The sequence below is a fragment of the Colossoma macropomum genome, unplaced genomic scaffold (genome assembly GCF_904425465.1).
Source record: "Colossoma macropomum unplaced genomic scaffold, Colossoma_macropomum, whole genome shotgun sequence".
Classification (NCBI taxonomy): Eukaryota; Metazoa; Chordata; class Actinopteri; order Characiformes; family Serrasalmidae; genus Colossoma; species Colossoma macropomum.
The window spans coordinates 28,013,616-28,085,704 of NW_023494786.1; the positions used below are offsets into that span (position 1 = coordinate 28,013,616).

The following is a 72,089-nucleotide window of genomic DNA, read 5'->3' on the forward strand; positions in this document are numbered from 1 at the left end:
TCACAATTACTGTTTTGTTGCCAAGTTTAACTTATTGGGGAAAAAAGTAAATATATAACATGGCCTGTGCAAAGGTTGTGGCACTTCTTATATTTTAAGCTTTTGTTTTTGTCAAGCTTAGCAAATAAATCTAAATTGTGCACTAAAATATGCAGAAATATACCATATTTAAATTTTTAATAGCATGTGCTCACTTATATTCACTTGGAAAACCAACAAAACATGTAAATTGGGCTCATTCAAACCTTTGCATACAGCTATATAAACAAATCAGACATTTCAACAAGTTCCCATATCAACAAAGTCCACAACCTGTACTTTTAATTCCTGATATTTAAACAGTTGTACAGTTGTTTGGGAGTAGGCTGGGGGCAGGGAGGTTGTTCTGCTTCTTCCTTTGAAATTTAATGAAGTTTGTTTAATGGCTGCTCTCTTAGCTGACTTTGTCCAGAGTATGTAATTGTGCTGTAGGAAATACTGTTCACATTAATATGCTACTTTGGAAATATAGCTGTGGAAAAGATAAGTAAATGGAAATGGTATAGCCTTCTGTAATACTACTGTAGTATATTAAGTGAAAACTATTAAAAATATAAAGGTTACTATCCATTTTTATGTATCTCATTTAAGTCTGTCCAAATGTCTTCTTATTTAATTTTATGTTTGTTTATATTTTGTTCGTAAACCCTGTGAGCACATGCTGCTAGAGTAAAATTAAATAGAAATAAACAAACAAAAAAACAAAACACAAACAAATAAAAAACAAACAAAAAAAGTGTTACTTGTTGCTATTGTTGTTATTAACCATCATTTACACCAGAAATGACATCACAAACAGAATCTTTACAACAACAGTCATATAAACAAATATTCTAAATGTATTTTTTTGGGTAGTGAATTAAAAAGTATTCAAAAATGAATAAAGTACTTAAAAACATTTGAATATGACACCATGAGGATCTAAAGCTGGTTAATAGTTTGCCCAGAAGAGGGAGACATTTCTCTTCTCACAGACAGAGATAAATGGAGCTTTTCAGTCCCTCAGCTTTTCTTCAGGAATTTACAGGCAAGTTAAGGAAACAGAACATCAGTCCCAAAATGGAGCGGTTGTAATTATGACCTCAGTCTCTGCCAGAAAATACAGAATGTCACAGACAAATGGTATTTTGTGGTGTATAATGTTCTATTAAAAACAAAAAGAATTCTTCATCTTACCCCACAAACAACAGTCTAAACTGATGAAGGAACAGTAAAACAGCTCCAGAAGTAAAGTGGAACAAGCTGCTAGCAAACAGACTGTGTCTTTAAAGGCTTTTTAAACCTCTAAATGGTTTAAGCTTTTGTGGAGGTGAGTTTGGCCCTGTCTTGAACTATGCTTGAACAATGCCAATTATGTTTCACTAATAAAAGTCCTATTTCATTCAGCTTTAAACTCAATCTTGGCCTGGAAACCTGGCCCTAAAAGTATTAACCTAAAACAACTTAAATACACCTTTTGTAATGAATTATTTGACAGGCATTAGGTACTGATTTGATATCATCGAACATCTATGTGACACAGCTCTGCTTTAGTTAATTGCACTTCCTAATAGCTGGATTGTGTAACTTTTTTTTTAATACAGTGACATAATTGATTTTTATTACGAGCAAGAAATAAATATATACACTGTTTTTTTGTAAACCATCTTTAATATCTTGACAAGTAATGAAAACAATACAAGGCATAGACCATCATGAGAATCTCAAGCCAATAAACAATTTGTCCATAAGATGGAGACATTTCTCTTCTCATAAAGAAGAGAATGGAGCTTCCTTGGCTTTCAGTTCCTCACATGTTCACCAGGCAATTATATGGCAGTACAGGAAAAGAGCTTTAGTCTCAAAAAGGAGCACTAAAATCATGTCCTCACATCCTCCCTCTGAAAATACATAATGATCAATAAATAGTAAAAAGGTATTTTGTTATATCATCTATTATAATGTTCTGGTACAATAAAGAATATAAAACACAATCAGTTAAGCCTAATCTTTGACTGCAGTGCCAATGTTGTTTCAGTCCCAATGAATTTAGGTGTAGACTTAATCTGGATCTGGGAAACAGGCCCTAAATGTACTTACCTAAAACACTCAAAATACAGTTTTTCAACTGCTGATTCAAACTTTAAATCCCACTATACAAGTGTGTTTAATTTATGATCATTTATTATATAAAATTAGTTGTGGAACCAGCATTGAAAAGGTATAATTATAAACAAAGCTATTATATTGTTAAAAGCTTACAGATTATATCAATATGTAATGCTGTAAATTAAGTTGTTGAAATACGAAGTCAAATTTGTAAAGATGTGTGTTTCTTTTACTAATTTGACCTGTTAAAATTTAAATCAACTTCTCGTAACTAATCCATTTGGTGCAGTTAGATTACTTTGCAGTCTAGGAACGGATGAACTCAGATATTTGTCATATGGATTCATATATTTTGCCTGTCACTTTAATTCCTGGCCTCATCTAAAGTAGACTGATGTTGCATTTATAGTACTCACTACTCATTCTGCTGAGTAGACTACAGAGCAGAACATATCTGGGTTGTTCAGTTAGGTTATTATTTAACGTTTGCATATTTCATGCATTTCTATGTACAAAGACCATCTGAATCACAGCTATCTAAAAATATAGTGGCACAGAGGTACCATGGAAATTCATACAAAACTCACAATATGAAATTTCACAATATTGAACCCTGTAGAGACAAAGTTATAAGAGCATTGGATATAAATTTCTGGCTTGACCCAACTCCAATCTGCTGACAAAAGCAACTTGCGAAGATATTAATTGGGAAATATAATAGATTTTCAGTTAAGGAGGAGATCAGTTTTTATCAATGCCTTGATTTGACAGATGTGTAGAAAATAACAAAATAAATAACACAATCCTTTTAAACCAAGCAATTCTCTTGCAACATTTTAGTTAAAAAGCAAAATAACATTGTTAATTATAACAGATTATGAGGGATTAACCCTTTGCTGAAAAAACTTCAAAGCTTTGGTCCTGATTTCCTTCGTTCTCAGGCCATATATGAGTGGATTCAACGTCGGAGGCAAAATCATAGCAGCCACTCCAATGAATTTTCGTAAATGAGGGGAAATATTAGTTAACCTGTAGGAAATAACAGTGAAAAGGCCTAAACACTCAAAAATGAGAAAGACTATTAAGTGTGTGGCACAGGTTTGGAGCGCCTTGCTGCGTGTGTCTGACCTTTTGTTCCTGAAGCAGGCAATAAGAATCTGGAGGTATGTAAACACAATTAGACCTACTGTTAAGACCTGACAAACAGCGACTGTCATTAGGCCATATATGTTATTAATAGCTGTGTTTACACAGACCAGCTGGAGAAGAGAAGGGTTGTCACAATATGTGTTTGTGATGAGGGACCTGCACCGCGGTAAGCGCAGTAAGAGGATAAAGAGCACAGCTATCATAAGTATGTTAGACAGCCAGACCAAAGAGATGATTTTCATTAAGTGTGTGTTACTCATGATTGTGTTGTATCTCATTGGCTGACAAATAGCCACGTATCTATCATACGCCATGGCAGTCAAAATGAACACTGCACCTGTTGCATAGATGTGTATGAAGAAAGCTTGAGTAACACAGGTTGAAAACTGGATGGTCCTCGTTTCTAAAAAGAGGTCCTTGATAATCTGTGGGAACAGGGCCGTAGAGCCGAGGAGGTCATTAATAGGCAGGTTCAGCAGGAGAAGGTACATAGGCTCATGGAGGCTCTTATTCAGAATGATGGTGATCAGAAGGAGGAGGTTGCAGAAGAGAATGATAATGTATCCCAGTGTTGCGAAAAAGAATGCAGGGGGGATGTTCTCAGGAGACAAATCAAAGCCTTGCAGTGTCAAAGTGGATGATACGTATGATACGTTTGAGAAGTTGTTCATTGTTAAAACGTTGTTTGGGCTGTCGAGAGACAATGCAGATGGTTATAATCAGCTTCTCATTCTAATAAAAAATGCATATATTCAAAATTTATAGTCAAATTTTACTGTTTATTACATGGAATGCTTTTGCTTTTTTACTTCTAACAGTGATACGTCTTACTTTAAATAAACGACAAATGTACTAGTAGTAGTACAGTGCAAAATGAACTACCAATACAACAAGAACAACCTATTCAGTTTTTTCAGTTTTTTTACGAACCTCTTCCAGTTAAATCTGATTAGACAATGTAACATAAGACAACAAGAAGCTCAACGTAATTTATTCATTTAACAGTAAATACTCACCCTCGAAACCTTGATATCTAGACCTTGGTATAATGTCTGCCATTGTAGTGATGAGCCTGAAGTTCTTTTTGGAAGTTCAATCTGAAGTGCATCCTACATGCGTTTGCTGTTAAAGCACAGGACTAACTTCTAACACGATAAGTGCCGATGCTTTATAGTGTTCGGAAAACAAGTTGTGTAACAAGGGGCTTAAAGGTAAGATTTCTCAGGAGAGGATGGGCAGAAAAGTCTCTGTTTACCATCACATACTTTGTAATTTTATCTACTATAACTAAGAGAGTTGTATGAAAAACAGAAATGTGTTTCTTGAATTAATGACAGACTATAACTTCAAAAATAAACACGTTGTTGTTGCTTTCTTTTTCCTTTTTTTTTTTGTATTTTGATTAATGTGCACTGGAATGCTATGGCTGTCCAGCCCAGGTTTGAATGATTGGTGATGACTAAGTAAGCAGCGAACCGTAGAGTCCCATATGAGGTCAGGTACCCCTCGGGTACCAAGCATTAAACTTAAAAATCTGACATAATGGGTCTCATTAATATAATTGTTCATTTACATGGCCTCTTTAGGTTGTAATGTCTGGAAACTGTCACATCACCAAATCATAACTACCAGATGTTTGTGTTTGAGCAGTAACCAAACAAACAAACTAACAACTGACCTGCCAGGTCATTACCCATAAGCTCAATGCACATTATGACACAGGAATGGTGTCATTCATTTTGTGATAAGCACATAATCACAATTATTTGAGTTTTTTTGTTTGTTTGTTTTTTGTTTTGTGTGGCAACAAATTAATTGTTTTGTCTGTTTTTTTGCCGGGTTGAGGCGTAGTTTTTACCCCGACTGAAAGACTACTGGAACTTCAAAATCTACACACATTGACATACAGTGGGATTTCACTGTTTTTTGTTTTTTTTTCTTTTTTTTACTGAATCATTCAGTGGTTGAGGTGTAAACAAAGTCAATCAGAGAGGTTTAACCATCATGTTAAATGTAATGTTAAATGTAATGTTAATAGTGTTATTTGTTTTGGGGACTGTTTTTACCTTACAACATCATGCATGTACCTCTCTGCCACAAATAAATTATGTCTACATGGTCCCCCACACAAATATTGGCACCCCTGGTAAACATGAGAAAAACCGGCTGTAAAAAAAACATTTTTTACTGATTTTTCATTTCATCTTTCATTATTATTATTTGAAGTACAACGATTGAAAAAAATCACCCGAAACCTTCTCAGGAAATAAATATTTTTTACAAGGTTGCAGAAGAGAATAATCATGTAGCTTAGTGTTGCAAAGAAGAATGCAGGAAGACTGCTCTCTGGAGGCAAATCAAAGCCTTGCAGTTTCACAATTATTGGCACCTTTCATTTAATACTTTTTGCAGCCTCCCTTTGCAAAGACAACAGCTTTGAGTCTTCTCCTATAATGCTTAATGAGACTGAAGCTCACATGGCAAATTATGTGAAACCACACCCCCATTTGTGACCATGCCAAACACATCTCTTGTGTTTGTTGCCAAAAAGCTCTATTTTGGTCTCGTCTGACCACACAACATGGTCCCACAGAAAGTTCCAGTAAGGAGCTTGAGTTTGCTGGTCCTGGTCAACAGGACAACTTGTGGTTATGTAGGAGTCTGATTGTAGTTTAGGAGATATTCTGACCCCAAGAACTAATGTCTGCAATTCCCCATCTGAGATCCTTGGATATTTTTTTCGTCCACTTAAACCATCCTCTTCACTGTGCGTAGGGTCAGCATAGACATACATCCTCTTCCTGGCAGTCAACAACTGTGGCACACACAGATTTAAGAACAATATTTATTTCATAACAAGCTTTAGTTTTTCAATCACTAAAATTAAAGAAACACTGGATTTTTGCTAATATTTTGAATGAAAGATCAAAAGGATAAGTAATTAAATGCCATTAGAAAGATGTTTCTTCTTAATTCCATCAAGTGTTTCTTGGTTGTGCAAACTGACTTATTAGCCATAGATATTGGCTATATTACACCAGTGCTGAAGTATCCATACCTGTGTGGCACGCTGGACTTACCCTATCCTTATCAACAAAGGTGGAATGTGTGCAAAGGAGGTCATGTCACATAATTGTTGGAGCATCTTATGTCAGTTACCAGCATGCCCTCGGCACCCTGGGCATCCTCTCCTTTGAGGAAAGGCATGAACAAATTTTTCTAAAGCTTAAAATTTCAGACTTGCTTTCCACCTTTTAGAACATATAATCAGAAAGGACCACACACAACTGCAGTTATCCTAATATTCCATTGCAGAGTACTGACCGTTATTAAAATTCCTCTATCCCCTGTCTTCCACGACCTATTAATAAACATGCATTATATACAGATTCTGATTTTTGATAATTGTATTTGTTTGAGATTTGTCGAAGTTGGCTAGAGCTTTGGAGTGGCAGCTAGCAAAACACCAAACCTTTTGAGCTTCTAGCTGGTTATCTATCACCATGCTGAGTTTGGCTCCAACTTTAATCTGCATCTGATGAAGGCCTTCAGGAGCATCTGAATATTACAGTCCAGGTGTCCAGGGATGCAGCTCACCAGACTTGAAATTTGATCACTGTATACACACCTGCTAATTCCTGTTTACTTCACATGCAAGTTTTTTAAGGGTAGGTTCTTCAGAGAACCAAACTAGTTCTTCTATCATAGTGTTTCTCAACCTGGGTCCTGAAGGCCCAAAGTCACATTTTTTGTGCTTTTGCTGCTATAATACAGCCACTTTAACTCAGTAATGGACTGTTAATAAGCTGATTTGTTGGATCAGGTATGTTGGTGCAAGTGAAAACATTAAAAAGTACAAGGCAGTGGCACTCCAGGACCATGGTTGAGAGCCACTGTTCTATGGCATTGTTTTGGAGAACTATTTTTGTTTCTGTATGTAGTGTAGATGAGTGTACAAGAGTGTAGATGTACAGCAGGTCGGGGCATTAAACAGTACAATAAAAAGACATTGTTGTCAGATGCCCTGGCTTTACTGGTGTGTGCAACTATCTATTTCAAAAAGCCCATCCTGACATTTAATATTTCTTCTGTTTACGTATGCACACACTGTTAAATCTGTGTCAAAAAGCCCTCATCCTAACTTTTTGATTAGGTAAAGCGCTGGATAGGCAAAATAGTTTATTGGTTTAATTGTTCTTATAGATGTTATACTTTATTGATCCTACAAATAGAAATTTGCTGCTTTAACTATGCCCAGTCTGGGAGCAGCACAGCATCACCAGCAGAGTAGCACTGCCTTGGGCTGTGGGGGGTCAAAGGGGACTTCCATCATAGTGAGTAATTCAATGTCGTTTGATGTGAAACAATTTATTGTAAAACAGTGTCTCAGGCATCATGCAGTGTATTTATTCTCACTTCATGTAATAACTTTTTCTAAGGTAGCTTTTAAAGGCATTGTATGCTTTGGGCATCTGGTTACTATCATTACTTCTGCAAAAAAAAAATTGACTCTATTTCCTCTAGAATGGAGCATTTTCACATCAAACCTCTCTGAATTTGTGTCTTTATTTATTCCCCTTTAAGGAATACCCAGTCAGTCCTAAACCCATCACCTGCCAGTTTCTGGCCTGCCTCTCCTGCCACTGAGTTATAGGCCATATCAAAATAGCTAATGTTTACAGGGTTTGTTGTGCTTTTTTTTGCTGTGCCTTTGAAAAGAATCTTATATATGTCCTTGGTATTTAATCTTACTGTGAATTAACATGAATCATTGCATCACTTGTTGCCTTTGGAAAGGAAGGCTGTGGTGAAACCAGCAGACTACACAGCAGACAATCTGAAATCATGAGAAAAGCAGCTGCACTTTACTGGACAAACTGCAAATTCCAGTGGAGAAGGCTGTGTTCTGTGTGCCTTTGTGAAAAACCCACCTCACGCTACTGGTACAAAATGTCATTCTCTACAAGTGAATTCAGATTATTTAAATTAACAAATTAACACAGCTATTTCTAAATGATATGAATGCAAAACTCAAGATAACTAGTATGTTTTGATAAGCGTCAATGAATAAATAGATAAGGGTTTATGAAAAAAATTATATATTTTTTTGCACAGTATTATACGTGTCATTAGTGAAAAGCAAACTAAAATGGCACTTTGTGTGTTTAGACTTTTGTTTTAAGCCTGCAAGTCTTTCCTTTTTGTTTTCAAATCTTTTGTTTCTGTTGATAAGGCCAGTGTTGTTTCCTCAAATTAAGAATGAAGGCCGCCAAAATGCCTAATTCTCAACAAGGCATTTGTTCCTGAAAGACGTTTTTTCTCTACCTTATTATATCTCAAACTGGCACCTACTGTATATTTTCTAGAACAATATTATAAAATCTCTATGCATTTTGGGTACTGGGTTTCTCTAAAAATCGAGAACTTTCAACCAGCAAAATGACTGCTCTATCCTGACATTAAGAAAGATAATTGGTGTGGTATACTGGTGAAAAAGTCTTTCACCATATAAAGTACTGGTTAACTGCAGTTCTGAGCATGAGCACAACTAAATAATGCTTATAAGTTGAAATCCTGCAGCATTAGCATTGTCAACATCTCTCTTGCTTTTACCATAGATCTCTACTAGCTGTCACTAGATGAGACAATTTAAATTTTGATTTAATCGTTTAAAAAATCATCTATACAGGAACACCTAATAAATGATTAAATGCAAATATTGTCAGTTTCTGAGGTATTGCCAAATACCAAAATATTTGCAAATGTGACTATTCCAACTGTTGGGAAGGTACATTTTCCAGATATCTTATTATAAGCTATTGATTAGAACTGTATCAGAAATATAATATAAATAAGGATATTGAGTAAAACACTGCACTTATTATATAGCACGCCCACTTTGCCAGACAATCATTGCAAGTTTATATTACTATATGTGAGAAATAGAGATGATCTGGAATTATCAACACAATTATTAAGATGTTAGGGGAACATCTTGATCATATGGTTTTATTTTTTAAATAAATATAAGATCAACATGTTACAGTAAAGTTAACTTACCTTGGCAGAGTACATTTTGGCCATTTAGAGGGATGTGAATAGGACACTAAACAAATCTGTGGCTTTCTGGATCATCTCAAACCACTTTTTGATCAGGAGGGAAAAACATTTTGCTGAAAAAGCTTTACGATTTTGGTTCGGATTTCTTTCGTTTTAAGGCCATAGATGATTGGGTTCAGTGTTGGAGGAAAAATCAGAGTGGATACCCCTATAAAACGTCTTGAGAGTGCAGACAGGTTTTGCAGTCTGTATGATATGATCGTAAAAAGTCCCAAACACTCTAAAAGGAGAAAGACGATTAAATGTGTGGCACATGTCTGCAGAGCTTTGCTTCTTGTGTCAGACCTTTTGTTTCTGAAACAGGCCACAAGAATCTGAAGATACGAATAGAATATAAGTCCAAGCGAAATCACCTGAGTGAGGGCCGTGACAAGGAGCCCGTAGATATTGTTTATAGTTGTATCTGCACAGACTAACTGCAGAAGAGAAGGGTTGTCACAGTATGAGTGAGTCAACTGAGATCTGCATCGAGGCAAACGCAGGAGGAGGTAAAACAGGATGGTCATTAAAATAAAATTGAAAATCCATACAACTGAGATTATTTTCATAATGTGGGCATTAGTCATAACAGTGTTATACCTTAGAGGGATGCATATGGCCAGATATCTGTCATATGCCATAGCAGCCAAAATGAACACCGCACCCCCTCCATACACATGTATAAAGAAAGCTTGAGTAACACAGGTTGAAAACTCTATAGTCTCGGTGTCCAGCAAGAGTTCCTTAATAATTTGAGGGAACAAGGCCGTGGAGCCAAGGAGGTCATTAATAGGCAGGTTTAACAGGAGAAGGTACATGGGCTCATGGAGACTCTTATTCATAATGATGGTGATCAAGAGCACAAGGTTGCAGAAGAGAATAATCATGTAGCTTAGTGTTGCAAAGAAGAATGCAGGAAGACTGCTCTCTGAAGGCAAATCAAAGCCTTGCAGTTTCAGAACTGATGATATGTTGTAGAGGTTCCCAACTGATGCCATGACTGTGGGTTTCAGCTGGAACAATGAACATCAAAAACAAAAAAGTAGAAAATTATATATTGAGCAATACAAATAAATATAGTAATTGATTACATGGGCACCAAGTTCTGCTGTCAAATGAACAAAATTCATATTTGTTACATGTTCAAGTTCTGTTCATTTTATCCTTTGTAATCATCTCATTTTTAACAAAATATTGTACAGCAAAAAAGAAAGAAATACGTACTTTTTAATATTAACTTTCTTCGCTCACCTGCTTTCACTGTTTGTACACTGTATGAACAACGTAATAGCATAACAAAAAAATATCGGTTAAAAAAATCATTGCTGTTGTAATGCAAAGTTTTGTTATTACTACATTTCTTGACAATGATGGACTCTAAAGAACACAAGAAACCAACCAGGTGGGGGCTGCTGCTGCTGAGATTTTATAGATGCTGTTGCATTTGTTTTTGAAAGGATTATTTTCTCTAGAGGAAACTGGAAGAAATATGATGTAATTGGTACTGTCAGTAAGTCACCATGCTAACACACAGATCATTTACAGTGGTACAAAACACACATGGCACATTGTTACAGTCAATGATAAAAATATTTTAGCAGAACACGCTACTAATTATGAATATGATGGTAGCTGACCAGAATGACCAACGAATGCAATAACTGTTGTGGCATAAATAAAGAAATGATCAGATAGTAAATATATGTTAGAAACACTTGTAACATACAAAGAAGGCTGGTGATTATAAAAACATTTATTGATGGATTTCATAAGAATGATTTACAACACATGGCGCTGCCGACTAAACTGACTAATGCACCAAGTGATAAAATTGTCTATTTTGATAATTATTCATAAACTATTTACAGTCTTTTTTGTGTGAAGGAACATGGCAATATTTGGAAACAACTGACAGCTTTTATTAATAACTCGGTTCTTCTGTCTACAATATGTCATACTTTATAATACTACTGGGCAAACACATGTTCTCAAATACAGATGAAAGGTGGTGAAGTTTGCTGTTAGGATACCTGCTTGGCTAAGCCCTGCTGCACACTGCCAGAAACAGCCATGTAGCACATCATCACTCACCATGTCTTAGTTTGTAATGACAAAATGAGATTTTATCAAAAAGTTACTCTCAAAAATACACTGACTGGCAACTTTTTCTTTGAGTTTAGATACAAGGTATGTATACAATGTCCATTTAACCAGGTACACTTACTATATACAGTAGATCCATCTGTTCCTCTGCTTACTTTATCAGCCCCTTTTAAAAATGGTCAGGACCCCCACAGGACTAGCATAGAGCAAGCATTATTTAGATGGTGGATTATCGTAACTATGAATTATGAACGTGTGTGTGTGTGTGTGGTGGGGGGGGGCACCCCACTTCTTGACAAAAGTCCTGGGCTGAACACACACACACACACACACACACACACACACACACACACACACATTATTTAAGCCACTTATCCTTCTGTGTCACGGATGGTGCTGGAGCCTATCCCAGTGATCAATGAGAGAGGGCAGGAAACACCGTGGACAGCATATCTTCTTAAATTTGCCTTTAAATACACTTCCATATAACCTTATACCCATATGTTTTATACCAAAATGCTCTGTTATCTTTTTTGCTACTTTCCAGTGCAGTGACTTAAGTGGCTGTAAACGTTTTGCATACCATTTCACATTCGTCTCCAACGTTGACTGCATAAGCAATGCAGTTTCTGACGTGATGGGTAACTCCTTCCTGTGATTTTCCTGAGTGTCCATTGGTTAGTTTCACACAAAATGTAGACGGACATACAAATCCACCAATTACACATGGTGAGGGGTAGATGATGTGTTTCTCAACCCCTCTTCTTGGCCTTATAACTATGGATGTGTGTCTTCTATGATCCCATGATAAGATGGAATGGAACATTGACTCTACATATTCAGGAAACATTTGAATCATATTTCTGTGCTGTATTAACTCAAGCACATTAGAGAAACATATGTAGAAACATCGAATTTGACACACAGGTGTGTTCATGGACCCCAGAGGGTTAAACACTCTATACATTTACATATACATTTACTATCCACTCTATTAGACATGCCTACCTTGTAGGCCCATCTTGCAGATGTAAAATCAATAGTTGCATTTATTGCTGCACAGTTTATGTTAGTCATCCTCTACTCCAGTGTTTCTCGACTCTCATCCTGGAGGTCCACCGCCCTGCACATTTTGGTGCTTTTCCTGCCACTTTAACTCAATAATGGACTGTTAATGAGCTGATGACCTAGATCAAGCGTGTTGAGAATAGGGAAAAAACTAAACAGTGCAGGGCAGTGGGACAAGGTTAAGAACCTCTGCTCTAGTCCATTTCTGCCCACAAGATGCTCTTGGGTGGATACTATAGTGTCCCCCAAGGGGAACTCAGGGTGTTTGGCCATGCAAAGTGTCTCCTGAGAGGCACCACGCTCCTGGTTGAAAAAGATTTATTGTAGTAGTTGTTATTGTCGATGTTATTAGCACAGTAGCTGTTGTTTATGGAGTTGTGTCCGAGTGTGTCTGTCTACTCTCCTCATGTGTCGTATCCTTCCGTGTTCCATGTACTTTTTTTAAAAAAACCTATCACTAATGTTTGCATGTACCTGATTAGATGAATCAGGTCTCTTGTATTAAGACTGGAACTAAACTCTGTAGGATGAGTAGATCACCAGGAGCAGGTTTAGGCATTCCTGTTCTAAGCTCATAAATGTTTATTTTTTTCTTATTGGTGCCTCAAACATTTTTGCCAAAAGCACCTTACCAAAGTACGTCATTAAAGCATTGGGATCATTGTGGCCTTGCAGTACACTTTATGGCCACTGTGTGTCATGCACATCTCACATCATGTGCAATGGAGGGAAAGGCTGGCAAATGGAAGCTCCAGACAAATGGGTTAGCACAGGGTGAGGTGGTGGGATTGCAAAATAAAAACGTATCGAGTCTAAACTCAGGAGAGCATCTAAAAATTTAAAAATGTCTTCTGGGTGTATGAGTATGTGTGGCGCAGAGGGGAGCGGAGCCATGTGATTTTGCTTCTGCTTGACATGAGTGATGCATAAGTGACTACTACAGCTGGCACATGATGGCCATTCTGCTTGCGTAGCGGTCATCCATTTTGCTGCATGAATGATGAAGATGATGGTATTAAAAGCAGTTGTGTTTGTTCACTCTCAACAGGTTTTCTGCTTGTGGTTGGGCCATCACTTCAAGCCTAAACCCACCAAAAAAGTCTGTGTAGCACAGAATGTTTAACTAGTTTTTTGTTTAATAACATAAAAATTATATAATGAATTAAATAAAGTGTGTAGGGCCTTGTCTACACATTCAAGACATAAAATAAATATCTCTGATGTGTAAGTGAGGAGCAAGGCAGGAGTGGGAAACAGAAATCCCAGAGCAGAGCCGGTGCGGTGTGATTACAGAACACTTTGAGTGAGGAGCAGAAATGTCTGCCGCTCCCCTCCATACACATACTCGGATTTCTGGAAATATGCACCTTATGGTTGCATATGGAAGACGTATGCATGAATTTTATTATTATGTTGATGTTATACCTTGTTTTCATTGCAGTCCAACAAGCTTCAGGCTCACAACATTCTGGAGAATGGATTTCTTTTTAGGACATCTAGCTAGGGCTTGTTCATTGTGGGTGAATTCAGAAATTCAATTAAAAAGGTTGTGTTTACCAAATGTCCACAACACACTAAACAACACATTTTTTATACTTATACATTTTAGGACACTTTTCAATAATATCCCTTTGAACACCTCAGTTCTACAAAGATGTGAAGTATGTGAAATGCACAAAAAACAGAAAGCTGTAGTTTTAGAATTTACTTTAAACTAAATCCGACCCAAAAAAAACTACAGTCAAAAGATAATGTTTTACCTCATCGACTACACTGATTTCTACAAAAACGTATGCTCATTCTGAAATTGATGCCTGTAACACATTTAAAAAAGCTACCATCAGTAGAGTAACATTATCTTTAATAAGGACAATAGAGTTTAAATATTCTACAATAAAGATACTGTAATCGATCTTTTACTGGAATGTACAATACATTTGAAGAATGAAGTCTACACAAAATACAAATGTTTAATTTCACAGAACTGTTGACTATTATGCATACTCATGAAGAATAACCTTTGATGTGCTAACAAGACACATTTAGATGAATGCAACCTTTTGTTTTTTCAACATCACAAAGAATGCATTTCTAATTTCTTTTGTTTTCATTCCATATATAATTGGATTAACAACTGGAAGGATGGTAAAAATCATCATGCCACAAAGTTTTTGGGCATTGGGAGGTATATTCTGAAACCGATATGAGAGTATAGTAAAGGTACTGACTATTTCAAAGAGACAAAATGTAATTATCTGTGCTAAACAGGTATTTACAGCCTTAATTCTAGCCTCTGATTGTGCATGGGAAATGCAGGTGATGAGGATTTGTATGTAGGAGAATAACTGAATAGCCACACTTATAGCCTGCATAAATCCTGTCATAGCCAACCCATAAATATTGTTTACAGTAGTATCCCCCCCGCATGAGAGTAGGACTAAGGCAGAATTATTACAGTACACATTAACAATAAATGTCTTGCACTTTGGCATTCTGGCCTGAAGGGCAAACAGCACAAGCACCAAGGCAATATCAAGACCCCAAACCAACGACATAATGCAACAAAGTGTAAAAGGTGTCATTATAGAATTATATCTGAGTGGTTTGCATATAGCAATGTAGCGGTCAAATGACATAGCTGCCAGGATAAAAAGCACACTTCCCCCGTACAAATGCAGTAAAAATCCCTGCATGACACATGTTGGATAATAAACAAAGTTTGTTTGTGTTATAATATCCACGAGCACTCTGGGAAGAGCACATGTGATTCCTAATAAGTCTGTCAAGGGAAGGCTAAATAGAATATAAAACATTGGCTTATGAAGGCTTCGCTGGGTCACTATCAGTGCTAGAATTGTTACATTGCACAACACAGCAAACAAGTAGATGAGAGCTCCAGTGAAAAAGACCGGATATATGGCTTCAGGAGGAACATCAAATTTGGCAATTTGAAGATTGAAAGTAAAGGTGTTATTTAAAAGCTGGACCGCCATTAAAAATTTTGTGAGAGAAAAAAAGTTATTCATCCAGGAGTATAAAAAAGCTTATTTCTTTGTCCTTAAGTATTGGCTTCTTCACAATATCAATTCTATTTGCATATCAAATCTCAAACTTTTGTTTCCCTATTTTAAATTTATTGTGGCATTATCCTTTGGTTTATAATTTCATTCTGTCTACTCCAGTTGATTATTTTGCAGCTGAAGCCTTGAAAGATGCAGTTCCTTCAACTGTCTCTCTTAGGGAGCAAAGTATGCCACATTTATATACATATTCAAGTCCTCCCAAGACTATGCCTACATGTCACCAGAGGATTTCCAGCAATGTTTGAAACATGGCTGAGCTGATCTGAAACTTTATCTGTACATTTGGTAATAATAAGTTTGTGTCCATGCATTATTTGAAACTTATGACATGACTGAAAGAACACTTACTGGGGTCAGAAGAAATTACAATGTTAACATTTAAGATAATCACTGATGCTTTTTCTTCATACAGTGCTGTTTTATTACAACACTTTGCTCTAGCATCAGAAAAATTGCACATTAGAATAAAACAGTTTGTGAAATTAACCATGCCTTTCTGATGGTGGTGGTCCGATAGTTGGTCAGCTAGCTGTGCAAGCTTGTCCACTATTACTGCACAGTTCTTTTCAGCAGGACTTTCTCTGCGAAGAGACGCCATATCTAGCCTTACAAGCTTTCTCATTTATATTTTAACCAGTGACCGGTCCACTAATTTTTAACATCTCTGGTGCAGTGAATGGAAATGCTCTATATCAATATCAGACAAAAACAATGTGGTTCCATGATTGTCTTCATTGCAAACAATAATAATTTACTAGTTACATATTGCACCCACCAAGCTATTCAAGAAAGATATTTGTGAAAATGAAATATTTCAATTAGCAGTACCATTAAAGCACTGATTTCCAGTAACTTTAGCTAAGTTAATTCACGAGTAGCATATTTTACATTTAAATCCAAGAATTTTACTGGGAGTTTACAAGTTTGTCAATGATGTGACTGGAGGTGGCGAGTGCTGGGCATGGGGGCACATAAGGGGCCAATCAGATTTCTTCTGGGGCCAGTTCCCCTCTAGCCCCACCCCTAGATCAACCCCAAAACAGAGCTGAATGCTGTGGTTGCCTCTGTTTGTACATGTCCTGGATGTCATAAGGCAATTTACAAATGAAAGAATAGCTAAGATAACAACTATACAATGTCTTCTGTACTTTATTAAACACTACTTGAATAATTACTAATAGCAAAAACATTAATGAGCTGTACTGGGACGAAATATCCAACAGTGCTGAAGACTCCGGAATATTCTCCTAGATCCTTAACCAAAACTCATACACACCTTACCCCTACTCAAAGTCACACCCAAAACTATTTACTGCATACATGGGAGTATGCACTCATTCAAAGAAAGATCTTAGATTTTTGCAAGCAATTTCTGTACTCTGCCACTCCCTTATCACAGTACAAAAGAGGCATGATGATCCATGACATTGCTCCCCTCTTAACTCAATCATTGGTTTTTTAGACAGATAGTTTACAGTGCATTTTAGCATCAAAAGGCTGAATAGCTTAGAACCACCTGGTAATCCTAGCATTAGTGTTCGCAGTGTTACTAAGCCATACCAGGGCTCAGTGGACAGTTTCCAATGTAAATCTGTGATCCATTAGATAATACTTAGGACCCCAGTATCCACTTCACTGTGAAGCATTCTTTCTCCACGGTTGTGTAGTTGTGTGTTTTCTGGGGCAACAACTTTCAACAAATGCCTTTCAACAAGGCTCTTCCCTCTTATTTCCCTGGATAAGTACTGCACCCAGTGCCTTCTTGCATGCATCAGTCTGCACAATAAAAGTCCATTCAACATCTAGGCTGTACAGTACTGGCTCCTTACATATGGAGCATCTTTATATCTAAAACAGTCCTCAGTCCAGTGTACCTTTTTGAGACATGATTAGTGGTCCAGGTCGGTCAACAAAGCTGCTCGGCTGAAAGGTTTGGCATGAATCGGTGATACCACCCCAGTAACTCAAAGCAGGACCTTACCTGTTTTTTGGTGGTGGAGTGGTCTGCTGCCATTATGGCTTCCACTTTCCCCACCATTGACATCCCATGACATCACCCAGATAAGAAGCCTCTTCTCAAGCCAAAGTGCACATGTCTGGGTGAACAAACAACCCTACATCCTTTATCAGAGTCAACATATGTTCCAGATGTTGCAGGTTCTTCCCCCACTGCTGCTGTGCACAATTAAATTATCTGGCAGGCAGCCAAAAGGACTTCTGTGCCCTATGGGATTCCAATGCATCAATATCTGGAAAGTTGCTGGTGCCCCTGACAGGCCAAAAGGCATAACCTTCAAGTGGGAGTGACCAAATGGAGTACAAAAGGCTGCCATTTCCTTGCTGTCTGCACCAAAAGGAACCTGCCAATACCCTTTGCATAGATTGTATCACTATAAATTTGCCACTATAAGTATGTCAACCTTTTGCATGGGGTACTGGTCAAACTGGGAAATAAAGTCGATGTTTTGTAGGTCCAAGCAAAAACAGATACTTATGTCCTTTTTAGGGACCAGGAGGATAGTGTTACTCCATTCAAAGATTCCCTACAATGGTCAAACCAAAAACAGCCACCACCCAGCCACAGCATGACATCACAAAGGAAGGCCAAGAGAAGAGGAATTGCACAAGTGAAGAGGAATTGCCGCCTACTGAAGGAAGATATTGCACATAAGTAGGCTGGGAGAAACAAGGCACAGGTGAACATTATCAACTACTTGGCCCACTGCTTCAGCCAGACCGGCTTCTCCGTCCCGCATTCGACGCTCGGCCATACCCCCTTCTCCACATACCCCCACCACCCGACGCAGGCTGGGCAGCCATCTGGCTGGTCCTCCCCCTCCACCACCTGGGACAAAACGGCTCCCAGCCCTCTGTCTGACGCGTCTGTCTGCAAAACAAAAGGGAGAGCAAAAAGTGGGATCATCCAAATAATTAGGTATGAACCTATGATAATAGCCAGCCAGCCCCAGGAACCGTCTCACCTCCTTTTTGGTCTTGGGTCTTGGACAGGTCGCAATTGCCACCGTCTTATCAATTTGGGAACGCACCTGTCCATGACCCAAGTGGAAGCCCAGATACTGTACCTCCACCCGTCCAATTGCACAATTCTATCCATGAGTCGCTGAAACGTGGCCGGTGCTGCGAATAACCTGAAAGGGAGGGTGATGAATTGGTGTAACCCAAACGGAGTGGAGAAAGACATTTTTTCTCGGGATACTGGGAGGCAGATCAAGGGGATCTGCCAGTAGCCCTTTGTCAAATCCAGTGTCAAGTAAAAATGAGCAGCACCTAACCGATCAAGCAGTTCATCAATACGCAGCATTGGATAGGCATCGAATTTAGATGCCACATTGACTTTTGACTGTGGTCCACACAGAAACAAACAGTCCTGTCAAGCTTGGGGACAAGCTCCAATCATTGTGGCACTCTTCGATTACCCCCATATCGAGCATAGCCTTAATTTCATCCTGAACCACCGTTTTTTTGTGCTCAGGCAAGCGAAAAGGCTGGCTGCATACAACCACGCCAGGAGGAGTTTCAATGTGGTGCTCTATGAGGTCAGTACGTCCAGGCAGAAGCGAAAACATGTTGGAAAACTCCATTTGTAACCTTGCCACCTCTGCTTTCTGGGACGGGGAGAGCTGGTCCCCACAGGGGACCGGAGTGTGTTTAAGTTTGGTTGGGACCTCTGGCTCCAACTCAGCTCTCTCGGGAACCACCGTCGCCAGAGAAACAGGGACCGCCTCCCTCCAAGTTTTAAGGAGACTGAGATGGTATACCTGAAGTGCTCCACCTCAGTCTGTCCATCTGACCTCATAGTCAACTTCTCCCACTCGCCGTGCGACCTCAAAGGCCACTTGGCAAGCAACTTGGGGAGTAAAACGAGTACTTTGTCTCCCGGTGAAAACCTATGTAGCCGAGCGCCCCTGTTGTAGGTGTGACTCTGACGTTCTTGAGCCTGGAGCAAATTCTGCTGAGTTGAGTGCCCCAGTGCTTGGAGTTTTGCTCTCAGGTCAAGAACATACTGAATTTCATTTTTGCTGTTTGAAGGTCCCTTCTCCCAGTACTCTTTAATGACGTCTAGGACGCCCCTGGGTTTCCTCCCAAGAATACCCAGAGGAGGCTTGCGGGACCTCTTGCACTGCGAACAGTGTCCCAGTTCTTAGCGTCCTTGTAAACGAACTTCTGAATCATATTTTTAAGGGGTTGGTTAAAGCATTCGACCAGTCATATAGTTCATGTAAGGTGTATGACGTGAACATTGTGCCCTGATCAGTCAGGATCTCTTTCGGGATCCTGACTCAGGAGATCACTTTGAAGAGTGCCTCTGCAACGGTACGTGCCGAAATGTTGCAAAGAGGCACTGCCTCTGGATATCGCATTGCATAATCAACTAAGACCAATACAAAGCAATACCCATGTGATGCCCGGCCTGTAGAAACGGACCATTAGACGATGAAGTGTCTTCTCTTCTCCCAGATGCCCTGCCATGGAATTATTATGAGCTGCATGGAATAACATTTCCCTACAGCTTTTCGGTACTAACAGCTGGGTTGAAACCTCCGAGGTTTGAGTGTCCCGCATCATTCTGTATAGTCTATCTTTAATGAGTGCAAAATGCAGATAGGACAGGGGCCATCCCGGCTTGAGTAACTGACCATCAATTGCTTTCACTTGGTCAAAGGCGTGCCTCAGCGCATCGTCACATGATTGCTGCAGAGGGAAATCCTCGAGGGGAGACAGGAGGGTAACCCCTGGAGGCGTGGACTGACTGTCAGGTTCGGCCATACCATCAGAGGAACTATCGCCTGCCCCCCCTCACTCAGGAGCCGTCACCGACAGGCACGGAAGCCTGCTTCTTTATAGTACTGCGGGACCCATCCTCTACCAAAGCTTTCACTAACACCCCAAACTGCAGCCAATTTGTCCCAAAAATCAGAGGATGGATAAGGCGAGGACTAACCACCGCCTTCACACTATGCCTTTTTCCCCGAAACTCGATTGTAATGGGCAGGACAGGGTAATTGTGTACATCCCCGTGGACACACTGCACCTTCACCCGATAGGCCCTATCCAATGCCGCATCTTGAATCAAGCATTGGTGAATCACGGTTTGATTACATCCAGAATCCACCAAGGCTTGATATGTACCCCCTTGAATACTCACTGGTATGCGATATGTTCCAGCTCGATCAGGGGAGGTGGGTGGTGACGTGGGAACCCGGATCCAACCTCCATGTGGTGGCACTGGTCCTGGAAGTGTCCGGGCTTCCCACATCACTAACACACCTGCCCAGACTTCACCCCAACCCTTGTGGGCTCAGCTGCTGCCCCCTGTGCAGAGAGAGAAGGCAGACCATGAGTAGCTGCAGGGGGGTTGCGGAAAATAGGAAGGGGGGTGGGGGTGGGGGGGGTGCAGGGAGGGCAAGAGTGGGGAAAGGGTTTGGGGGCTAGAGCTCCCTTCTTTCTGGGAGCAGGAATAGGGAGAGAGAGAGAAGGAGAGAGATATTGGCTGGGTGGGGGTTCCTGCCCCCAAATACGCCGCCATGTGTGCCTCTGCCAGCTTTGTGGCCTTGTCCAGCGATTCCAGTTGGTGGACGATGCCATCTCCTCGGGTAAGCGGGCGATGAACTGCTCCAGCACCACCAGGTCGAGCACCTCCTCAGAATCGCGGGCTTCTGACAAGAGCCACCTCCACCACCGGCCTTTTTCAGCTCGTCGTACTGCAGCTGTGATTGAGTGGGGAGCTGTTGGGTGGCAAGCTGAGCTTTCCCCGTGAGCAGGGGCAACAGTCGGATGGCCCAGTCCTTTTTTCTCTCTCGAAGAGCTCCACAAACGCTTCGGGTCGTCTTGTGGAGTTATCTTCGAGATGGAGATGGTAGCTGGAGCTGGAGTACTGCTGGCTGACAACAAACTCCGGAAAAGCTTCCTGTCTGCCTCTTGGCCCTGAGTCAGGGCCTCGAAGCGGGCCTGGTTTTCCCGCTGGACGTCCAGGAGAGCTTGGTGTTGGGTCTGCTGCAGGAGGGAGAGGGCTTTAACTATCTCCCCAAGTGGTGAGGACTCCATGGTGATGTTGGTCCAATCCTATCCCGGGTTTCAGTGCCACTGTGGAAACTCTTTTATTCACTTATACACAATGCAAAAAAATACTCGACTTTTCAGCCCACAAAGTAAGACAAGACGCTCGCTGGGACATTTCAGTCCTTTCTTTCCACTTCTTATCAGATCAGATCAGCTCAGCTCAGCTCTCACGCCTTCAGTGGTCTCCTTCTCTCTCTGGGCTCTGCCACCTACTGAAGGAAGAGATTGCCTATAAGTAGGCTGGCAGAAACAAGGCACAGGTGAACATTATCAGCTACTTAGTCCGCTGGTTTAGCCAGACTGGCTTCTCCGTCCCGCATTCGACGCTCGGCCACACCCCCTTCTCCACAATCACATATATTACTATAATTTTCTTTTATTCGGTCACATTTACCACAGTTCACTACTGTTAAACTACATTTCAATATCCATGTTATCGGTTGTCAGTGATGTGGATGTGTGACAAAATGACAAATAGACATTTCAAATATGAAATGTATTACTTCGTATGTGGTTTTTTAAATCACACTTGCATACATGGGTAATTTTTGACCCAAGTGTATAAACAGGATGTAGTAATACAAAAATTTGTTTTGTTCATAATGTGAGAAAAGAAAAATGAAAACAATGATTTGTGGTCATTGATCACATGATATTTAATAAATATCTGGAATGTTAAATGATAAAATAAATTGATTTTAAAAGATATAGCAAAGAAACACTTAATCATGCATGAAATGACACAGGTAATGAACATGATTCCTTTTTGACCCATGTTGTGCATTAGAAGGGTAGTGATACAAAAATTTTCATCCAAAAACTAAGAAAAAAATATCATAATAAGGATTTGTGATGATCAAAAAGTTGACTGAGGAATTCATGGAATTAATTTATTCCACAGATATAGAAAATTAAAACTCACTTCTGACCCATGTTGTGGGTCACTTCTGACCCATGTTGTGCATCAAAGGGGACCTCATATATCATGCCTACTCTTGAGAACTGCTGCAACAATGCACTTGCTACTTGCTTGGCTATAACCTCATGCAGGGGAAAGCCTCAGGATATCTGGTAAAATAGTCACATACAACTAAAAACAAATAAAAATAAGGCTGAGGCTATAATATCTATTCCTATTCTTTTGAATGGAGTTTCAACTACAGGTTAGGGAATGAGGGAGACACAAGCTATAGCCTTGCTTCCATAAAACTGAAACTCAAGACATGAACGACAGTACTGTTTAACATCCTAGTAAAGTCTTATGAAATGAGAAAATAAAATCTTATGCTAATGCACAGCAGAGATTTCAGATAGCCTAAATGGCTTGGCCAAGGGACTGCATGGCCCAAGTGAAGCACCACTCATCTGAACTTCTGCCTGTAAGCCATTTTCACCATTACAGTACAGCAAGTTTGGATTAGGAAGACCTCCTTACCCAGAACTGACTGAAAGCACTCTTCCTTCTCTGCTTTCTTAAAGCAGTCTCTAAGAGTGGGGTTGACCTTTTGCAAATCTGCAATGTCAGACAACTGAACATCTCCAGCTTTTAATTCTGGGTATGTTTGGCCTGATTGCTCCATCCCTCATTAACCCTCCCACAGTCAACCTTTGCAGGGGATAACTCTCCTGAATTTCTTGCCAGCTCTGCATCTAAATAAGAATTATATAGTAAGGAAGGACCCCAAGCGAGTTAAATTCTAGTTCACCAAGTTCTGAATCTAAAGCTGGTGACTGCTCTGCCTGCTTAGCCACTGCATGTATTACTACATTGTGTAAAGTTAAGCTCTGCACCCTATCTGCTAGAACAGGTAAATCTTTTTCCAAGAAGTACTGAATGTAGTAGTATGAAAGCAAGCCCAACAGTTAGAAGTGTCCGACCCCTGATCCTGATGTACACACTTGCTATGAAATATTCACTTTCCTCCCCATAAACAGTTAGCTTCCCCTCATTCCAAAACCCCAGTAGTACCCGTGGTGTGTCAATATGGAGACCACAAAATGAAGCTAAACTTGCATTTCCTAACCTCTGGCATGGCAGCAGGGTCCAGTGACACTGAGGGCTCATGCTGCATCAGCAGCAGGGTTTCAGAAAAGATTCAGGGGAAACTTGCACCTTACGCACGCAACTGGCATGCCAGCAGTCCTGACCGAAAGTTTGAAGGAAGCTGGAACAAGCCATTGGCTGACCTGGACTGGGTCTGACCAAAACGACCAAAGCCTGTTGTCACGATGTCAAGTTGTTTGTGCTCCCAGAGGCAGGATGGCCAGTCCAGTGGTTGCAGGAGTGGGGATGGGGCAAGTGCCCCACTCTTACCACTGTATAGACAGGTAGTGCAGTCCCTGATCAAGGATTCAATTTCCCTGTCACTGCCCAGCCACCACACGACATTGTGGCACCATCGTTTAAGCCTGACTATGCCTAAGTGACCCTCATGAGCAATAGCAAGAACACGCAAAAGGAGGACACTTGGAACTGCAGTGCAGAAACCCCACACGACACAACCATCATTCCAGAATGCCAGCTCATCCCTCAAAGAGACAGTTTGTTGAGCACCTTTAGGGGCTTGCTCAAAGAAGGAGGTCAGGGCATGTAACACAGACTGGCATCCCTGGGCTTTTGTGACCTTAAGCACCACAACTAAAACAGATGATAGGGCACTTGCTGGCAAAATTAATAGTCTTTGGTTTCTCAGATGGGTGTGGCCCCTCTACCTGTTGGTGCTCCTAAAGCCATCCAAACCTACACCCCTATCAGAGCCATTAAATTTACCCCTTGTAGACTTCTCTACAAGCAGTAATCTTCTGCACTCTTATAAGCTGCTATGAAAACATCTACCAGATTGGCTGACTTGGGCTTGTGCTCTTTTACCCACATTTTCACATCTAGGTAGACAACTCACAGGTAATGTTCCAGGACCAGGGTCTCCATATGCTTTTTTCATATTGCACCCATCTACAGAAAAACTCTTTCGGTTCAACATAGCACTCTTGTGGAGACTTTCCTAGGCTCAAAACCGCCAGTGATAAGTTTCTAAACTAATGTTGTAATTCTTGAAGACCACACCTTTCAGAGGGGGACATAGTTCAAATGGCATCCCGAGTCCATTGCCACAAAGGCACACTTGGTCAAGCGAGGGATTACCCTAATAGCCCTTCCACTTTTACACAATTTACAAATGTGAGAAATGTTGCTTTAACTACTACACAATGTCTCTTGTGGTTTATTAAAGAGTACTTAAAGGATTACTGATCACAAAAACAAAGTCATACCCAAAACCTTTATACTGCATAAATGGGAAGATGTATTTCCAAAAGAATGATCTTTTGGCAGCATTTTCTGTAGTCATTGCCGATTCACAGTATAAAGAAGCACATACATCTGCCACAGTCACCATTCAGTCTACCACTTTTTGCAATCATTGCTGAACTCGACTGGAAGTGTTACCAAATATAAAATAAATGGGAGGACAATTTAGCTTCTTTAAGCTCAGGATTGCTCTCTCCACTTACCATTTCAAACAGCTTGGCAGCTAATCAGTCATCCAGTGTAGACAACAATGAAGTTAGCTTCCCATTCACCAACTTCGTATTTGAAATTATTTGAACCTATATTCAACTGTGTCTAAAGTAGGTTAAATAAACGAATTATTGCTTTATTATTATTATTATTATTATTATTATTATCAATAACTATCAATGTAAAAAATAACTTTGTTTACACACAGGAAGAGCTGCTAGCACTTCGAACAAAGGGTCGCCCCAGCACAATGCACTCCATTCCAGAGGAGCTACGGAGGAGCTATCGGGGTTGCAGAGCCAGCACTAAGCTAAAGGCTAAGCGCATGGAGAAATGCTGGAGGTATAAACCATCTATTCCTTCGATGGTGATGGGGAATGTGAACTCTTTGGCCAACAAGACAGACGAACTAGTGGCACTGGTTCGTAATCAGAGGTTATACCGGGAATGTAGCCCTTTATGTCTCACGGAAACGTGGCCACAACGTGGTCTACCTGCAGCCTCAGTACAAACCCCCTGTTCGAAGACAACCTGTAACCACACGCTCCTTCAGGAAATAGTCTCCTGAAGCCGAAGCGGATTCAGGGATTGTTTTGAGTCCACTGAATGGAGTGTACTGCAGGAGCCATTTGGGGAGGACACAAGCCCTGAATAACCAGCAATGTCAAAGGCCTGCTGGACAAGAAGAAGAGAAACTTTAAAGACAATAACCAGGAAGAGCTTAGGAACGTACAGAGGGAGCTCAACGTCCAATTGCGAGAGGCCAAGGAGTCCTACAGGATGAAGGTGGAGCAGAAGTTAAGGGAGAATAACATGAGGGAGGTATGGAATGGTATGAAGGCCATTACAGGCTGTAAGCAGAGGATGGACAGTGCGTTAGACAGTGACGCAGAGAGAGCCAATGAGTTCAATATCTTCTATAACGAGTTTGACTGCCCTGTTCAGATCTCCACAGTGCCTGTATGTACAGCAGTTACCTCCACACCCTCCCTCTTCTCAGCTCCTGGCACTTCAGTCTCTGCTTGCCTGGACATCAACACTTCATCTTCTTTTATTGATATTCATGCACCCCTCCCACAGGCTGACAGCACAGACATCACAGCCCCCTCTCCCCCCTCTTCACACATTAACACATCAGATCTGATCTGTAGCACCACTGCAGCCCCCCCTCTCCCCTCTGCACATTTTCACTGCAGATCAGGTTAGAGGTGAGCTGAGGAAACTCCACACAAGGAAGGCGGCTGTTCTGGACAAAGTATATCCTAGACTACTTAAGTCATGTGCTGCTGAGCTGGGGGCACCCCTACAGCACATCTTCAACCTGAGTCTACGCTTGGGGAGGGTTCCCACACTGTGGAAGACATCATGCCTCATTCCAGTACCCAAGAGGGGGGCGACCCAGTGAACTCAATTACTTCAGGCTGACAGGCTGATGCTGGAGCGCCTTCTTCCACACCTTCTTAGACCCCAGGTTTGACACGCAAAGGACCCCCTGCAGTTCGCCTACAGGGAGAAAGTGGGAGTAGAGGATGCCATGCTATACTTTCTCCAACGGGCCCACTCTTATCTGGACAAGGGTGGTTGCACTGTAAGAGTCATGTTCTTTGATTTTTCCAGTGCCTTTAATACCATTCAGCCCCTCCAACTGAGAGATAAGCTGGTAGGGATGCAAGTGGATCCGCACCTGGTCTCCTGGATTACTGACTACCTCACTGGCAGTCCTCAGTATGTCAGGCTGAAGGACTGTACATCAGAGACTGTAGTCAGCAGCATAGGAGCAACACAAGGGACTGTACTTTCCCCCTTTCTCTTCACATTGTACACCTCAGACTTTCGGTACAACTCAGAGATGTGCCACATGCAGAAGTTTTCCGATGACACTGCCATTGTGGCTTGTGCAAGGGGAGGGCAGGAGGAGGAGTACAAGACCCTGGTGAAGGACTTTGTGGAGTGGTGCCATGGGAACAACCTGCTTCTGAACACTGCCAAGACGAAGGAGATGGTGGAGGACTTTCGCAGGGATAGGCCACCCACACAGCCAACTCTATTGAGGGGGTTGAAGTGGAGAGGGTAATGACCTACAGGTATCTCGATCTGCAACTGAATGATAGGTTGGACTGGTCAGCCAACACAGACATCCTGTACAGGAAGGAGCAAAGCCAGCTCTACTTCCTGAGGAGGCTGGAGGTCCTTTAACATCTGTAGGAAGCTCCTGCAGATGTTCTATCAGACCATGGTTGCAAGCTGTCTTTTTTATGCTGTGGTGTGCTGGGGTGAAGCATGTAAAAGAGAGACGAGATGCAGCTGGACAAGCTGGTCAGTCGATCAGGGTCAGTGGTTGGTGTGGAACTGGACTCTGTGGTCAAGGTGGCTGAGAGAAGGACATTACACAAACTGCTCTCCATTATGGAGGATGATGGCCACCCAGTGCACACCATCATCATGGACAGGAGGAGCATGTTTAGTGGCAGGTTGCTGTCACAGAGCTGCTCAACCGACAGATTAAGGAGATCCTTTGTCCCCAGAGCCATCAGGCTCTTCAACTCTTCCCAGGGAGGCCAGAAGAGAAGAGTGAAGAAGGAAGAGGAGAGATGAGGACTGAATCTGAATCTCATGTTAAATCACAAATCAAATTATATCTCATGCTAAATCATGTTTCTTTTTATCCATCTGCACATATGGATACCTTGCTGCACATATTGCACTTTCTGCACACCTTATTACGCATGTTGCACATCTGGACACTCCACACTAGACACTTTATTTTGGTACCAATATATGCACATATTTATTCAGTATTGTCATTATATGCCGTTACCTGTGCCTCCTTGTAATGTTATTATTGCACTGCGTCTTTCATCTCAGGTTGTAGATCTTATTCCAGATTGTTGTATTTTTTTATTTCTATATATGTCTGTAGATAGGATTTTTTTATATATGTATTCTTCCTGTTATATTGTTTACACCCTTATTACTATTACTGTCCTGTGTTGTGTGACTGCTACTGGCTGCTAAATTTCATTTAGGATCAATAACGTATCTATCTATCTATCTATTACTTTTAGGAATCTCATGAACTTAAGTCAAAATAATAGGAAATATTTCCAAAATCACACATTTTATTTTATGAAATTACATTGTGTTTTGTTTACAGTGCATACATTTTAAGACCACTGTGAATTTATGCTCTTGTTAGGTGGCCACATTGTATTTTGATCTTTCCTTACAGATGATCTACAGATGCTCAAATTGTTAAGACTGTCTGGTGAAGTTGATTGTCACCAGCATTAGGGGTAGGGCTAGTACTAGCTTTAAATTTAGGGTTAAAGTTACATTTATTTGGAGGTTAAAGATCAGGTTTAGGTATTTCTTTGAAGTTAAGGTTAGGTTAGGTTTGTGTAAATATTAGATTAAGTAGAATCTGTTACATTAATTTTAAAATGCATATTTATTTGACCTATTTAAAACACTAGGTGAGCAGCTACAAAGCTGTGTTTTTGTATTTAGCTTGAATTACTACTTGGCAGTGATGCATCTCCCATTGCAACTGTCCACTTCACTGGACAATTGTGGCTCAATGTCAAGAAAGACCAGTAAGTTAGATCAAAGGTCACCGTCAGTAGAGTAGCATTATCTTTAATGACAACAGAGTTTAGATATTGCAGAGTAAAGATATTGTAGTTAATATTTTACTGAAATGTACCTGACAGTACATTTGAAGAAAGAACAAACAAATTACTTTCACAGAATTGAAATTTTCACAGAAATGAATTACCATTATGAATATTCACAAAGGATAACTTTTTACGCGCTAGCAAGACACATTTATAAGAAGGCAATCTTCTGTTTTTGCAACATCACAAAAAATGCATTTCTGATGTCTCTTGTTTTCATTCCATATATAATCGGATTAACAACTGGAAGGATGGTAAAAATCATCATGCCACAAAGTTTTTGGGCATTGGGAGGTATATTCTGAAATCGATATGAGAGTATAGTAAAGGTACTGACTATTTCAAAGAGACAAAATGTAATTATCTGTGCTAAACAGGTATTTACAGCCTTAATTCTAGCCTCTGATTGCACATGGGAAATGCAGGTGATGAGGATTTGTATGTAGGAGAATAACTGAATAGCCACACTTATAGCCTGCATAAATCCCGTCATAGCCAACCCATAAATATTGTTTACAGTAGTATCCCCCCCGCATGAGAGTCGGACTAAAGAGGGATTATCACAGTACACATTAACAATGAATGTGTTGCACTTTGGCGTTCTGGCCTGAAGGGCAAACAGCACAAGGACCAAGGCAATATCAAGACCCCAAACCAAACGACATAATGCAACAAAGTGTAAAAGGTGTCATTATAGAATTATATCTGAGTGGTTTGCATATAGCAATGTAGCGGTCAAATGACATAGCTGCCAGGGCAAAAAGCACACTTCCTCCATATAAATGCAGTAAAAATCCCTGCATGACACATGTTGGATAATAAACAAAGTTTGTTTGTGTTATAATATCCACGAGCACTCTGGGAAGAGCACATGTGATTCCTAATAAGTCTGTCAAGGGAAGGCTAAATAGAATATAAAACATTGGCTTATGAAGGCTTCGCTGGGTCACAATCAGTGCTAGAATTGTTACATTGCACAACACAGCAAACAAGTAGATGAGAGCTCCAGTGAAAAAGACCGGATATATGGCTTCAGGAGGAACATCAAATTTGGCAATTTGAAGATTGAAAGTAAAGGTGTTATTTGAAAGTTGGACCTCCATTAAAATTTTTGTGAGAGAAAAACAAAAAAGTTATTCATCCAGTAGTATGAAAAAAGCTTATTTTGTTGTTCTTAAGTATTGGCTTCTTCACAATATCGATTATATTTGCTTGTCAAATCTCCAACTCTTATTTTCCTATTTTAAATGTCCTGTGGTATTATCCTTTGATTTAAAAATTTTATTCTGTTTACTCCAGTTGATTAATTTGCTGCTGAAGCTTTGAAAAATGCAGATCCTTCAGCTTTCTGTATTGAGGAGCAAAGTATGCCACATTTATATACATATTCAAGTCCTCCCAGACTATGCAAATGACTTATGTCACCAGAGTATTTCCAGCAATGTTTGAAACATGGCTGAACTTACCTGAAACTTTATATGTACAGTTTGAAATAATAAGGTTGTGTTCAGATATTATTTGAAACCTAAAAATACATAATGGGGTCAAAAGAACTTATAGTTTTAACATTCAAGATAACAGATGCTCTTTTGCTATAATTATAACACTTTGCTCTAGAACCAGAAAAATTGCACATTAGAATAAAACAGTTTGTAAAATTAACCATGCCTTTTTGAGGGTGGTGGTCCAATATTTGGTCAGCTAGCTGTGCTAGCTTGTCCACTATTAATGCACAACTGTTCTTTTCAGCAGGCCAGTTAGATAGCAGGCTTTTACCCATTTTTTATTGATGGATATGCCTTGTTTTTTTTTAACTGAATGTCCAGTTAGAGAGGTTCAGTGAAAAGATGTGTTTGCTGAATGACCACAGCACATTAAACAGCCCACCCCACTACACACACACACACACACACACAGTATTTTTTACACACACACATATGATTTTACACCAATACATTTTAGGACATTTTAAATTAAAGAAACTCCATTGATTTTTAAGAAATTCTGCATAATTAAAAGGTTAACATATAAACATAGTCATTCAGAATGTTCTGGAGTAAAATACTTTGTTCTAGAGAAACTACAGTCAGAGTTGTTCACAGTGGTGAAGCCAGACATCTGAAGTATTAATGCTTCTGAAAGCGCATTCACAGTAAGTTATTACATGAAATGTTTGTGAATATGCTGCTATATGTTTATGAATAAGGTTTTGGCCAAACACATTTTAATCACTTTATTTTAATCTATTCATGGTGGATGGATACATCAAGGGTGTTTTAAGGCAAGGTAGTCCCTAAGGAAATTCTTTTTTTTTGTTTTTTTTTCAGATTTACCATGATTTTGCCTTCATCGATGTTACTAAAAAAACTCACAAATGTGCAGATTCTGTAATGGGATGGCAAGGGGGGTGAGGGAACAAGTGCATAGTGTGAAACCTGTGAATAAGGGTTTAAATGGACTAAGAATGTATAAAATTGTAATAGGTATAATTTGGTATAAGATCATTATAGTTATTCTGAGAATGCAATTTATATAAATGGTGTTTGAATGGTGTAGATGAGAGCTTTGTGATGCTTGTGCACTTTTAAGATGAAGGCACATCACCAACATAATGGCTGACAAACCGATGCGTTACCACCACCCCTGGGAGGCGCAGGTGTAAGGTGAAATAACACCCCTAAGATTCAGGGATAGAAAAATGGCAGACAACAGGGACACCAAGGCAGCGTCCTCAAACAAAGGTAGGTCTGAAAATTAAATAAAAAGTAATCAGAAAACAAGGATTTTAGAAATGAAATGAGTGTAACTCACTGTTTCTATTTTTAACCCTCTTTTCTTTTCTCTCCTTTTCTTTGGGAGCTGTTTCTCTTTTATTTGCTTTTCTTTGATTTGCTTTGCTTTTCTTTATTTGACAAACACTGAAGTACCATGCTAGTCACCCCTCTACAAAGATGTGACACTGACTGCTGATTGCCACTGCATTAAATGCAGATACCAGACAGGTGTGTATGGTTGGTGCTGATTAGCCCATGGGCTTCAGGGTACTAGAGTTCCTCAGGCTAATAGCACTTTGCCATCATCGCCCTCTGCTGGTGGCCAGAGCTGAACCCTTACAGGTTCACTGGTGGTTTTGGAGAGTAAATAAAATGGCTATATTTGTATTTTAGACATCAGAACTTCTGGTTCCTAGTGTGAAGCTTATCCCCACTGTTAAGAATATGAACTTTTCCTGGAGACAAAGACGCCACATCTGAAGAACCCATATATCCCATAGCTAAGGCACTGAGGTAAAAGGAGCTGCCACTCTAGCCTAAGACAGTCCAGGTCCCCAAGTAAATTGTTGGCTCCATGGGCTGTTTCTCTGTTGACTTCATGGATTGGTAGTTAATGTTTCCCCTTAGATAAAGGCAGCAGATCCAGGGGTCCATGGACGCAGGGAATTATAGTAAACTGAGACGCTGGTGCTGTCGTCCCGCTGCTCGCACGCGATCACTCAGGTTTGTGGACCGTGGAGCGGAGGGATGCCAAATTGTTTCAGGGTGCTCCCGTATCTGTGTGCCCTTTTGGTTCTCTCCTTTGAGTTAAGCTGTTATAGTCAGATCTGCCGGGGTCATTAGCCACACTCTGGAAATGTTTTACATATTATTATACATACACCCATACAGAACTAAACTAACTCCATCTCCCTACCTTTTTTCTGAGTAAACGACTGCCCACCTGTCTGGCCGGACACTGATGGACGATTGTCTGTCAAGCTCTCCTGCTACCCGCTTCAGACCAGTTGCCCACGCCCCAGTCACCACCACCTGCCTTGGACTAGTTGCCCACCCGACACTGAAGTGGACTCCTAACTATTATTACTACTACTACTATTAATATTAGTAGTATAATAATTTTGTAGGTAGTTTGACCAGAGGAGGATGGGTCCCCCCTTGTGAGCCTTGGTTCCTCCCAAGGTTTCTTCCTCAGCTCTGAGGGAGTTTTTCCTTGCCACTGTCGCCCCTGGCTTGCTCACCTGGAGGATTTACATTTCATGTTAAAACTTTGTCCTTAATGGATTTCTGTGAAGCTGCTTTGTGACAACATCAGTTGTAAAAAGCGCTATACAAATAAATTTGACTTGACTTGACTTGATTGCTCTACTGATTCCACAGGTTGCAAAGCTGGTCTCCTAGCTCCCTGCTTCAGACCTTCTTCTCTGGCCTTTTGCACAGCTCCAGCACCAGTTCCTTGTGCTGCTCCAGTGTTGGCTTCTCATGCAGCTCCAGCAATAACAGCCTTTGCAGCTGCATTGCTGGCCTACTATGCAGCTCCAGTGCCAGCCCCTTGTGCTGTTCCAGCGTTGGCTTCCCTAATCACTCTACTGTGAAACACGGCAGTGGTGAGTACAGTGTAGGTTTGCACTAGAGTAGAAGCTGTGCATGAGTTATGGTAGCACAGTGGGTCTGGATGAGCTAAAGGGCACGAACAGCAATTGTGGGAGGTTTTGGGCTGTTGTAGTGACATCTTTGCAGTTACTAAAGGAGACTGTACATGGCCCGATTTGGTGCAGCATAGCATTATCATGGGCAACAGTGCTCCAATTGACTGCAGCTCTCCATTGGTGGTTTGGACAGATGCCTTGGGTACTGTCTATCAGGAAGCTGCTTCTGGATAGTCTGAGAAAAAAGGACAGTGGATAAGCATACTGGCAGGGTTATCCAGCATTTCAGAGAGCGGTTCAGAAGGAGTTGGTATTGGAGTACTTCTTGAATGGACTGCTGCCAGGGGAGCTGAAGCGATACGTATGGCTCACCAAACCAGCTAGTGTCCAAGCAGCTGTTGTCGAAGCCTAAGCAATATAGCTCATTCTCAGTGAAGCAGCTCCATAGCAAGAAATGCTGTGCTATGTGGTAGAAAAGTCTTGGGGGTGGGGTAAGCAAGATGGCCCCTGAGAGAATAGCCCTCTGCATCACTGCAGCCGCCAGAAAGAGCAACAGCCTCCAAAGATTTTGGATAGAGTGCAGCCTTGACAGCGAATGGCTCACTGTGCTTATTGATATGGGATCGATAGTCTCCCTGTGACCAGGCGTGCTTCCTCACACTGCAAGAGGTATGCCAGATGGCTAGGAGGTTACCACCATCCAGCCTGGCTCTGTTACCAGTAGTTGAGTCAAAATGAGAGGGAGGAAGCAGCTCTAGGTTCGAGCTGGGAGGTCTGATCTGAGTGCACAAATTCTGGCTTGCAGATTTGTATTTTTGGTTTAGACTTTCTGGCGGTGTGATAACATCGCAAGGGCTACACTGAGTCTGGAGCAGAGGTGAAGAGATCAGTGCGTGGAATTCAGTGGCAGAGTTGAGGCAGAAGTTCGAGCTTCCCTGGCAGCGAGATCTGCGTTCCCTGTGAGGAAACCTAGAGAAGCCTTTGGCTGAAACTTCGGGGGTGGGGCACAGTGTAAGGTCAAGGTTTAATCCTGTAATTAAACCTGACTTGTATCCTCTCAAGTGCATTGATGATGCCTTGGACTGGCTTCCCTCCCTCTCTTGTTAACAACAATGCCCAGCTATGTGAAGTGCCAGTATTGGCATTTTTGAGGGTGGGCAGTGAGGTCATTGTGAAATAGCAACTAACTACCACGACCTATGTATGGCCAAGAAAAGGCCACAACAGCTGTTGCACACTCCATTGTAGTCTCTCCACACTGGTGCCTTGATGGAAAGAGTATCCAAGTGTAACGGGTTTACTTCTGTGTTGTGTAGGGTTCAATGATGCATGAAGTGATGACATCAGCACACCAACTAACATGAAGTGATGACATCAGCACACCAACTAACTCTCTCTCTCTCTCGTGCTCTCAGCTGTGCCTTCTCTCACAGTGGCGTTTTGCAAAGAGCTCATTTCATTAATCACATATTAAAAGAAAATAACAATAATAATAATTAAAAAAATACATATAAAGCAAACAGTATGCTGTACACACTCCCCATTTACGGAACAATATAAGAATAATATATATATATATATATATATGACAATATAACTCAACATACCTGCACAGAGTTTATAAAAGGCGAATAAACAGGCTTCAATAGCTTTTCTCTCTCTCTAGTGCTCTCAGCTGTGACTGTTAAACACCGTGCACTCGTATTACAACATAGCTGTTACACTACATGAACTATACAAATGCTAAAATTGTGAACGGAAGTTAAAGCTCTTCTTTAAAAACAACCAAATGCACGCGATGTCGGTTTAATCTCGTCTTATTCAGCAAAAGAAACAATAAATGTCCTGTGAACAGTTAGCATCCATAGCCTAACTTCGTAATTAGCATTCCACCTTAACGTTCCACCTTAACAGAACTCGTGGCCAACAGCGAATAAAAACATACTAAAACCACATAAAACAGTGTTTTGACTGCACAACAGCATAACCAGTGCATGATATAATGTTTTAGTGATTGAATGAACTCATTTTATGTCGAAAACTGGAAAATACAAAGTGTGTTTTAACTCAAAATTACAGAGCTGCGTTTTGCAAAGAGAACGAAAGGTGGGGCTACAACTTACTTTGTACTCCACTCAAGTAAAGGCTGCTAAAACTCCACCCATATTGAACTTGCTCTACTAAATCAGACTTCTCTTTTATACATTTTTCAAGCTAAATAATTTGCAGTACATAAAAGAAACAATAAAATAAATAAAACTAAGAATTTTACAGACAGAATTTTATATTTAATAATTCCCCCTTTCTCTCCTAAATTAATTGCTCCAACAGTTAAAAGCCCTTGCTGATTTCAAAATAAAATCCCTGAAGTGAATAATCTAGTGTAACAACATCACACTGCCACAGATGGATACCAGTATGTGTTTATGACAATTGATCATTTCAATAAATGGCCCACAGTGTTTGCAGTCCTGGAGCAGAGAGTGACCACAACTGCGGAGCAGCTGGTAGAGGAGTTCTTCTACTGGTTTGACATGCCAGAGGAGCTCCACAGTGACCAGGGGCACAATTTTGAGACAGCAGTCATGGCTGAGGCTTCCAACTTGCTAGGCATCCGGGAGACCTGGACCACACTGCTCCACTACCAGAGTAATAGTCTCATGGAGCTATGTCACCAGCAGGTATTGAGGGTGATGACTCAGCGGCTGAGGCCTGCTGAAGGGCAATCTCAGGATCTGACACAGGAGAATCACAAGGTTAGCTGTCTGAATTAAAATTAGACTTTTATCTATCATAATAAGCAAATTAATTTGAATAACTTTGAATTGTGCAATAAACAATATTATAATATTAACCAATCAGAGAGTGGCCTTGACTGGAGAGTGGCTGGTGGAGGAGTTCTTCTTGTATTGTTTAAACAAAATGCTCACCACTCAGCTGGCCATTATCACTGACCAGTGTTCAAAATAAAAGAGCATTTTTAAAGAGAAATTGTTGCCTCTCCTGACTTTTCTCCTGCACAATGCTACAATGTTGTTTATTGTATGCACAATATAAATTTCTTCAGCTTGATTTTTTCTTCCTTTAACTAAAAGCCTAATTTTAATCCAGATGACAACTAAACTTTTGATTCTACTGTGTCAGATCCCAGGATTGCTCCTCAGCCAGCCTAAACCACTGAGTCATCACCCTCAACCTCTGTTGGTGACATAGCTCGCCCCCTCTCTGCTGCTGACTAAATCCTTAAGCCAGTCCCTACTGTTATTTTAAACATTTAAACACCTGAATTATTATTTGCATAGCACTTTTCTAAGTCAGCTACAAAATACTTCAGAACAGTAAGATAAAGTAAATAAAAACATAAAACAAATAACATAAAACCAAAGACAGTGCAGCTTTATCCACAAACAACACAAACAAAGAACATTAGCTTTTTCCAAATTCAAAGGCTAAGGCATACAGATATGTCTTGAGCCTTTTTTAAACATCTCTTTAGACTCGATAGACTAGCAAGTCTAATGTCTAAGGGCAGAGTATTCAAGAGCTTAGGAGCATATACTGAAAAAGTCTCTACTCCATTTTCACTTTGTCCTAGGAACTACTAAAAGCCCTTGACTAGAGGACCAAAGTGTCCTAGCATTTGAATATGGCACTAATAGCTCAGAGATATATTCTGACCCATCACCATGCACCGCCTGATATGTTAAAACCAAAATTTCAAAATTAAGCTGAAAGTAACAGGCAGCCAATGCAGAGATGCCAATTTGGGTGTTAGACCTAGTAAGTACTGATTTTAGCAATATTTCTCAATTAAAAGTAATACGAGTAATAACAAAATATTACTCCTAAGATCTGTACTTCTATCCACAAAGAACTTTAAAACTGTTCAACACCAATTGTAGAACTGGGTGTTCTCCAGGCAACTCCATTCACTAGGGAGTCTATCCTAGAAAACTAAAACCTTGGATTATGTATATTTACAGTCATTAAATCATTACATTTTTTGGCTCTAGCATTCCTAACTCTATTATTAAAGAAAACTTATTAAATTAAAACCAAAAACTTTTTTCTATTCTCACTCTACTCTCCTACATACCCTTGCAAAATATCATCATTTATTCATGGTATAGAATTTACCAGCTGTTTTATCCTCCCTGTGACAGGGGCTACCTTGTCTAAAACACTTAAGCATAAATTGTTAAACAGCTAGCAAGGCCATTAACATCAGTACAGAGAAACAACTGTTCACTAAACCCTGTAAACACATCTGAAAATTGTAATATTGATTTACCATTAAAAACCTATGAACACCAGATCCAATGTGTGACCTCGATTATGAGCCGGGTCAACCACATGCTGGATGAACTGAAAAGACTGCATAGTGTTAAAAAAAATTCTGTAGCAGACCCATCAGGGACATTGTTAATATGAATATTAACATCATCAAGCTGTTAATCTAGTTTCTGCCCCTAGCCCTCACCCTTAACCAGGTCATTGTCCTGCTCTTTGTCCTGCTCCTTTGCCATAGCCTGTCCGGTCTTGATCTCTACACTCAATCTGGACCTCTTTGCTGGAGTGCATTCATGAAAGCCTTTCTGTTGGCCAGATACAGCTCTGTACAGATCTGCCCCATTTGTTACTAGGCCTGAGAAAATTATTACACAATTTCCTGATCGTAAATATTTGAGATGATCACATTTATTTAAGCTGACTGCAATCATTAGATTTCGCAGTCACATTATGTTGCAACACACAAAATGTGAAATGTGTGCACTGGACTGAGGCAAGTAAAAGTAAATAAAAGATATGCATTCTCTGAAACATCATGGGGCTTATTAAAACAAAAGATAGCTCTAACTTGGTGCACTTACATGTTTAGAGGGCAGTGCTGAGTAATGTTTATTTGTTCGCTATGTAGCTAATTCTAATGTTTTTAAGTAGACATGCTGGCTTAAATTTTCACAATGCACAACAGTGTGTGCACATTATTGAGTCAACAGTACAACCAGTGTTAGCTACTGAGTAAATATAGCTAACAGGTTTGGTGGCTAATCAGCCAATTTGGCCACTGTAGACTTGTGTTGCAAACATTTTGTAAAAAATCTATCCTTCAGGGGGATGGACCGACGACCAGTCCAAGGTCTTTCCTGCCTTCCGCCCTTTGACCGCTGGGATAGGCTCCAGCTCCCCCCAGCGACCCAGAAGGATAAGCGGCTTGGAACATGTGTGTGTATGTATCCTTCGGGGGAAGTTGGAGCCAGGATACACCGTGGACAGGTTGCCAGTCCATCGCAGGGCAGACAGACAGACAGACAGACACATTCACTCACACACTCACAGTCTTTGTACTGTGGGAGGAAACCCACACAGACACTGGGAGAAAATGCAAACTCCACACAGAAAGGACCCCGTGCGCACAAGCAGGCAATCAAAACCAGACCCTTCTTGCCGTAGACCACAGCGCTACCCACTGCGCCACCGTGCTGCCTGTGTTGCAAAAAATGAACAGGAAAAGACAATTAAATTGTTAAGATTATTTATATGACAGCCATTAGTTAACATTTGTTGATCATCACAGCCCTATTTGTTATATGCGGCCAAATTTTGCAGTTTCAGTTTGCAGTTTATTTTTGGGGGGAATTTATACTAAATTTATATAAGGAAACTTCATTTTTCAACATTTAAGATTCTCCATTATACACCTGATTATAAATATAAATATTTTAACATATTTCCTTAATGTTGATTTTCTTTTGCTCCTATATATAAAAGTCTAAGTTTAGTTTAGAGTTATTAGAGATATTTTTAGTTCATACTTTTTGTCATGAATTCTGAAGTTAAAGAGCTAATATAAAAGATTAAAGCCTTCACATCTGAGAACAATTGAAATAAACGATAAACACTGATAAAAATATTTAAATGACTGGATCAAAGCCATTTTATTTATGATATAACACAATTACTCTTACAAACAAACCAAGATGAGAAGACTGCTCTCTCTTTAGGCTTCTTGTGCTTTTGGATCAGACTTTTTTACCACAAGACATGACAAAATTATTTCAGTTTAAAAAATAACTAAGAAGAGGAGTGACAATCCACCACATTCTGTTGTTTTCCAACAGTGAAAAATACATTATATTAGAAGCAAGGAATAAAATAAAATAATAAAATTAAGCCCTGCTGCGTATGCAATAAAAGAATAAATAAATGAATAAAGTGGTAAGACAGAAAAAAAATGTTTTAACAGAGTTGATGAAGATAACAGACAACACTAAATATCATACTGATCAAGATTTCATGCCTGTCATGTCTATAATTTTTTTTTTTTGGAAGAATTCAAAAATATTGTGACGGATTTCCTTTGTCCTCAGTCCGTATATTAGAGGATTAAGAAAAGGAGGAAATACCATTACTGAAACACCTAAAACCCTTCTTATGTAAGGAGATACATTTGGAAGTCGGTGAGCAATTAGAGCAAAGAATGCATTAAACTCCAAGCATAAGAAAACAATTAGGTGTGTACCACAGGTTTGAATTGCTTTACCTTTTGCATCAGACTGTCTTTTAGCAACAACAGTGATTAAGATTTTGATGTATGTAAATATCACTATCAGCAGTGACAGGCCTTGGAAAAAAATAGTTATAAACAATCCATAGTAGTTATTTAACTGTATATCCCCACATATAAGCCTCATCAAAGAAGGGTTATTGCAGTACATGTCTACTATGTTTGTGAAACAAATCTCTTTACGGTAGTTCAGTGCAAGTAGTAAACCAATCAGAGTAAAATCTAAGGTCCACATTATAATAATTATTTTCAACAGGTTGTTTGGGGACATCAAGGTGTTATATTTCAGTGGGCAACAGATGGCAACGTACCGGTCATAAGCCATAGCAGTGAGAATGAGAAGTGACCCAGCTCCATATAGATGTGTCAGGAATGCTTCAGCAAAGCAGGCAGAGTAAGTGATGGATCTATTCTGTGACAGTAAACTAGACACCAGCTGAGGGAAAAAGGCTGTGGCACCCATCATATCATTGATTGGCAAGTTAAATAACAGTAAGTACATAGGCTTATGGAGTTTCCGGTTCAAAGCAATTGTTAGCAATACAGTCATATTGAAAATCAAAATAGCACAGTAAGTAAGGGTTCCAAATATGAATGCTGGAAAAATATTAGATGGTAATATGTCCAGTGGTTCCATAGTGAGAAGAGTTGTATAAATGGACAAATTAGATGCCATTGTAACTCCTTTATAATGTGTCGAGTACTAAGAACAGTGTATGAAAACCATAGACTGCTCAGAAAGTTCTTGTAATTTAGCTCTGCCTGGCATTTTTATATATCAGGCATTAGAGGAAAGTCAATTCCCATATGCTCAATTTCAGGATTTCTTCAGAATGCCCTGTGGAAAGGAAAAAAGCTTAGGAAAACATTTAGATATACTTGAGTCATTTCCAGCACCATTTGTGAGGAAGAGTGCCAAAATTTACCACTTTCACCTATTGAATAACAGCAGTAACTGAATAAAGTCTTACTTTAAAGTAATGAATGAATGAATATGAATAAAATATAACATTCAAGAGCTAATGATAAAAGATAATGAAATAGTATATGAAATAAAATGTTGTTTTTTTTCACAACACAGTGCTAAGATAAAGTGCATTGAAAATAAGGGAGCTTATCATATCCTGAGATCTACTAGAACCTCAGAAGCACTTTTGCAAAGATAGTTATGAAAACATAAAATAAATAGCTCTAAATAAAACACAATAAAGTAGCAGCTAAAATAAGGGATTAAAACCAATTAAAATAGTGATTAGGATAAGGTGGAATGCTAAACAAAGACACAAGAAAACAAGAACGTTTTCAATCTGGACTTAAAGATGGCTATATTTGGAGCATATCTGACCTCATCTGGGAGTTTGTTCCAGGAGTTGGAATGCTGCCTCACCCTGCTTGGTTCTGATTCTGAGCAGTACTAAATGACCAGTCCCGAGTGATTGGAGAGGCCTATTGGATTCATATACTTTCAGAAGATCATCAAGGTTTTTTGGTCCAAGGCCATTCAAAGATTTCTGTACAATTATAGAAGCATTTTAAATTCAATTCAGTGCAGTGACTTGAGGATTGGAGTAATGTGCTCTGATCTTCTAGTTCTTGTAAGCATTCTAGCAGCTGCATTTCTGCTTTCTGATTGTGGTTTTAGGAGGCTCCAGTAAAAAGACCATTGCACTAGATGAATGTATGAATGTATGAGTTTTTCCAGATCCTGCTGTGACATGAAATTTTTAAACTCTGATATATTCTTGAGATGATAAAAGGCAGGACTTTAATTATTGCTTTTACATGGCTGCTGAAATTCAGATCTGTATGAACTGTTATGCCAAAATTTCAGACTTGATCTTTAGCTCTCAGAGCTGTGGTGTCAAGATGAGCACTGACCTTGAGTCTTTGTTCCTTACTGCCGAATACAATTACCTCTGTCTTCTCCATTTAGTTGGAGAAAGCTTTCTTTCATCCAGCCATTTATTGACTCTGGGGAAATTACATCAAGTGTCAATGGAACTGTAGTCATCAGGCGAGAGGGCTAAATAAATCTGGGTGTCGTCTACTTAGCTGTGGTAAGATATTTTATTATTTTTAAGGATTTGACCCAATGGCAGCATATTAGATTGAACAGTAAGGGCCCAAGAATGGATCTTAATGGAACACCACAGGTCAACGTTTCCCTTCTAGATTTGTAGCTGTTGATTGCAATTAAATAGCTCCTATCTTCAAAGTATGATTGAAACCAGCTAAGAACAGTTCTGGTAAGCTTTACCTAGTTTTCTTGTCTGTCTAAAAGAATATTGTGATCAATGGAATCAGATGCAATGCTAAGATCTAGAAGTACCAGCACAGATGTTTTGCCAGCACTTGTGTTCATACGTATGTCATTCAAGACCTTTATGAGCGCAATGTGCTGTGACGTGAATGGAAATCAGACTAGAAGTCTTCATTTCCCTAAGTATTTATTTAAGAATTTGCTAAGCTGATTAAAGTCAACTTCCTCAGTAAAGGACAGAGGTATCTGGTTTGCTTTTTTTTTAGGAGAGACTTAGTCACAGCAGTTTTCAGCAGCCTAGGAAAAAAGCTTGAAAGGAGTGATAGAATCCAAACCCCAACGAACCAGGGAACTAGGTCTGTTGTCTGGACAAATGAAGTTTATTCGTTGTGCGCACAGGTTCCAGACAGCCAGCCCGCCCGTAAGACAATGGACTGTCACAGTTTTATAGCTGGACTGATGCCAAGATTAGACCCAGCTTATACAGGACAAGTAACAGGTGTGACAACATGACCAAATAGGCAGCCTAAAATACAACTTCAGCACCTTCACACACAACACAGCACATTAACTTCCTTCAGGAGCGACCCATTTACTATTTGCAATAAATCTGCTGCTAGGCAGCTAAGGACTTCTTTTAAAAGCGAGTGGGCAGAACTTCAAGAACATGTGGATAATTTCAGAAGCTGAATTGTTTCCTTTAGAGTTTTCAGATCAATAGCAGAGAATGTGGACATGTTATATATCTTGTTATTTTGAGGTAATACATGCTGACTAGCTCTATTTATAGAATAAATAGCATTGCTAACCTGTCTGGATTTTTTTTTTCCTAAAGAAAGCTACAAATAAATTACACAGAAAGGAGTTCTGGGCCTGCCTGTGCTTTTGGGTGTGTTAGCCTGTCAAGCATTGTAAATAAGGTGCAGGCATTATTCATGTTTTTGTTAATAATGTAAATGCAATCTTTGTAAATGTCGTATTGAATTTGCGCTCAATTTAAGCTCAGGCTTCCTGCATTCATTTTTCTGGGTTTTTACTACCAGGCTACATCAACATGACACTTTCCACCTACCACAAATTGTTTTGGTTTTCACAGGTACCAAAGCATCAATAACATTCACAGTTTTAGTATTAAGGTTGTTGAGAACATTTTCAGGACAGTCAGACATTTTGCATGGTATTTTATCCATAGCAATCATAAACAGCTCCCTAGCGTCCTCAGTTAGAAACCTTTTCTTTACATAGACAGACCTAGTTTAAGCAGCTGGAGAAGTTACGATATTGAAAAAGACACAACAGTGGTCAGACATAACAAAGTCTTTACGACCAACAGATAAAATATATAGTACTTTGCCAATAATGAAGTCCAAGATATGCCCACGGTTGCATGTTGGCTCTTTCACAAATTGAGTCAGACAAAAAGTGTCAAATAGTGCAAAAGGTTTTTTGGTATTTTTGTCCAAGAGGTCATCCGAGTGGACCAGTGACCAGTGCTAACTAATGACACCTAAATGTACTTTTAAAAATAGTCACTATTCCACCACCTTTTCTGTTGGCTCTGCATACTTTCATAAAACCAAAGTTTGGAGGGGTAGATTATGAAAGGTCAGATGCTCTGTTGCAGTAGTCTAACCAGCTTTCAGTCAGAAACATAGAAGAGAGGTAATAAGATTATTAACTATAAAAGTTTTGTTTGCAAGTGACCTAGTATTTAGTAGTGCTATATAGGGATGCTAGATAGGGACATTTTCAGCTTGGATTGGAAAGTGTCTAGTGTCAGAGCTCTTCTAATGCTGTCTGTCAACTCATTCCATTTAAGAGCGGCATAGTAGCTGAACGCTGCTTTTCCATGTTTAGTTTTTAGCTTAGGTAGGACTGACTAGTTACTAATGATCTGAGAGTTCGGCTCATATCACATTGTCATGGTATTGGATGTTCCTCAGACACATCTGATGACCATAAGTTAAGTTTCAAATGCCGTGCTCAGAAATTTGAAATGATGGACAGGTGCGAAAACCATTCAGAATCAATGTGCAATGCTGTTTATGCTGCATTAAATTAAATCCAGAATGAGACCATACTGGAACAAAATCAGTAGTAAACAGACAAATTCCACCAGCTGATGTCTTGGAATTGGTAAATTATGCATTAGTAACATAAAAAGAGTACGTAATTTAAAGGCCCATCAAAACACAGGCCTGTCAGCAAGCACATACTCTGCATACCCACAGCATAGTTATATACCTGTCTTTGACAAGTAATCAAGACCTTTTCCATTAGTTGATTTGTATCTGACAATATGAAAAAATCTTTTTTAGACAATCATATAGAATTTTGTAGTATATGATTAAAATGACACCTCACAGCAAGAATGGCCTGGGTTTGATTCCCGGCCGGGCGACCAGGGTCGTTTCTGCGTGGAGTTTGCATGTTCTCCCTGTGTCTGCGCGGGTTTCCTCCGGGTACTCCGGTTTCCTCCCACAGTCCAAAGACATGCAGTCACGCCAATTGGATGTGCTAAATTGCCCCTATGTGTGTGTGTGTGTGTGTGTGTGTGTGTGAGTGTGTGAATGTCTGTCTGTCTGCCCTGCGATGGACTGGCGACCTGTCCAGGGTGTATCCTGCCTTTCGCCCGATGACAGCTGGGATAGGCTTCAGCGCCCCACTGCACACCCAGAGGGATAAGCGGTTTAGATGGTGTGTGTGTGTGTGTGTGTGTGATTAAAATGATCTCCCTAAATAAGCGTTTCTGCCCAATGCATAAATGTAAATGCATCAATAAAATATGGCTGCCACTTTACATCAGTTTTTCATTTGTTTTTTATTGTTTGTGTGTATGTTTTGATGTTTCCATGCTCACTGAGGAGTTTGCCATCATATCGAAAGAGATAGCAGCCAAGAGTGATTTTCCAACTGTGGCTCAGAGGCTTCTTGGGCTGGCTGTTTGGGTGCCTGCTGCCTGAGCGATGATACTTCATAGCTAAGGACATTTTTGGCCTTCTAGGCTTTCTGGGCGGCCTCCTGTGTGATGGACCGTAGTTGTGGTGTGAGACTTTCCCTGTGACTCTTTCTGGGCTAGTGACTATACTGTGGTCAGTGAAATCTCCCCTACTAGCTATGGGAACCGTGGAGGTGTGTGTGTTCTGTGTTATGTATTGCTGATTAAGTATTTCGTTACTTTCTGATCGGAAAGCATCTCTAAGCACGGGAAAGGTGTTACAGAAATAAAAGTGATGATACTATTTTGCAATTTTGTTTTCACTCAGTTGTATTTAAAATTGAGTTAATTTAGTAATAGTTACTTTTTAGCTAAAGGAAAATAACTGAAAACTCTTTAGCTATCCGCAACGTACAGGGTTATACAAGAGAAATGACAAAGACAAAGAAACAAACAAAAACAGTGCAGGAACACTGTTGGCTTTAGATGCACCTACTTAACAGCAACACTACATTACTACTCAGTAAAATCTGTTTCAGTGTCCATCATCAACAAAACATAGTCTCTCATTGTTACAATAGCTGCACTACCTTGTATAGAATATTAATATGAAATACTATGAACTACTAATGCTTTTGTTTTTAGACAGGGCAGCACAGTGACATAATGGGTAGTGCTGTTGCCTCACAGCAAGAAGGGCTTGGGTTCTATTACCTGGCCAAACGACCAGGGCCCTTTCTGTGTGGAGTTTGCATGTTTTCCCCATGCCTGCGTGGGTTTCCTCCCACAGTACAAAGACATGCATGAATGAATGTTATATTTTAAAGGATAACAAATAGCAATGTATCTGTCATAAACCATAGCACTGAGAATGAGAAATGCTCCGGCTCCATACATATGTTGGTAAAGACAAGCAGAGTAAGTGATTAATCTATTCTCTGATATGCTAGTGAAAGGGCGTGTTACTGATTAAGTATGTATATAATGAAAATGCAAAAGTCCTTAAAAAAAGTTATTTTCCATTAGTTGAACTTTATCTTTACAGCAAGTCTCTATAAGTTTCCACAAGCTCAAATATTACTGCTTGGGAAAAGAAATACAACAACATTATTAAATTTAAGATGATCTACTGCATTGCAATTTTATCCAGTGACTTTGTTACCAAATACTGCTATAACCCAGAAAAAAAAGTCATGAGGGTTTGCAATAAGAACAATATTACATTGTTGAATAAACATCAAATATATATGTTCACACCTGCGTTGGGTTGGCACTGGTATGAACTGTGATAAGTAATAATAAAAAGAATTTGGTTTTAAAAATAGTTCTGACCATAAATTGTGACAATAATGATCATGTTATTTATTATTTGCATTTGTTCCAGATCATCAGTCTACACAAAAGAGCAGAGCAAAAACTATTCTAAATGCTGACATAAAATGTCACATTTGTAAAGAATCCATATAAAAAAGCAATCAACAGGTGGAATATAACCATTTTTTTTACTGCAATTTTAATTTTTCACCCCACTGAGTTTGTTTTTCTGATTTCGTGGGAAGACCTTATGGAAAAAGAAAATAAAATTCTCTCTAATTTCTTTTGTTTTCAGTCCATATATTAGAGGATTAAGTATTGGAGGAAATATCACGGCAGAAGCACCTAAGGCCCTTCGTAAGCTTGGGGATGCTGTCTCAAATCTGTGAGCAATAAATGCAAAGAATGTGTTAAACTCAAAGCATAAGAAAACAATTAGGTGTGTACCACAGGTCTGAATTGCTTTACTTCTGGCATCAGACTGTCTTTTAACCACAACAGTGATTAAAATTTGGATGTATGTGAAAACCACTATCAGCAGAGACAGACCATCAAAAAAAGTCATTACAAACAGTCCATAGTAGTTATTTGCCTGTGTGTCCTCACATACCAGCTTCATCAAAGATGGATTATTGCAGAAAATGTCCACTATTTGTGTCCTACAAATCTCTTTGCGGTAGTTCAGTGCAAGTAGTAAACTAATCAAAGTAAAATTTAAGATCCACATTATAATAATTATTTTCAGCAAGTTATTTGGAGACATCAAGGTGTTATATTTCAATGGACAACAAATGGCAACATATCTGTCATAAGCCATAGCAGTGAGAGTGAGAAATGTTCCAGCTCCATACAGATGAATCAGTAAAGCTTGCACAAAACAAGCAGAGTAAGTGATGGATCTATTCTGTGACAGCATACTAGCCACCAGCTGAGGGAAAAAGGCTGAGGCACCCATCATATCATTGAGTGGCAAGTTAAACAGCAGAACATACATAGGCTTATGAAGTTTCCGATTCAGAGCAATTGTTAGCAACACAGTCATATTGAAAACCAAAATGGCACAATATGTGAGAGTTCCAAATATAAATGCTGGGAAAATATTAGATGGAGTTATATCCAGTGATTCCAAAGTCAAAGATGTTGTATATATGGAGAAATTAGAATCCATTATGTACTTATTTCCTTTGTTTTGCTCACCTAGAAAAAATCTTTTTTTGGCATGTCAAAATCTCTGGACATATTAAGTGAAATGGACAATCTTAGAGAGAATTGGACAGAACGTTTAACAGTGTATATGAGAAAACTCTGAGATGTCCATAATTTTACACATGACAATGTGCAGCAGTTTCAGCTTGCATGGCATTTTTATACAATATTAGAGGTATGTCCTTTCCAAATCCCAACAGATCACCTCTCGCTACCATGGCTCTGTACCACAGTACCACTCCATGCTGAGGCTGGTAATTTCCATATCATTTACATTTTAGTTGAAGGACAGAATCAGCAGATACAGTTTCTCTAAAGCAGTTTCCACTTCCTATACTCAAGGGAACTTAGGGCTTACAATACAGGAGCACACCTTGTTCATGATGTACAGTTACAGGCATGATTTCTAAGCAGTTATGTAAGAAATGCACGTGTCTTGGTGGGAAATGGAGGGGTATGGTCACAGACAAAAAGGCACTCCATCTGACTGTGTTTCCAAGTTTATTTCTTACAGAAGCAGACCTGCTACTGGGCATTTCATTTATTATTCACAAAATTATTCAAATAGAATTTGTAGTATTTGATTAAAACCAGCCCCCCAACCCCACCCAAAAATAAGTTTAACATTTTAACAAGAATTTTATTATTATTTTTGTCTATTCTACCCATTGAGCCAAATGAGTTTTTTTTTTTTTTACTTACCATTGGATACAGGTTTCTACAATTACTGACTGTAGTCCCTCTGTTTCTCTGCATACTTTGTTAGCCTTTCACCCTGTTCTTCAGTGGTCAGGACCCCCATGGAGCCTCACAGAGCAGGTTCTATTTGGGTGGTGGATCATTCTCAGCACTGCAGTAACACTGACGTGGTGGTGGTGTGTTAGTGTGTGTTGCGCTGGTCTGAGTGGATCAGACACAGCAGTGCTGCTGGAGTTTTTAAATAAATGTGTGTATATATATATATATATATGTGACCCTTCCTATCGGGTGTTCGTCCGCCCTGGTCAATGATGGACACCAAATTGGGATGATGAGGTTTTATTTGCCTCCACGGCAGCGTGCGAACGTTCTACTGCCCAAAGAATACATTGGTCTAAATGTATTTCCAAAATAAACCAATGACATGAGAGAGATACATTCATGAAAATAATACAATTACCTTTACAAATTTCTATGATCGTATAGTGGTAAAAGTGCTTGTGTTTCCATATTATGTTCAGTTTTTAGATTTATAGTCTACATTTTACAATTCCATCAGTGTCAATATGAATTATATTTTATAGCTACATCATCCTTTTTTTAATTAGTGGAACATCAACAGAAAGTAAAATATGAAATAATGCCATCTGGTGGCGAACCCAAAATACGGCATCCAGACCACATGGTGCAGCTGAGAGTGAGCTAGTTAAACCAGCTAGCATTGCTGTGCTCATTGACACTGTTCTAATACACATTAAAACTTGAATATAACATACCTGTAATGAGTACGGCAACCACAGTTTAGGTCTCTGTTCGTGCTTCCGCCAGCATACAACTAAAGAAACAGGCTAACGTTAGCACAGTTCAGTTCAGGTTTAGCTTCAAATTTATAACTCTTTAAATAAAGCGTTCTGAAACAGCCCAACTGGGTATACTGGTCTCTATTACGTGTATTTCAAGACAGTAGGGACAAAAGTCGAATATTACAACACTTTACAAAGATATTTGCAGTTTTGCTGAGCTGAACATATGAAGCTGTACTCACCACGGCAGCGTGCAAACGCTCTACTGCCGAGGCTGCGCCGAATCACCAATACATATAGGAGCTGTAATACGCCAAACCCATTTAGCAGGAATTTCATAACATAACATTAATATAACTATTGTACACTGTTACATCGGATTCCTCTCTGTGGCAGAAACTCAACCCAACTAAACAACCTCACACCCGAAAGGCTATGTGTATTTGAAATTTGTTTGGGGAGATTAAAAACTAGCTTGTGTGTAGGACAATAATCTATGCCCGTGGACCAATATATGCTTGCTATCTGGGTTTTCATTTCAAATGTGAAAGTGCCCCGATCGTGACTTCATTCTGAATGTGAAAGGGCTTCAAGTGCCTCCCCTGATAGCAATAGTATAGAGCTGGTATGCAGGACAATAGTCTAGGTAGTCCCAGGGTGCACAAGCAATAGCAAACAGTCAGTGGGGTACTGATTTTATTTTGCCAGTTGACCAATATGTGCTTGAGATGTCCAAGTAAGGTGTGTTCTGTCCAGAAGGAAGATAACCACATCATCCACTCCAGTGCCATCCTGATATGCAAACTGCAAAGAGTCAAGAGCTGGTTTGACCAGAGGTCTCAGATAAGTATTAGCTTTTCAGGAGTCAGTGCAACAGGTCGATTGTTATTTAGTGCTATCAGTAGCTTTTTCTTGGGCACAGGAACCCAAGATGTTTTCCACATAATTGGGACTCTTTTCAAGCTGCAGCTCAGATTAAAGATGTGCTGAAGAATTCCACACAGTTACTCCCCTCCCTAGATTCAGTGCCATCAGGCCCTGCTGCTTTGTTCTGTTTGAGTTTTTTCAATTAATTCTTCACCTGATCAGCAGCGAATGTACTATCTCTGGTCATTCCAATTGTGGGTGTATGTTACAGACAGCGGTTGCTGGTGGTCATAGGTTTGAACGATTGTGCTGGAGGAGGGGGAGGCTATAAATGGCCAGTGGCAATGTTGTGCAGATATTTTGATCTGCGTAGGAGACTGAGATAATAGAGCTGGAGAGTCAAATCGTACAAAGAATTTGTTTAACTCATTCGCCCTTTTGCGCTTAACATCTGCTGGATTAGGGCTCCGGTGGTTGACGCCAGTAATGTCTTTTAAGCCTGTCTGCACATCCTGAGTGTTATTCAGCTCCAATTTGTTGTCCAGCTTGGGTTTGGAGCTTAACTGGACTAGGTTATGGGTGAATTTAGGGTTAGGATTAGGGCCAGGATGATAGTTAAGGATCAGGTTTTGGGTTCAGGTTAAGGTTAGGTTTAGGGTTGAGGGTTAGAGCCAGAGTGAGTGTTAGAAAGTTAGGTTTAGGATTAGAGCCAGAGTGAGGGTTAGAATTAGGTTTTAGGTTGAAGGCAAGGATAGGTTGAGGATTAGGGCCAGGGGGAGGGTTAGGATTTGTGTAAGGTTGGGTAAGCTTTGGTTTTGCTTAATGGAATAACACACTAAGTCTACTTCATGTAACACATCAACAATACATCCACTTAATGTAAGTAATGTATCAACAGTACATCTTCAAAATATTTACTTCAATGTATTTGGATGCTTCACTACTGCTAATTCACTGACTTGTTGTTGATAGGTTACTGATGTTCTATTAAGGGTTTATTCATCATCGACAAAGCACCACTTAAAAAAAAAAAGTATTACCAAAAAATTGATTGGGACATGTTTCAGACTAGAGAGTATAATTTACATCTTGAACAAGGGGCACTGCTAGTGTCTCACAAGTCACAAGGTCCATTGAACATAGTAAAGAGAGAAACTGCTTTAGAGAAGCTGCTTCTCTTGATTCTCTCTTTCAACAACAAAATTTAAGGCATGGAATTCAACAGCCTTAGATGGGCTCCTCCCCCAGAGCCATGGAACTGAAAAGTGATCATTTGGGATTTGGAAAGGACTTGTGTGTATAAAAAAGTGTATAAAAATACCATGCAAGGCTTAATGCCTGCATATTTACGCAGCTGAACAGAGGGACATGTGAGACTTTCCTCAAATACACTGTTAAACTTGTGATCTCACAGATTCTTCATTTTAGCTAATTATTTTGTTGAGATTTTGGCATGTGGGTTTTTTTCTGGGTAAGCAATCTTTTTAACTACTTAAAGGATCAGCCAAACTGTGAAACTGTATGGGAGTCAGTTTTTTTCTGAATAATTCATTCTTTTGTTCTCTATCATTTTATAAAATAAAACAAACATAATGGATTTAAATTATTCCATATATACAACATCTTTGATGATGGAATCACTGGAAATACTACCATCTAATATTTTTCCAGCATTCATATTTGGAACTCTCACTTACTGCACCATTTTGTTTTTAAATATGACTGTGTTACTAACTATTGCTTTGAACAGGAAACTCCATAAGCCTATGTATATTCTGTTGTTTAACTTGCCACTCAGTGATATGATGGGTGCCTCAGCCTTTTTTCCTCAGCTGGTATCTAGTTTACTGTCACAGAATAGATCCATCACTTACTCTGCATGTTTTGTGCAAGCCTTACTGGTACATCTGTATGGAGCTGGAGCATTTCTCATTCTCACTGCTATGGCTTATGACAGATATATTGCCATTTGCTGTCCATTGAAATATAACAACGTGATGTCTCCAAACAACTTGCTGAAAATAATAATAATAATGTGGACATTAGATTTTACTTTGATTGGTTTACTACTTGCACTGAACTACCGCAAAGAGATTTGTAGCACAAAAATAGTGGACATTTTCTGCAATAATCCGTCTTTGATGAAGCTTGTATGTGGAGATACAAAGTTAAATAACTACTATGGACTGTTTGTAACAGCTTTTATCCAAGGTCTGCCTCTGCTGATAGTGGTATTAACATACATGCAAATCTTAATCACTGTTGTGGTTAAAAGACAATCTGATGCCAAAAGCAAGGCAATTCAGACCTGTGGTACACATTTAATTGTTTTCCTTTGTTTTGAATTCACCACACTCTTTGCTTTGATAGCTCACAGATTTGAGTCAGCACCCCAAAACCTACGAAGGGCCTTAGGAGCTTCTGTGATGATATTTCCTCCTATAATTAATCCTCTAATATATGGACTGAAAACAAAAGAAATTCAACAGAATCTTATTTTCTTTATCCGTAAGAAGGTTTCCCCAACAAAACAGAAAAACAAAGTCGATAGAGTGAAAAGACAACTGAAGTAAGAAATTGATTTTGGCTATAGTTCATTTATAGGTACTCTTTTGTTCTTTGTTGTCTTTGTTCAAGAGTGACATTTTATGATTATGGGACCAATGAAAATAACATGTTTTGAAATGTTCTTATATTCATTACTGTTTTTAAAGCTAGAGTCTTTTTAGTATTTAGTACCCATAAACACATCATAATTTAAACCAGTGCCAACACATTGCAGGTTTTAAAATATGAATTTCATGTTTGTTCAATATTGTGATGTTCTTCTTCTTGGAAAACTTCATAAAATATGTTTTTCCGGGCCATAGAGTTATTTGGTAACAGATGCATTGGTAAAAAGCACAATTCAGTAGACAAACTTGAGTGTTGTTTTGTTTCTTTTTTCTCAAGTAATAAGAAATTAACTTTTGCAACTTTAACTTGCAGTAAAGACAAAGATCAACTAATAGAACATTAAGCCCATTGTATATTTATACAAAATAGTACTGAGTCAGCGCACTCAGCAGAAAGTCCGTTCTCCACTGCTAATGGCGAATAACAGTGATGCACATCTCCAAATAAATGCATCTTTAGCAAAAATTGCAGCTGTTGTAACACTGAGTGTCTATATATTTAAGTGAATTTAGCACAAGTACACGAGCAATCTCAAGAGATAAACTCGGCAGTAACAAAAAGTTGTTTCTAGATATTTTTTACTTATCAAATATTTTACTCATTTTATCTAGTGTAATGTCGTTAGTCCATTTCACTTGTAAACACATTTTAGGGACATTATTCAAATGGAATAAAAACCATCTCACATAGATTTACTCTCTTTACAAAGCACTACCACTGACCAAATGCATCAATGATTTTGACTCTGATATACAAATGGGACCCTGATGGAGAAGCTGAGAGACGTGTATAATTAGTTAGTCTCTGCAAGTCATAATATAATGTGAAATATTAGAGTATGGAAAAAGCAAGGACACTCAGAAACTGCAGTTATTATATTTGACATACCATCCAACTGGAAGCCATGATGTGTGGTGTCATACATTTTCATATCACAAGTCAAAAGATTTTAGGTCACCATTACCTCCTTAGCTTGCAGATGAATTTTGTAGTGATAAGCTCTTTAAGGCGGCCCTCTACTGTAAGGTTATCTGAGGTGGGATTGCAGCTTTGCAGGCAAAACTGGCAGTCAACTGGCAGCATGCTCATCATTTTCCAGGGGATCTATGCATGGTTAATCAGAGTATTAGACAAAAATCCACTTATCATTGCTCATTTTACAATTACAGGCCCACATTACTTTTTTTCTCTTTCTTCCTTTCTTTAGTTATGCTTTTTAATGTAGTTTAGTAAACTGTTTTAATCTAGCTGTGAGTCTCAGACACAATTCAGATGCTTGCAGACCACGTTTAAGTAAATAGAGATTATTGACAAAGGGAGAATCTGAAATCAAAGTCAGACAGTCCAAGGTCAAAAGCCAACACACAAAAACAGTAACCATGAGGGGGGTTCAAAAAGCAATGTCCAAAAACAGAAACAGAGTCCAAACCAGCAGGCGCAACAATACTGAAAGGGCAAGGCAAAAAGGCAAGGTTGAAGAACAATCAAAGCAATAAATAATCAAATAGAAGGCTCGGTAAGGCTCTGTGAACAAAGGCAATACTTCGCAAGATGACTAAGCTAAAACCTGGGCTTGTATACTACTCTAACAGGTCCTTAGAACAAGGAAACAGGTGTGTGTAATCAGTAGTGAGGCGAGGCAGAGTGTTGGAGAGTCAGGTGAGGGAGATCGGTGGTCATGTGATCCGGATTGGGGTTCTGGGTAATGGAATTCAGAGGCTGGGACGCAGAGACAGCAGGAATGGAGGGAAGCGTGACACTAGCATAGTGTCAGTAACAATATGTAATAGGGTCTAGTCATTATATTTTTTTGTGTCAGTCGTTAGTAATATTTGTGTATGTTTATTTTCTAAAATAAAAGGCTGTGTTCATGTAAATTTGTTTGAGGAGAATACAATCTAGCTAGAGCTTGTATGCAGGATAATAATCTAGGTGGTCCGAGGGTGCACAAGCAGTAGCAAACAGTCAGCGTGGTACCAACCTTATCATGCCAGTGGAGCGATAGGTGCTTGCTATGTGGGTCTTCATCCCAAATGTGAAAGTGCCGCGAGCCCACACGTCCCAAAACAGATCTGGTCCACTTGTGGTAGAGACATGGCACTGCTAACTACTGGCAAAATGAATGTGAGCCAAAAGTGTCCACATGTAAAAAAAATCCCACATACCCGGTCCACTTCTGGCACAGCAGTGCTACCTACAGGCAAACTGTGACCTAAAAGTGGCCCACATGTAAAAAAAAATAATTGGCCCACATTTCCCAAAACAGGTCTGGTCCACTCTTGGCAGAGATATGGCAGTGTTACCTACTGGCAAACTGAATGTGAACCAAATGTGGCCCACATAGAAGAAAAAAAAAACCTCATATGGTCCACATGTCCCAAGACAGATCTGGTTCACTTCTAGCAGAGATATGGCACAGCTGCCCACTGGCAAACTGAGCTAAGCAGCCCATGTGTAAAAAAAAATACATATATATATATATATATATATATATATATATATATATACATACATTAGGGGTAGGAATCTTTAGGCACCTCACGATTGGATTCGATTACGATTCAGAGGGCTGCGATGCGATTATAAAACGATTATCGATGCATCTTGATGCATCTTTTTTCTCTATACAGGATTTCCATCTTCCCACTGTCTGAGGACTTGGTAGTTTTAAAGCAAAGTATTTGTAATGATCCGTAATGTAAATGCATTACGGATCATTACAAATACTTTGCTTTAAATATCTAAAATATCTTTTATTAATAAATCAAATGGAACTGATGTGGCAAGTGAACTAGAAGGCTCTCATTCAGAGACGCTGCTGCCACTCATCTGCGATAAAATGCGCTGTTGCCCTGAAATAAGATCCAGTGGTAATGGGTGTCCACGCAGCGCGTTACAGCCGTCCTTCCCGTTTTCTTTAGTCATTTTATAACTTAGGTGTTGGTCTCGTTGTAGAGAATGTGTGTGTGTGTGTGTGTGTGTGTGTGTGTGTGTGTGTGTGTTGTGTGTTTTCGAGACTGGACGCTGAATCTCGGTTCCAAAGTGCGCAGCATAGCGCGAAAGCCCTGGTTCTCAACGACTGAGAACAGACAGCAGACAGCAGGTCACATAGCCCCGAGGTCTGGCCTCGCCAGTAGCGAACGAAAAAACAGATTAAGACGAACATTTAGAGGACTATTCGCATTTATATGCAGCGCGGTTGGTTAAATCTGCTGAGAGACTGTCTTCCTTTAAAAAGTTGCGAAAATGAACTCGCTTCTCTTTCGAATTTTCCCGTTCCACCTTTTTAGAACGAGAAACTGGCGAATGAGAAGCGACTTCAGCCTCGTAAAACAGCCGGATGCTGAGACATTTTACAAGAAACTCTTCTAGTTTTGAAGAAAACTTTTCTGGCGGAGATGGAAGGAAAGCGGCTATAGCTAAAGCTTAAAGCAGAGTGAAGTAAATCTGCGCTCTCATTTATATTTTTAGCCCATACTAGGACATTACACACACTAGCCACGTTTACATGCAGCCTGATAATCCGTTAATAATCCGACTAATAGCTCAATCGGAATAGAACACATCCATGTAAACACCTCAATCGGAACAGACTAGTCCGATTGAGGCCATTCGGAATACAATTTCTATCCGATTGAACGAGGTGGGTAAACTTCTAAATAATCCGTTAAATAGAAGAATAATAGCCATGTAAACGCCTGAATCCGATTACATTCCAATCGGAACGTGTAAGTATGCTCTGCGCATGTGCGTCGCGTCAAGGCGAAAGTTTATACCGTTCAGCATGGCGGAGCAGAAACGGGTCTGCAGAGGAGACAAAGTTTATGCTCTGAGCTTTAAAAGACGGCGGTGGGACGAACGTCTAGCTTATGAGTCTCAGAACACGACGTCTTCCTCTCGCCGCTTCCTTTATAAGCACATGTGAAGCACGTTTTCCCGAGTCTGACATCATTTTAAAGCAATTAAAACACAAGCGCGCCAACTGGAAACTCATATCACGCGGACTGGACCTCACGTGATGTTCGCTGTCATGGCAACGTTTACTCTAAACGCTACTCCACGCATGCGCGTCATTTTGCATCGGATTACTTGTAGTGAGCATGTAAACGAAGATTTTCCATCAAATCGTTGAATAGAGTGTGCATATAAACACCTCAGTCTGAATCTGTAATCGGATTGTATTCAATCGGATTGGCAAAAATCTTTGCATGTAAACACAGCCATTGAGACATACTGGACATTAAATGTTGCGGCTCCCAAGGTGGTTTGACTTTGTTGAAAGGCAAAATGGCTCTTCTAAACATTTGGGCTGTGACTCCTGAACTAACCTGGCTTTAATGCAGAGGGAGCCGGTCGGATTTCTCACTCGTCCAGTTGTGTTTTTGTTATGTGCCGCAACAGACTGTCCGGGCGCTGCACATACCCACTTCCAGTTCCGCTTTTTGCATTCTGTGAACATTAGGTTATAAATTAAATATATAGAAAATCGTTTATTGACATTTATGAATCGATTCAGAATCGCTCACGTCCGCATCGCGATGCATCTAAGAATCAATTTTTTCCCGCACCCCTAATATATATGTAACAGAGCTAAAACAAAAAGAAAAGAATTAATAATAATAATAATAATTGTAGTCCTTAGTCCAAAATTATTGTTCGTAAGAAATCATTTTTGTTATATATTTCTTGTTACTTTGAGCTAAATTGTTGTTTTATATTTCATTTTTCACATACTGATTCTTGCTATGTTAATACTACATACAAGTTCAATGTGCTAGTTTGGACTACAATTCCCTGCTGACATGCGTGCAACTGCCAAAGCTCACGTTTTCTGTTAATTTTGTCCCTTCGCGCTTCCCTTACCCCCAGCAGCGCTTTGCACTATGCTGGAGGTAAGTTGTATAGAAAAAGCTCTGTGAATAATCTCATATTTTATGAAGCTATATGTACTTCTGAGATGAATGTTTGCAAGCATCATCTGTAATAACAGTCATAGCGTTTATGTGCTGCGTTATGGACAAGTTAGCGCATATTTAACCGAATTTAATACTTTAATTCCCGATGGAAGTACCGGCGGTGTTCTATGCAGACGGCATCGGTTTTTGGCGCCATTTGGGGAATGAGCTAGACAATGTGTTTAAACTTCTGTTTTCCTTTCCTTTTCTCACTTTTATAGAGCTATGGGCAGTTGCAGCAAACATAATGTTGAAACGGATTGTGTATGTGTGTATGCAGGCACAATAAAGACACAGGCAGAGAGGGAAGCCATTGAGTCAGCCGTTTTCTGTGTGTCCATCCTTTTAATGCGAGCTCTCCAGTAACACATACCGTTACACTGGTGCCGTGACCCTTCACTGGATCATCAGGATCAGCTCATTGCAGATCGCCGAGGGAGCTGCTAAGAATCGTGCGCTGTGGTCAGAGTTTGTTTAGTGCCAGTAGGGAAAAATTTTCATATATTCTGTAGTATATATTATCTGGTTTATTTTTCTTTTTTCACTGATATTTTATTTTTAATTATTTTCTTTGTTCAATGTTAGATGTACAATGTCTCAGAAAATGAGTAACAGCGAATTTGATGAATATCCTAGATCTACTTTGGGTAGGGGCAGAGGTTTCATATTTGGTGAGCGTTTGGGGAGTGAGGCAGGCTCTAGTGGATTTCACAGCGGAGGTGTGGGTCATTCTCAGTTAAAGACAGGAAATGGTAGGGGCAGAGGACGTAGCATGAGTCCGGGGTGGTCTCCTATGGGGCAGTACTTGAAAGAAAGTCCTAAAACCTCTACTCCCATGAGTGACAGTGTTAGCTTTCAGCACTTGGCTGATATAGTGGGTCAGTTGGGAATGCAAATAGGAGACTCAATCGCATCTAGATTGATGACAGCAGGACTCTTTGATAAAGACAGTGTAAGTGACAAACCAAAGACCAATACAGTTGCTTGTTCTATTCGACAAGACGCACCTCAAGTGACTGTGCATGTTAAGACTGAACACGAGCCCAAAGTATTCAGAGGGGACGGTACTGACAAATTTACTGTCAAAGAGTGGGTTGACATGACCAAGACATACCTGAAAAAGCAGAAATGTGAGTTGACTGACCAGGCAGAGGAGATTTTAGGCAGACTAATGGGCAAAGCCAGAGATGTGGTAAAAATAGCTCTGAGGAGTAACGAGTCACTGGATGTGAAGCGGAATCCAGAAATCATATATGACATTCTCGTACGCTACTTCAGTGAGTCCTCATCATGTCTTTCTCTTGAAGACTTCTATACCACTTTGCCCAAGCCCCAGGAAAGCCCTGTTGATTACTGGATTAGGCTTAATAAAGCGGCAGATACAGCTGATGAGGGACTACAACGTCAAGGACGGAAAATGGAGAACATTAGTGGAGAGGTGGCTCACATGTTTGTTAAACACTGCCCTGATCCCAGTCTATCTTGTATTTTTAAATGTAAGCCAATCAGCGAATGGACATCAAGAGATATTCAGGTGCGAATTGATGAATACCAGAGAGAATTGCGGACTTCAGCAAAGGCCAACATCCACACACACTTTAAGAGTCATCCCGCTGCGGTTATTGAAACTGAATCACACCAAACAGTGTGTACCCCAGTTTTAACTACAACTGAAAACCAGCCAGGTTGTTCCTCATGTCCTTCCTACACGTCTGTCTTACCGCGCACTACTGTCTGTCCAGTTTCAGCTTGTCCTCAGTCTAGTGACCAACACTCGCAGACCTCTTCTCTTTCACAAAGTGTCCAACAATCAGATGATGGTGTTCTTGGTCGCATGATGAACATGTTGGAACAGGTACTGTTGAAAGTGGAGCAACGCAGTTCAGCCCCTTCTGTTCATCGGCAGAAATTTCGTCATGATTTAAACTCACTGCCATGCAAAGTCTGTGGAGAAAACAGCCATTCTACACTGCCGCACTGCAAATCTGACCGTCTTTGCTTCAGCTGTCTAGCTCCTGGTCACTCCAGACAGCAATGTCCAAACAGGCTTTCGTTACATTCTAAACCAGCTCAGGGAAACTAGCTGACCTGTATTCGGTGGGAGGCAGTGCAGGTCAGGAAATAAACTCCCATTCTGATGAAATTGATTTTACTGAGCTAATGTGTGCAGCCAACGATGCCTGTTCAGGTGGAAGCATGGACATTGTGTATCAGAACACCCACATTGTCGGCCGAAGTGACAGTTTGTTCTACACACCTGTGAGAGTTAGTAATAAAGTAACTCTGGGTGCCATGTTAGATAGTGGTTCAATGGCATGCACAATGAATGAATTGGCGGAGCGTTCTCTCCTTGATGCAGGTGCCATAAGTGAGCATGACAGGTTCACTTCTGATGTCATGCTAGTGGGTGTTGGTGGTCGACGTGTGAGTCCGAGATCAGCCTTTAATGTTGAAATGGAAGTATATGGCTGCAAAATCATTGTGCCTACTTTAGTAGTAGAAGGACAGCATGATGAATTAATTCTGGGAACCAATGTAATAAAACACATTCTGCGAGAATCGAAGAAATGTGACCATTACTGGGAAGCCATCTCTAAGCCTTGCTCAGACCCTGAAACAGAGCAGTTCTTATCCATGCTGGCTGGCTTACACCGCTGGAGGGGTGATAAGATACCAGACAAAATAGGAACAGTTAAGTGCAACTCTGCCACCTATCTCGAGCCTGGTTGCGAGCATCTCATATGGGGAAAGCTGCCAAAGACCACCTTGCTTTCACCAGGCAGTGCAGTCATGACAGAGCCCACTACATCTCGTTCAGCTCCAAGGGGTGTCATAGTTGCCAGGGTCGTGACCCCATTGTGGGCAGACAGATGGGTTCCACTGAAGATCATGAACATTTCTGATAAGCCTGTTTTGCTGAGGCGTAATGCAAAGCTTGCTGATGTCTTTCCTTGTGTCGCATTAGAAGACTTTGAACTGGCTAGCTGCCCTCAGAGTACTCCCTGTGACCTTACTGAACCTAAACCAGAGCAAGGTAAAGACTTAGCCAAAGAGAAACTAGAGTCTGTTGGCCTCAACAACTTGGACTTAAGTCTTTGTGATGTATCAGAGGACTGTAAAAATGATCTGGCTGACCTCATCGTGCGCTATGAAGACATATTCTCACGTCACCACCTAGACTGTGGAAAAGCAGAAGTATTTGTCCACAGGATTCGTCTCACTGACCACAAACCATTTAGGCTGCCTTTCCGACGAGTTCCACCAAGCCAGTACCACAAGCTGAGACAGGCCCTAAATGAAATGGAAGAGAAAGAAATCATACGGAAGTCAACTAGCGAGTATGCTTCGCCCTTAGTACTCGTATGGAAGAAAAATGGGGATCTTCGTTTGTGCACAGACTTCCGCTGGCTGAATAAGAGAACTGTTAAAGATGCACACCCTTTACCCCACCAAGCGGACTGCCTGGCTGCACTTGGAGGCAACTCCCTATTCAGCACAATGGATTTGACTTCCGGCTTTTACAATATGCCATTACACGAGGATGACAGAAAATACTCGGCCTTCACTACACCAATGGGATTATATGAGTATTGTCGTCTCCCACAAGGCCTTTGCAATAGTCCAGGAAGCTTCATGCGTATGATGACTGCCATTTTTGGTGACCAAAATTTTCTCAGTTTGTTATGCTGTCTTGATGATGTGTTGGTTTTTGCTCCTGATGAGAAGACAGCACTGGAACGTTTGGAAATGGTATTCAGCAGGCTACGTGGGCATAATCTGAAACTGGCTCCTAAGAAGTGCCACTTTTTGAGAAATTCAGTTAAATTTCTTGGACACATTATTGACAAACAGGGTGTATCTACTGACCCAAGTAAGGTAGAGACTGTGTCAAATATGTCTAAGGCAGATTTGATGGAAGCTGATGGTGTGACTCCTGCAGAGAAACGTATTAGGTCTTTCTTAGGAATGTTAAATTATTATCAACATTTCATTCCTAATTACTCTGCTCTTGCTCGACCTCTCTTTTCATTGTTGGCTGGTCAGAAAAGCAAATCAAAGGGTCGCAGATTACACAGAAATGCTGTAGTTAGACGAAAGCTGAGCCCCTGTGACTGGACTGATGAACATGACCAAGCCGTTGACATTCTCAAAGCAGCCCTTGTCAGCTCTGTTGTGTTGGCCCATCCAGATTTCAGCCGTCCTTTCCTGCTTTCTACCGACGCTTCTTTGGATGGACTTGGAGCAGTTCTATCGCAGGTTCAGGAAGGCGAGACCAGAGCTAGACCAATAGCGTTTGCCAGTAAGTCCCTGACTCGATCCCAGAAGAATTATCCAGCTCATAGACTGGAATTTCTAGCGCTTAAATGGTCAATCTGTGACAAATTCAGCCATTGGTTAAAAGGACATGAATTCACGGTTTGGACGGATAATAATCCGCTCACACACATAATGACTAAGCCAAAGCTTGATTGTTGCGAGCAGCGCTGGGTTTCTAAATTGGCCGGTTACTCTTTTGACATTAAGTATGTGCCAGGCTCGAGAAATGTTGTGGCTGATGCCTTAAGTCGTGTGCCTTTCATCAAATCAAGTGTTGGTTACAGGCTGCTCAGCGAACCATATGATAAGCTCCTTAGTGAAGTCAAAGAATTGTCTGGCACATCAGTGGAAGAAACATTTCGGTTATCGACCGATACAGTTGTGAGTGCAAGTACAGCGCATACATGTACTGGACAACCTAATGTCTCCATCCAGCATGTCCAGTCTGTACATGACCATTCAGTTCATCCGTTGCCTCAGACAGTTGCAATGAAAGAAGTGTCAGCTATTTTACAATCTCACAATGATTGGGAACTAGGAGCAAAAACCCGTGCAGTGGAAATGGCACACCATCTCCCTCAACTCATCCCTGATGGAATAGATAACCTGCCTAGTTATTCTGAAAAAGATTTGCGTGATGCACAATGCCAAGACAGTACCCTTTCACGTGTGCTGTTTTATGTAGAAAGAGGCCGTAGACCTTCTAGGAGAGAGAAATTTAAAGAGACAGCCCAAGTTTTAAGATTCTTGAAATATTGGGAGAAGCTTGTATTGCGCAGTGGTATCCTGTACAGAGTCTCTCATGATCAGACTTCGAAAGTCAAACGACATCAGTATGTTGTTCCTGAGTCTCTTAAAGACACAGTTTTAAAAGGGGTTCATGAAAGTGCTGGCCATCAGGGCCAGTCAAGGACACTCAGCATTGTCAGACAGAGATTTTTTTGGCTACACATGGACAGAGATGTTAGGGACCATGTCCGCCACTGTCAACGCTGTATTGTGAGCAAGGTGCTAGAGCCTGATGGTAGAGCGCCATTAGAAAGTATTGTCACTTCTAGGCCACTGGAGCTTGTGTGCATTGACTTTTGGTCAGCTGAAGACTCGCATAATAAGTCAGTTGACGTTTTAGTCACAACTGACCATTTTTCCAGGCTGGCTCAGGCCTTCACTTGCAAAGACCAATCTGCAAAACAAGTGGCAAAAGTTCTCTGGGACAAGTATTTTTGTGTCTATGGATTCCCTGAGAGGATCCACAGTGATCAGGGACCAAATTTTGAGAGTGAACTGATTGCTGAGCTCCTCAGAACAGCTGGTATCAAGAAATCACATACAACCCCGTATCATCCGATGGGGAATGGCTCTGTTGAGCGTTTCAATAGAACACTCGGCAACATGATAAGGGCTCTGTCTCCGGAGGCGAAAATGTATTGGCCTAGGCATTTACAAACGCTCACATTCATGTACAATTGTACAGTTCATGAAACAACGGGTTATGCCCCTTTTTACCTAATGCATGGCAGAATCCCCCGTCTTCCAGTAGACATCTTGTTTAGGAACATTCTGAATGATCCTGACGTAACCAGCTATGACAAATATGTGGCAGGGCTGTCTGAAGACTTAAAAAGGGCAATTCTGATTGCTCAGGAACATGCAAACAAAGAGCAGAACAGACAGGCCAAACTATATAACAGGAGAGTAAAGGGAACAACAATCGAAATTGGTGACCGTGTGCTTGTTGCCAATAAAAAAGAAAGAGGAAAAAGGAAAGTAGCTGACAGGTGGGAATCAGCAGTCTACACGGTCATTGACAAGAATGCTGGAACACATACATATAAAATACGCAACACTCTTACTGGCCTAGAGAGAACAGTCCATCGGAACCTTCTCATGTTGGTTAATTTCTTACCTATTAAAGGTGCACAAGCGACCTCACATCCTGCATCCTTTGTATCCACTGAGCTCTCTGCTGACTCTGGTGATAGTGATGTACTGGCAGATGGATCACCCCAAATCGAGCTGGAAACCTGCTTATCTCAAAGTGATGGACAGGTTGAAGTCAGCCACAATTCGGATGACAAAGCATTAGTCCCTGATGAATCGCTGCATGCACTAGATGTGTTTTGTGGCCAAGACAGCAATGATGCGAATGTTTTACCTACCCCTGCCAAATCAGATCCAGAAACGAGAACCAAGGAGTGGATTTTACAGCTTCCTACTGATGGGCAACACTCAACTCCTTGTGAAGGAAACCTCACTAGTCCACTGACTCACTTGACTGATGATACAGCATCTATCAGAGCAGTAGACAACACTGGCCCTGAAATTCCCTACCCTAGACGTGACAATGAGATTGTTCATGATTATGTCAGTTTACCTGGATCTGACTGTCCTAATGTTGCATCAGTTCAGACTGACAGTGTTAGTGGGGTCTAGCATACTGACAGGACACGCACAGACAATCACATACAAAATTCTGATCCTGTCGTACATTTCAGGACAAGGGTGGGTCGTTCTATTCGACCTGTTAACAGACTTCTTTACACTATGTCAAGACAGGATGTTGCTAAAACTTTACAGCAGAATGTTCAGTCAGTTTACAGGTCATTTGTTCAGGCTCTTCGGGCTTAATAAAAGGAAAGTTTTTGGGGTTTATTTATGTTTCTATTGATGTACAGTTTATTTCTGAGTGCTTCTTTTATTCTTTTGCTTTACTGTGCACGATGGACACGTATGTACATTTAGCGATTTGTAATGTTTAGGAGTTATGGAAGTTATGGGTTAGTGTGGGGTGTAAAAGGCATCCTGCAACCGGTAGTTGGTTGGAGAGCTTGACGTCACTCTCTTTCCACTTCATCCTTATTGGATACTTGCGGAAGTCGGTCTTCCCAATTGCAGAACCCAAACAGTGTGAAATCTTGTATACTGATTGTTCCGGTGTATACATAATTTTGTCAGAATTCAGTGGGGGTGGGTGTAACAGAGCTAAAACAAAAAGAAAAGAATTAATAATAATAATAATAATTGTAGTCCTTAGTTGTGTGAATTCTTCCAAAATTATTGTTCGTAAGAAATCATTTTTGTTATATATTTCTTGTTACTTTGAGCTAAATTGTTGTTTTATATTTCATTTTTCACATACTGATTCTTGCTATGTTAATACTACATACAAGTTCAATGTGCTAGTTTGGACTACAATTCCCTGCTGACATGCGTGCAACTGCCAAAGCTCACGTTTTCTGTTAATTTTGTCCCTTCGCGCTTCCCTTACCCCAGCAGCGCTTTGCACTATGCTGGAGGTAAGTTGTATAGAAAAAGCTCTGTGAATAATCTCATATTTTATGAAGCTATATGTACTTCTGAGATGAATGTTTGCAAGCATCATCTGTAATAACAGTCATAGCGTTTATGTGCTGCGTTATGGACAAGTTAGCGCATATTTAACCGAATTTAATACTTTAATTCCCGATGGAAGTACCGGCGGTGTTCTATGCAGACGGCATCGGTTTTTGGCGCCATTTGGGGAATGAGCTAGACAATGTGTTTAAACTTCTGTTTTCCTTTCCTTTTCTCACTTTTATAGAGCTATGGGCAGTTGCAGCAAACATAATGTTGAAAGGGATTGTGTATGTGTGTATGCAGGTATGTTGTAGTCATTTTATCTTGGAATTGGTTGTAAAAATGTATTGTGTGTTCTGTGAAGCTTCGGAAATCCCTCTCTGTGCTAGCTACAGTTCGTCCACTATACGATCACATAACTAAATGTACTAGCTAAGCTGTATATTGTTTTTACTTTATTTTATTTTCATGAGCAAATGTGTACTAGTACTTACCCCCAGCAGCGCTTTGCACTATGCTGGAGAGCTATGGGCAGTTGCAGCAAACATAATGTTGAAACGGATTGTGTATGTGTGTATGCAGGCACAATAAAGACACAGGCAGAGAGGGAAGCCATTGAGTCAGCCGTTTTCTGTGTGTCCATCCTTTTAATGCGAGCTCTCCAGTAACACATACCGTTACACTGGTGCCGTGACCCTTCACTGGATCATCAGGATCAGCTCATTGCAGATCGCCGAGGGAGCTGCTAAGAATCGTGCGCTGTGGTCAGAGTTTGTTTAGTGCCAGTAGGGAAAAATTTTCATATATTCTGTAGTATATATTATCTGGTTTATTTTTCTTTTTCACTGATATTTTATTTTTAATTATTTTCTTTGTTCAATGTTAGATGTACAATGTCTCAGAAAATGAGTAACAGCGAATTTGATGAATATCCTAGATCTACTTTGGGTAGGGGCAGAGGTTTCATATTTGGTGAGCGTTTGGGGAGTGAGGCAGGCTCTAGTGGATTTCACAGCGGAGGTGTGGGTCATTCTCAGTTAAAGACAGGAAATGGTAGGGGCAGAGGACGTAGCATGAGTCCGGGGTGGTCTCCTATGGGGCAGTACTTGAAAGAAAGTCCTAAAACCTCTACTCCCATGAGTGACAGTGTTAGCTTTCAGCACTTGGCTGATATAGTGGGTCAGTTGGGAATGCAAATAGGAGACTCAATCGCATCTAGATTGATGACAGCAGGACTCTTTGATAAAGACAGTGTAAGTGACAAACCAAAGACCAATACAGTTGCTTGTTCTATTCGACAAGACGCACCTCAAGTGACTGTGCATGTTAAGACTGAACACGAGCCCAAAGTATTCAGAGGGGACGGTACTGACAAATTTACTGTCAAAGAGTGGGTTGACATGACCAAGACATACCTGAAAAAGCAGAAATGTGAGTTGACTGACCAGGCAGAGGAGATTTTAGGCAGACTAATGGGCAAAGCCAGAGATGTGGTAAAAATAGCTCTGAGGAGTAACGAGTCACTGGATGTGAAGCGGAATCCAGAAATCATATATGACATTCTCGTACGCTACTTCAGTGAGTCCTCATCATGTCTTTCTCTTGAAGACTTCTATACCACTTTGCCCAAGCCCCAGGAAAGCCCTGTTGATTACTGGATTAGGCTTAATAAAGCGGCAGATACAGCTGATGAGGGACTACAACGTCAAGGACGGAAAATGGAGAACATTAGTGGAGAGGTGGCTCACATGTTTGTTAAACACTGCCCTGATCCCAGTCTATCTTGTATTTTTAAATGTAAGCCAATCAGCGAATGGACATCAAGAGATATTCAGGTGCGAATTGATGAATACCAGAGAGAATTGCGGACTTCAGCAAAGGCCAACATCCACACACACTTTAAGAGTCATCCCGCTGCGGTTATTGAAACTGAATCACACCAAACAGTGTGTACCCCAGTTTTAACTACAACTGAAAACCAGCCAGGTTGTTCCTCATGTCCTTCCTACACGTCTGTCTTACCGCGCACTACTGTCTGTCCAGTTTCAGCTTGTCCTCAGTCTAGTGACCAACACTCGCAGACCTCTTCTCTTTCACAAAGTGTCCAACAATCAGATGATGGTGTTCTTGGTCGCATGATGAACATGTTGGAACAGGTACTGTTGAAAGTGGAGCAACGCAGTTCAGCCCCTTCTGTTCATCGGCAGAAATTTCGTCATGATTTAAACTCACTGCCATGCAAAGTCTGTGGAGAAAACAGCCATTCTACACTGCCGCACTGCAAATCTGACCGTCTTTGCTTCAGCTGTCTAGCTCCTGGTCACTCCAGACAGCAATGTCCAAACAGGCTTTCGTTACATTCTAAACCAGCTCAGGGAAACTAGCTGACCTGTATTCGGTGGGAGGCAGTGCAGGTCAGGAAATAAACTCCCATTCTGATGAAATTGATTTTACTGAGCTAATGTGTGCAGCCAACGATGCCTGTTCAGGTGGAAGCATGGACATTGTGTATCAGAACACCCACATTGTCGGCCGAAGTGACAGTTTGTTCTACACACCTGTGAGAGTTAGTAATAAAGTAACTCTGGGTGCCATGTTAGATAGTGGTTCAATGGCATGCACAATGAATGAATTGGCGGAGCGTTCTCTCCTTGATGCAGGTGCCATAAGTGAGCATGACAGGTTCACTTCTGATGTCATGCTAGTGGGTGTTGGTGGTCGACGTGTGAGTCCGAGATCAGCCTTTAATGTTGAAATGGAAGTATATGGCTGCAAAATCATTGTGCCTACTTTAGTAGTAGAAGGACAGCATGATGAATTAATTCTGGGAACCAATGTAATAAAACACATTCTGCGAGAATCGAAGAAATGTGACCATTACTGGGAAGCCATCTCTAAGCCTTGCTCAGACCCTGAAACAGAGCAGTTCTTATCCATGCTGGCTGGCTTACACCGCTGGAGGGGTGATAAGATACCAGACAAAATAGGAACAGTTAAGTGCAACTCTGCCACCTATCTCGAGCCTGGTTGCGAGCATCTCATATGGGGAAAGCTGCCAAAGACCACCTTGCTTTCACCAGGCAGTGCAGTCATGACAGAGCCCACTACATCTCGTTCAGCTCCAAGGGGTGTCATAGTTGCCAGGGTCGTGACCCCATTGTGGGCAGACAGATGGGTTCCACTGAAGATCATGAACATTTCTGATAAGCCTGTTTTGCTGAGGCGTAATGCAAAGCTTGCTGATGTCTTTCCTTGTGTCGCATTAGAAGACTTTGAACTGGCTAGCTGCCCTCAGAGTACTCCCTGTGACCTTACTGAACCTAAACCAGAGCAAGGTAAAGACTTAGCCAAAGAGAAACTAGAGTCTGTTGGCCTCAACAACTTGGACTTAAGTCTTTGTGATGTATCAGAGGACTGTAAAAATGATCTGGCTGACCTCATCGTGCGCTATGAAGACACATTCTCACGTCACCACCTAGACTGTGGAAAAGCAGAAGTATTTGTCCACAGGATTCGTCTCACTGACCACAAACCATTTAGGCTGCCTTTCCGACGAGTTCCACCAAGCCAGTACCACAAGCTGAGACAGGCCCTAAATGAAATGGAAGAGAAAGAAATCATACGGAAGTCAACTAGCGAGTATGCTTCGCCCTTAGTACTCGTATGGAAGAAAAATGGGGATCTTCGTTTGTGCACAGACTTCCGCTGGCTGAATAAGAGAACTGTTAAAGATGCACACCCTTTACCCCACCAAGCGGACTGCCTGGCTGCACTTGGAGGCAACTCCCTATTCAGCACAATGGATTTGACTTCCGGCTTTTACAATATGCCATTACACGAGGATGACAGAAAATACTCGGCCTTCACTACACCAATGGGATTATATGAGTATTGTCGTCTCCCACAAGGCCTTTGCAATAGTCCAGGAAGCTTCATGCGTATGATGACTGCCATTTTTGGTGACCAAAATTTTCTCAGTTTGTTATGCTATCTTGATGATGTGTTGGTTTTTGCTCCTGATGAGAAGACAGCACTGGAACGTTTGGAAATGGTATTCAGCAGGCTACGTGGGCATAATCTGAAACTGGCTCCTAAGAAGTGCCACTTTTTGAGAAATTCAGTTAAATTTCTTGGACACATTATTGACAAACAGGGTGTATCTACTGACCCAAGTAAGGTAGAGACTGTGTCAAATATGTCTAAGGCAGATTTGATGGAAGCTGATGGTGTGACTCCTGCAGAGAAACGTATTAGGTCTTTCTTAGGAATGTTAAATTATTATCAACATTTCATTCCTAATTACTCTGCTCTTGCTCGACCTCTCTTTTCATTGTTGGCTGGTCAGAAAAGCAAATCAAAGGGTCGCAGATTACACAGAAATGCTGTAGTTAGACGAAAGCTGAGCCCCTGTGACTGGACTGATGAACATGACCAAGCCGTTGACATTCTCAAAGCAGCCCTTGTCAGCTCTGTTGTGTTGGCCCATCCAGATTTCAGCCGTCCTTTCCTGCTTTCTACCGACGCTTCTTTGGATGGACTTGGAGCAGTTCTATCGCAGGTTCAGGAAGGCGAGACCAGAGCTAGACCAATAGCGTTTGCCAGTAAGTCCCTGACTCGATCCCAGAAGAATTATCCAGCTCATAGACTGGAATTTCTAGCGCTTAAATGGTCAATCTGTGACAAATTCAGCCATTGGTTAAAAGGACATGAATTCACGGTTTGGACGGATAATAATCCGCTCACACACATAATGACTAAGCCAAAGCTTGATTGTTGCGAGCAGCGCTGGGTTTCTAAATTGGCCGGTTACTCTTTTGACATTAAGTATGTGCCAGGCTCGAGAAATGTTGTGGCTGATGCCTTAAGTCGTGTGCCTTTCATCAAATCAAGTGTTGGTTACAGGCTGCTCAGCGAACCATATGATAAGCTCCTTAGTGAAGTCAAAGAATTGTCTGGCACATCAGTGGAAGAAACATTTCGGTTATCGACCGATACAGTTGTGAGTGCAAGTACAGCGCATACATGTACTGGACAACCTAATGTCTCCATCCAGCATGTCCAGTCTGTACATGACCATTCAGTTCATCCGTTGCCTCAGACAGTTGCAATGAAAGAAGTGTCAGCTATTTTACAATCTCACAATGATTGGGAACTAGGAGCAAAAACCCGTGCAGTGGAAATGGCACACCATCTCCCTCAACTCATCCCTGATGGAATAGATAACCTGCCTAGTTATTCTGAAAAAGATTTGCGTGATGCACAATGCCAAGACAGTACCCTTTCACGTGTGCTGTTTTATGTAGAAAGAGGCCGTAGACCTTCTAGGAGAGAGAAATTTAAAGAGACAGCCCAAGTTTTAAGATTCTTGAAATATTGGGAGAAGCTTGTATTGCGCAGTGGTATCCTGTACAGAGTCTCTCATGATCAGACTTCGAAAGTCAAACGACATCAGTATGTTGTTCCTGAGTCTCTTAAAGACACAGTTTTAAAAGGGGTTCATGAAAGTGCTGGCCATCAGGGCCAGTCAAGGACACTCAGCATTGTCAGACAGAGATTTTTTTGGCTACACATGGACAGAGATGTTAGGGACCATGTCCGCCACTGTCAACGCTGTATTGTGAGCAAGGTGCTAGAGCCTGATGGTAGAGCGCCATTAGAAAGTATTGTCACTTCTAGGCCACTGGAGCTTGTGTGCATTGACTTTTGGTCAGCTGAAGACTCGCATAATAAGTCAGTTGACGTTTTAGTCACAACTGACCATTTTTCCAGGCTGGCTCAGGCCTTCACTTGCAAAGACCAATCTGCAAAACAAGTGGCAAAAGTTCTCTGGGACAAGTATTTTTGTGTCTATGGATTCCCTGAGAGGATCCACAGTGATCAGGGACCAAATTTTGAGAGTGAACTGATTGCTGAGCTCCTCAGAACAGCTGGTATCAAGAAATCACATACAACCCCGTATCATCCGATGGGGAATGGCTCTGTTGAGCGTTTCAATAGAACACTCGGCAACATGATAAGGGCTCTGTCTCCGGAGGCGAAAATGTATTGGCCTAGGCATTTACAAACGCTCACATTCATGTACAATTGTACAGTTCATGAAACAACGGGTTATGCCCCTTTTTACCTAATGCATGGCAGAATCCCCCGTCTTCCAGTAGACATCTTGTTTAGGAACATTCTGAATGATCCTGACGTAACCAGCTATGACAAATATGTGGCAGGGCTGTCTGAAGACTTAAAAAGGGCAATTCTGATTGCTCAGGAACATGCAAACAAAGAGCAGAACAGACAGGCCAAACTATATAACAGGAGAGTAAAGGGAACAACAATCGAAATTGGTGACCGTGTGCTTGTTGCCAATAAAAAAGAAAGAGGAAAAAGGAAAGTAGCTGACAGGTGGGAATCAGCAGTCTACACGGTCATTGACAAGAATGCTGGAACACATACATATAAAATACGCAACACTCTTACTGGCCTAGAGAGAACAGTCCATCGGAACCTTCTCATGTTGGTTAATTTCTTACCTATTAAAGGTGCACAAGCGACCTCACATCCTGCATCCTTTGTATCCACTGAGCTCTCTGCTGACTCTGGTGATAGTGATGTACTGGCAGATGGATCACCCCAAATCGAGCTGGAAACCTGCTTATCTCAAAGTGATGGACAGGTTGAAGTCAGCCACAATTCGGATGACAAAGCATTAGTCCCTGATGAATCGCTGCATGCACTAGATGTGTTTTGTGGCCAAGACAGCAATGATGCGAATGTTTTACCTACCCCTGCCAAATCAGATCCAGAAACGAGAACCAAGGAGTGGATTTTACAG

General features: G+C 40.5%; 6 protein-coding genes and 1 pseudogene across 6 annotated transcripts; 1 reads left to right on the forward strand and 6 right to left on the reverse strand.

Moving 5' to 3' along the window:
- Positions 1-1,121: 1,121 nt before the first annotated feature.
- Positions 1,122-3,947, reverse strand: LOC118826577 (olfactory receptor 52E2-like). Its single transcript, XM_036597584.1, has 3 exons — positions 3,614-3,947; positions 3,157-3,472; positions 1,122-1,128 (listed from the first exon to the last, which is right to left on the reverse strand). Exons 1-3 carry the CDS (start codon positions 3,945-3,947, stop codon positions 1,122-1,124), a joined length of 657 nt encoding a protein of 218 aa, XP_036453477.1.
- A 5,481-nt stretch (positions 3,948-9,428) lies between these two features.
- Positions 9,429-10,373, reverse strand: LOC118796998 (olfactory receptor 52B2-like). Its single transcript, XM_036556197.1, has one exon. It carries the CDS (start codon positions 10,371-10,373, stop codon positions 9,429-9,431), a length of 945 nt encoding a protein of 314 aa, XP_036412090.1.
- Positions 10,374-14,588: 4,215 nt separating this feature from the next.
- On the reverse strand, positions 14,589-15,539 carry LOC118826584 (olfactory receptor 52J3-like). The gene has a single exon (XM_036597595.1). The coding sequence runs from the start codon at positions 15,537-15,539 to the stop codon at positions 14,589-14,591; it is 951 nt and encodes a 316-aa protein (XP_036453488.1).
- A 13,513-nt stretch (positions 15,540-29,052) lies between these two features.
- Positions 29,053-30,004, reverse strand: LOC118826593 (annotated as a pseudogene).
- A 9,607-nt stretch (positions 30,005-39,611) lies between these two features.
- LOC118826602 (olfactory receptor 52B2-like) lies at positions 39,612-40,568 on the reverse strand. Its single transcript, XM_036597619.1, has one exon. The coding sequence runs from the start codon at positions 40,566-40,568 to the stop codon at positions 39,612-39,614; it is 957 nt and encodes a 318-aa protein (XP_036453512.1).
- Positions 40,569-46,603: 6,035 nt separating this feature from the next.
- On the reverse strand, positions 46,604-47,632 carry LOC118826610 (putative gustatory receptor clone PTE01). The gene has a single exon (XM_036597630.1). It carries the CDS (start codon positions 47,570-47,572, stop codon positions 46,604-46,606), a length of 969 nt encoding a protein of 322 aa, XP_036453523.1. The 5' UTR covers positions 47,573-47,632.
- A 3,939-nt stretch (positions 47,633-51,571) lies between these two features.
- LOC118797004 (putative gustatory receptor clone PTE01) lies at positions 51,572-53,055 on the forward strand. Its single transcript, XM_036556210.1, has one exon. It carries the CDS (start codon positions 51,572-51,574, stop codon positions 52,550-52,552), a length of 981 nt encoding a protein of 326 aa, XP_036412103.1. The 3' UTR covers positions 52,553-53,055.
- Positions 53,056-72,089: the final 19,034 nt, after the last annotated feature.

Excerpts from the sequence above, each read along its gene's own strand:
- LOC118826577 (XM_036597584.1), bottom strand. The coding sequence starts at position 3,947 with ATGAACAACTTCTCAAACGTATCATACGTATCATCCACTTTGACACTG. Across the intron at positions 3,473-3,613 it reads CATACACATCTATGCAACAG|CTGTGCTCTTTATCCTCTTA; the intron begins GTGCAGTGTTCA and ends TACTTATGATAG.
- LOC118796998 (XM_036556197.1), bottom strand. The coding sequence starts at position 10,373 with ATGGCATCAGTTGGGAACCTCTACAACATATCATCAGTTCTGAAACTG.
- LOC118826584 (XM_036597595.1), bottom strand. The coding sequence starts at position 15,539 with ATGGCGGTCCAGCTTTTAAATAACACCTTTACTTTCAATCTTCAAATT.
- LOC118826602 (XM_036597619.1), bottom strand. The coding sequence starts at position 40,568 with ATGGCATCTAATTTGTCCATTTATACAACTCTTCTCACTATGGAACCA.
- LOC118826610 (XM_036597630.1), bottom strand. The coding sequence starts at position 47,572 with ATGGATTCTAATTTCTCCATATATACAACATCTTTGACTTTGGAATCA.
- LOC118797004 (XM_036556210.1), top strand. The coding sequence starts at position 51,572 with ATGGATTTAAATTATTCCATATATACAACATCTTTGATGATGGAATCA.